The 71289-nt window shown below is 43.3% G+C and overlaps 4 protein-coding genes across 6 annotated transcripts in view; all 4 read right to left on the bottom strand.

The window, feature by feature from the left end:
* Positions 1 to 9985, bottom strand: part of LOC311149971 (protein KRI1 homolog) — a 13187-nt gene extending 3202 nt beyond the window's left edge. The window contains exons 1-16 of one of the 3 annotated variants that reach the window (XM_084187188.1): positions 9811 to 9985; positions 5066 to 5136; positions 4792 to 4897; positions 4567 to 4669; positions 4412 to 4472; positions 4271 to 4320; positions 4063 to 4159; positions 3880 to 3957; positions 3682 to 3788; positions 3415 to 3547; positions 3226 to 3321; positions 2942 to 3112; positions 2780 to 2855; positions 2572 to 2687; positions 2258 to 2420; positions 1998 to 2128 (exon numbers count right to left, since the gene is read on the bottom strand). In XM_084187188.1, coding sequence (XP_084043314.1) covers positions 1998 to 2128; positions 2258 to 2420; positions 2572 to 2687; positions 2780 to 2855; positions 2942 to 3112; positions 3226 to 3321; positions 3415 to 3547; positions 3682 to 3788; positions 3880 to 3957; positions 4063 to 4159; positions 4271 to 4320; positions 4412 to 4472; positions 4567 to 4613 — 1326 coding nt within the window. In that variant the 5' untranslated portion in view covers positions 4614 to 4669; positions 4792 to 4897; positions 5066 to 5136; positions 9811 to 9985. Of the gene's footprint in view, positions 1 to 1997; positions 2129 to 2257; positions 2421 to 2571; positions 2688 to 2779; positions 2856 to 2941; positions 3113 to 3225; positions 3322 to 3414; positions 3548 to 3681; positions 3789 to 3879; positions 3958 to 4062; positions 4160 to 4270; positions 4321 to 4411; positions 4473 to 4566; positions 4670 to 4791; positions 4898 to 5065; positions 5137 to 5463; positions 5661 to 9810 lie in introns of those variants that run through there. The other 2 variants (XM_084187189.1, XM_084187187.1) reach the window with 2 other exon arrangements.
* Positions 9986 to 11816: 1831 nt separating this feature from the next.
* LOC311149949 (low-density lipoprotein receptor-like) lies at positions 11817 to 23364 on the bottom strand. The gene is made up of 18 exons (XM_084187173.1): positions 23074 to 23364; positions 19255 to 19380; positions 19008 to 19130; positions 18453 to 18830; positions 18191 to 18313; positions 17960 to 18082; positions 17664 to 17783; positions 17164 to 17289; positions 16866 to 17037; positions 16503 to 16730; positions 16271 to 16389; positions 16013 to 16152; positions 15750 to 15891; positions 15328 to 15471; positions 14959 to 15213; positions 14739 to 14813; positions 14444 to 14607; positions 11817 to 14290 (listed from the first exon to the last, which is right to left on the bottom strand). The coding sequence occupies exons 1-18, from the start codon at positions 23129 to 23131 to the stop codon at positions 14258 to 14260; spliced, it is 2649 nt and encodes an 882-aa protein (XP_084043299.1). The 5' UTR covers positions 23132 to 23364; the 3' UTR covers positions 11817 to 14257.
* A 7552-nt stretch (positions 23365 to 30916) lies between these two features.
* On the bottom strand, positions 30917 to 50464 carry LOC311149939 (transcription activator BRG1-like). The gene is made up of 31 exons (XM_084187163.1): positions 50269 to 50464; positions 43244 to 43501; positions 42942 to 43071; positions 41734 to 42171; positions 41336 to 41434; positions 40564 to 41120; positions 40266 to 40439; positions 39974 to 40153; positions 39763 to 39813; positions 39229 to 39359; positions 38938 to 38992; positions 38200 to 38463; positions 37835 to 37998; positions 37554 to 37620; positions 37298 to 37408; positions 36911 to 37153; positions 36690 to 36803; positions 36435 to 36542; positions 36217 to 36303; positions 36050 to 36096; positions 35767 to 35933; positions 35328 to 35491; positions 34852 to 35118; positions 34247 to 34324; positions 33859 to 34077; positions 33472 to 33743; positions 33203 to 33311; positions 32919 to 33020; positions 32539 to 32677; positions 31952 to 32088; positions 30917 to 31597 (listed from the first exon to the last, which is right to left on the bottom strand). The coding sequence occupies exons 2-31, from the start codon at positions 43457 to 43459 to the stop codon at positions 31565 to 31567; spliced, it is 4923 nt and encodes a 1640-aa protein (XP_084043289.1). The 5' UTR covers positions 43460 to 43501; positions 50269 to 50464; the 3' UTR covers positions 30917 to 31564.
* Positions 50465 to 55540: 5076 nt separating this feature from the next.
* On the bottom strand, positions 55541 to 69969 carry LOC311139298 (transcription activator BRG1-like; the record flags this gene model as incomplete). The annotated part of the gene is made up of 7 exons (XM_084174181.1): positions 69904 to 69969; positions 63991 to 64248; positions 63689 to 63818; positions 62487 to 62918; positions 62088 to 62186; positions 61587 to 61874; positions 55541 to 55680 (listed from the first exon to the last, which is right to left on the bottom strand). The coding sequence occupies exons 2-7, from the start codon at positions 64204 to 64206 to the stop codon at positions 55541 to 55543; spliced, it is 1305 nt and encodes a 434-aa protein (XP_084030307.1). The 5' UTR covers positions 64207 to 64248; positions 69904 to 69969.
* Positions 69970 to 71289: the final 1320 nt, after the last annotated feature.

Here is a 71289-nt window from a genome sequence, read left to right as displayed (position 1 = left end):
TGGGATGTTCAAAGTTTCTGATATTTTTTTATAACCCAACCCTGATCTGTACTTCTCCACAACTTTTTCCCTGACCTGTTTGGAGAGCTCCTTGGTCTTCATGGTGAAGCTTGCTTGGTGGTGCCCCTTGCTTATTGGTGTTGCAGACTCTGGGGCCTTTCAGAACAGGTGTATATATACACTGAGCTCATGTGACAGATCATGTGACACTTAAATAAATTCCACCTGTGTGCAATCTAACTAATTATGTGACTTCTGAAGGTAATTGGTTGCACCAGATCTTATTTAGGGGCTTCATAGCAAAGGGGGTGAATATACAGTGGGGAAAAAAAGTATTTAGTCAGCCACCAATTGTGCAAGTTCTCCCACTTAAAAAGATGAGAGAGGCCTGTAATTTTCATCATAGGTACACGTCAACTATGACAGACAAAATGAGAAGAAAAAATCCAGAAGATCACATTGTAGGATTTTTAATGAATTGATTTGCAAATTATGGTGGAAAATAAGTATTTGGTCAACAACAAAAGTTTCTCAATACTTTGTTATATACCCTTTGTTGGCAATGACACAGGTCAAACGTTTTCTGTAAGTCTTCACAAGGTTTTCACACACTGTTGCTGGTATTTTGGCCCATTCCTCCATGCAGATCTCCTCTAGAGCAGTGATGTTTTGGGGCTGTCGCTGAGCAACATGGACTTTCAACTCCCTCCAAAGATTTCCTATGGGGTTGAGATCTGACCATATGACATTCTCCCAATCCTCTTCTGGATCATCCAAATGCACTCTAGCAAACTTCAGACGGGCCTGGACATGTACTGGCTTAAGCAGGGGGACACGTCTGGCACTGCAGGATTTGAGTCCCTGGCGGCGTAGTGTGTTACTGATGGTAGGCTTTGTTACTTTGGTCCCAGCTCTCTGCAGGTCATTCACTAGGTCCCCCTGTGTGGTTCTGGGATTTTTGCTCACCGTTCTTGTGATCATTTTGACCCCACGGGGTGAGATCTTGCGTGGAGCCCCAGATCGAGGGAGATTATCAGTGGTCTTGTATGTCTTCCATTTCCTAATAATTGCTCCCACAGTTGATTTCTTCAAACCAAGCTGCTTACCTATTGCAGATTCAGTCTTCCCAGCCTGGTGCAGGTCTACAATTTTGTTTCTGGTGTCCTTTGACAGCTCTTTGGTCTTGGCCATAGTGGAGATTTGGAGTGTGACTGTTTGAGGTTGTGGACCGGTATCTTTTATACTGATAACAAGTTCAAACAGGTGCCATTAATACAGGTAATGAGTGGAGGACAGAGGAGCCTCTTAAAGAAGAAGTTACAGGTCTGTGAGAGCCAGAAATCATGCTTGTTTGTAGGTGACCAAATACTTATTTTCCACCCTAATTTGCAAATAAATTCATTAAAAATCCTACAATGTGATTTTCTGGATTTTTTTTCTCTCAATTTGTCTGTCATAGTTGACATATACCTATGATGAAAATTACAGGCCTCTCATCTTTTTAAGTGGGAGAACAATTGGTGGCTGACTAAATACTTTTTTTCCCCACTGTATATGCACGCACCACTTTTCCATTATTTATTTATTTGAATTTTTTGAAACAAGTTCTTTTTTTCATTTCGCTTCACCAATTTGGACTATTTTGTGTATTTACATTTAAGTCATTTAGCAGACGCTCTTATCCAGAGCGACTTACAAATTATGTCCATTACATGAAATCCAAATAAAAATCAATTTCAATTACAGGTTGTAATGCAACAAAATAGGGAAAACGCCAAGGGGGATGAATACTTTTGCAAGGCACTGTATAACACAACCCAGGGTTGTGGTCAATTCTATTTCAATTCCAGTCAACTAAAAAAATTTACCAAACTCCAATTCAAATTCAACATTTTCCTCATTGAAAAAGGATGGAAAAAATTTTGAATTTTAGTGTACTTCCTGAATTGACCCCAACCCTGAGACAACCTAGTACGAACTAGAGCTCCCAGTCTCACCTCGTCAGTGGACAGGCCAAAGTCATTGGCCAGGACTTGCCTGTAGCGAAACCTGCAGGGGATGTCATCTATGATGTCCTCATAGTCCAGCTTATAGTATTCGTCCAGGTACTGCTCAAAGGACTTCTCCTCTGAAACACACAAAGGATGGATGCATGAAAGAGCATTCAGTCTCAATATCTGTATACTATATCGAACAGAATCTAAAAGGGTAAGGAAAATAATCCAAGGTTCATGGTGCTGAACCTCCTGAGACTCACGGGGGTCAAACACAGGCTTGTTTTGGGTGATGACCTCAGCAAAATGAGACTTCTTTCTCTTCTTTCCCATCAGCGGGGCATCCTCCTTCTTCATCTTCCTCTTCTCCTTTTTCTTCTGCTTCTTGGAGGTGCTTGGCTGACTGGGATCATAGTCCGCATCCATCTGGTCAAGTGAGAGTTCAGATGAGTGAGTCACAGCCTGACTATCTCCAACATCAACAAGACCTTTATTTCTGACTAGCCTCCCCTAAACTCGTTTTTGAAGGTCTGTGCTGGGTCAATGCTGAAGTGATGATCATGTTAGAGGAACTCACAATAAAATCTGGATCTTCACAGTTTGGCTGGTCATACTCTTCTCCTTCATGCTCCTCCTCACCACCATATTCCTCATCTCCACCCTCTCCTGTCCATGTGTCCCAGTTCCAGTGTTCTGCAGGACAGAGAAAGCTCCCTTATTACAATGCCACTGATTCTAAGGTATTCGATTCTACGAGAGAATAAAGTCAGCAACGAGTGACTTACCACCCTCCAGCTCTTCAACTTCAAACTGGGGCTTCTCCCCCTCTTCCTCTCCATAATATTCATCACCAAAGAATTTCTGAAAAAAGATAAATACAGGGAGAATAAGATGAGTGTCTTTTTATTTAGAATCTGTTTATTTTCTTGAGCTGTGCGAGTAGTCACCTGCATGAGCTGGTCATGCTGCTGGGGGTCAAAGTCTCCCTCCAGGTCCACCTGACTGAAGGCCAGCTGCTCATTGCCTGTCAGCTCCTGCAGCCGCCGCAGCTTCTCCATAATCTCATTACGCTTCAGGTTCTTCAGCTGCTTCAGCTGCTCATGCTTCTGCTCCTTCTCCTGCAGGGGCCAGAAGAGTGACAGGTGGGTTAGTTGGGAGAGTGGGGGAAATGAGGAAGGGATGGAGTGATGGATAAGATGAACTAAAAGATGGAGAGTAAAGTGAGTCTGACCTTTTTCTTCCTATCCTTCACTTCCTCCCTTTTGAGCTTCCTGCGCTCGTCTTTGGAGCGGACAGATGTGGCAATGGTACGGGGGTAAGTCTTGATCTGTAAGTAACAATAAGAGACTATGAGACCAGGGTACATACACTACACCACACAAACAGACGTGTGTGTGTGTAGACAGACGGGAAAGTCCACCTTCTGGGCATCAGGCTCCTCAAAGCGGAAGTTGTAGTGTCTTTCAAAGTCCTCCTGGCGCTCCAAGAACGACTCCCCATCCTCTTCTGAGTCCTCCACGTCATCATTCACCACCTCGTCATAGCTGGGGATCCTGCACACAGCCATGCCAGATTAGTACACAGTCAGAGTGGTGCTGAGCACTGCTCTATGATTACAATTGAAAGCATTCATGAGCAAAACAAAAAAATTTATAGACATAAAATAACTTGTGTAAATAACTGTCACCTGTCCTCGTCATCTTTCTCCATGTAGCCCTTATTCAGGACAAAGTCCCTAAGGAAACACTCCTTCTCATCCAGCTCTGGGTCGTTCCAATAGTCCCTCAGGTATTTCTGTCTCAACACACAGCACATACTTCAGTCACAGCAAGTCATTACATATCTCTCTCTAGCCCTCTAATCCAACAGTCTCTCCATCACTCACCATGTCCTGCACCTCTTCTGGGCCCTCCAGCTCTGCCTGGCCTTTCAGCCAGTCCACATAATCCTCTTCCTCTTTATCCTGTTGGGTAGAAAGATATAACAGGTTAGAGGAATAGAACATTTATCTCTGCGGTGCTTTATACTGTAAGATAAGACAAAGTCGGGCACCGGTTCCCACGCTGACCTTCTCTTCCTGTGTTTTGGTCCTCCTCTTCAGCAGCTGAAAGTCGTTCTCCGCTTCAATGCCCTCCTCATCACTGTCCTGTATGAACTTACGGAAGCTGGAGGAAGCATGACAGTGTTTATGTTACAAAGACAGGTATAAACAACACAAATGAATAAGTTGTTTTTTAGGACTAAGGGCACAGTGATTGAGAGAACTGAACCCTTACCTCTCTTTCAATTCTCTCTGCTCCTGGATGTAACTTGGAGATGCAGCTCTCTGTCAAAAAAATCAAAGGCAAACAATAAATGACTTCTCATTACATACCTCCATGTAAATGTATCATTACATACAATGTATCATAACATACCTCTCTCCTCTTTGCAGCCTCTTCATCATCACTCTCCTCATCCTCCTCATCCTCATATTTACTGGGAATTAGACAAATTGTTATTATCAAACCATTTGCCCAAAAATGAGACACAAAGAAAGATATGCATAGTAGGAAAACTGCAGCTCACTCACCCTCCCCTTTCCAAGATAACTTTTCGCTCATAATCTTTCAGATACATCGGTTTCTCCGTTTTCTTTGATGTTGAAGACTGGGCATCATCACCAATGGATGCATCTGATTAAGAAAGAAAAGTTGAGACATGAAAGACACCTCTTAAACAAACAAGCAACACAGAATCAAAGTGTCATACCATAATCAGTTGCAGCAACAACAAGAACCGCTGACTGATGACATACCTTCCACTGTGTAGAACTTTGCATCAGTCTGATAGATCTTAGGATCTTTCTTCTTCAGCAGAGACAATGTTCTGTAGAAGTCCCTTTCAACTTTGGGGTCAAGTTCCTAAGAAGACACACATTAGCCTGCATTGGAATTACAAATATACAGGTCAAGGACACAAAGGTAGGGCCAAAAACACCGACAAACCATAAACAGAACACCACGGTAGTGTTGACATTGTGAACTTTACATTTTATAGCTAGGCTAATTAGCTACAGTAATAGTACTTACCACCTCGCTATCATCATCGGACTCTGAACCAGACTCACTCTCGTCAGCTTGGTCGCTATATTTGTCTTTCACTGAAATAAATCAATGTTGAACATGACAAGCCATTCAATGTAATGCAAGCATTCCCCCAGGAAAACAAGACAGAACTAGATTGCTAGCTAGCTGAACATGCTAGCGACCAGGTTATAACCAAACATGTAGCGGTGGCTAAGTTATCTAATTATACGTTCAGAAGTTAAATTAAATAAGTTACAGAATAAGATTACTTTCAAGTGAGAATGGGATCAAAAGTTAGCAAGCTAGTTGAAAAGAAGGATAACTTTAGCTAACATGGGCTAAACGGCTGGCTAGCTAGCCATCTAGCTTGCTAGCTAACATGCTTGGGAAGTTACACTTACGCCTTTGTAACTCTTCTTTTTGCCTATATTTCTCATATTTCTCTGCAAATTTAGAATTAATCTTGAAATCCGATATGCCTGACATGATTACTTGTGAACTGGATAATATTTATCGGAAAAATAAATTCAGGGAAATGTGTTCATGATGCGAATATCCACAGCGCATGTATAGAACTACCACGTGGTTTCCTGAGAAGAGGGTCAGAGTTCCAAACGAGGATCAACCAATCATAGGTTTAGAAAATATGTAAATGTTATTAGCAAATACATTTGTTGCCAATATAAAATGAATTTTTGTATATATACAAAATATTGATTTGCAAATATTTCTTATAACTATATTGCCAATTCAAATTAAGGGTCCTAGTTTGAGAGCATTGATGGCCTTGCCTTTTGTGTTAGTATGAATATTAGTATAATTTATGTTGAGTAATAATCTCCAACATAGTAGCAATGTGTGTCATATACAATGGTAATCTACTCTGTAAACATCTAATGTTTTTGTGTTGTCTGTGTGTGTAGTATGGTGTAGTAGCCCATCACAATGATGTTTTTGGAATGTGACTCAGTAGCACAGCTGGGGGCGCTCTAACACAAAATGTCAATATGTATAGGCCCATATGCACCATGCTGCTCCATCCCTATGGTTTTTAAAAGATCATAAGGTGCCCAGACAGTGAAAGTACAGGAGATAATGTCAACTGGGAGAATGATTTACACAATACTGATGAATGTATGGTAAAAACATTAATTAATTATTCCAGTTATCTGACTCAGAAAGAACAGGTCAAAGACACCAGTTTACTCACCCTGTTTTCAATTGGAATTATCGAGACAACTATTCATTATTTATACTACATCAATATAATGTTCTAGCGACTGGAACGAGCTGCAAAAAACAGTCAAAATAGACAGTTTTATCTCCATCTCTTCTTTCAAAGACTCAATCATGGGCACTCTTACTGACAGCTGTGGCTGCTTCGCGTGATGTATTGTTGTCTCTACCTTCTTGCCTTTGTGCTGTAGTATGAAAAATGTATGCACTCACTAACTGTAAGTCGCTCTGGATAAGAGCGTCTGCTAAATGACAAAAAAAAAATCTAAAATCTAAAATGTTGTCTGTGCCCAATAATGTTTGTACCATGTTTTGTGCAGCTGCCATGTTGTTGTCATGTGGTGTTGCTACCATGCTGTATTGTTCTTGTTGTTGTTGTTGTTGTTCTTCTTCTGTGGGTTTTATGGAAGACTACATCCAAAAGGTGTATTGCCGCCATTAACTGGACAGTTTGAAACCAAAAATAAAATAAAAATAAATCCATACGTAAGTGATTCTAACAATCCACCCTAATAAAAATAGTACATTGCCAAAACAAACAAAACTCCCACTTCTTCCTTCTTTTAGTTCTCCATATCTCCCTTCTCAGGCTCTAGGACCTGAGAAGGTGGTATGTATTTTGCTAATATTCCATGTAACTCCTTTGCTGTGAAATCTTTCAGCCCCAGGAACCGCTCCTCCGCAATCACAATGATTTAAATCTTCCTAGATCTTTTCTCCACCTTGGCAGTGCCATTTATCACCATTGCTATAAAGGCCACAAAGTCCACCTTTTCAACCTTTAAAATGTCAGGATCCTCTTGATGTAAGAGAACCCCTGCAGCCTGCAGTGAAGGCCTTTCCACTCCCATGGACTGTACTGGTGCAACATTCAAAACCCTCAACCCTTTTCACAGCTTCCCCATATGAAATGCTCTGTACAACCCTGACTTTGGCCACCTCATTCTCTTTTACCCTTGTCGTGCATTCAGAAGACGTGGCTTCATGATTCCCACCGCAATTACATGTCACATTTTCTTCACTTTTATAACACATAATACATTTATGATATTTTCCCCACCTTGTACTTCTCGGCTTCTCCCTTCTGCAAACACTTTCTACATGACCAAAAGCTTTACAATGTTCACACTGCATTGTTCTTGGGATGAATGCTCTAACTCTGTAGTTAATATACCCTAACCGCACTTCATTAGGGAGAGACTCCATTTCAAAAAACAAAAGAACAGATAAACCCTCCACTTTTTCCCCATTCACCACTCGATTCATCCGACGTGCTTCAATTACTCCAGGAATATTTTTCATCTCTTCCAAATCAACTTCCCACGAAACGCCAGATATAACCCTAAGGGGTGCCCTGTTCCGAAGCGACACACACAACACTTCAAATGTATCAAATCGATTAAGACACAACGCACGTTCCTTCTGATCCGCAAAATCACAAAAAATCTAAACAAGCCCGCCTCTCGTGATCCTCACATCCTTCACTTTACCCAGCACTCTATCCACCAGTTTGGATAACTCAAACGGTTTCTTGAAGATTGGTACTCTGCTCAGCTGCTCCTCATTAACAAACCGTACGCCTACTAGATAAGAAGGGTCATTCTCATCAATGTACCCTACTTTGCTCCGTTTTCCATTCTTTAGAACAATACTCCAATTCTCCTTGATTCTACCGCCATTGTATTCGGATTCCACTTCATCATCCGCTTCCGCGATCTTCCGTGAATCTGTTTCGTCTCCACACCATGCTATGTTGTTGTTGTCTTAGGTATCTCTTTATGTGGTGTCTCTCTTGTCGTGATGTGTGTTTTGTCCTATATTTTTATTTTTAATACCAGCCTTCATTGTAAATAAGAATGTGTTCTTAACTGATTTGCCTTGTTAAATAAAGGTTATATATACGTATATATATATATATATATATATATATATACATACATATATACATTATGTCCTAATTCTCTCAGTATATTCTGTTTGTCACCTCAACATTCCTGTGGCTTTGACCTCTGAATTGGGCTTTACTCACATCCTTTCAAACAACAATCTAGTATCTGGTCTTACATGGCATCAATTATTATTCATGTTCTCTTTGCTGTTTGCTCTTTGTACTTAGCTACTCGGAGTCATGTCTTCATTTCCCTGGGCCTCCCAATAAAACATCAGTTAAGTTTACACTGCCATTCTTTGTCAATCTATGTAGTTTATCACCACTGTCAAACGAGTCTGTCAGATAATAACACATCCCACCAAAAGCAAACAATAGTGCCTGAGATAAAGATAATGTTTCTGGAATTTCATCCACCTCCTTCCCTGGGTCATGTCTTGAATAGTCGACCAGGTATTGGAGGGCTCTAGGGAGTGTGGCTGCAGTGGGATTCAGAGAGGAGGAAGGTGTTTGTCTGAGGTGATAGCCAAGGGACAGCAGTATAACTGGGTCGTTTCACGAAATGAGTGCCTTTTTTGGTCCCTTTTATGTTTTAAGTAGAAACTGTGCACCAATATTATATTTTTAAAGCCTGATATATTCATTGAAGTACCCTTTAATATAGACCACATGGAGAATTCAATAAATCAGATTTTTATATGAATAAAGACAAAATTCAGTATTTTGACATGTCCCTCCGTGCACCCTCTGTGACTTTCAGGAAGATTTTAACCCACTTAATCCCAACATTTCTCCAAGTTTTCACCATCATTGTCAATTGTTATTTTGCTGCTTTAAAAAAGTCATTTCTGAAGATTAATATTTATTTAATGTGATTAGTGATTAATAAAAAATACAAATAAAAACTGTCCCTCATTTGAAGGTCAACCCTATTACGTGAACTGATCTCTCGTTTTAATATGGTGAAACTATTACTTTAAAAAATGATCTAAAGAACCATTCAACATCTAATAGTCAAATCATAGCATAAAAGAAAGTCAGTTGGTTCTACTATTTTTGGCCATTTTCTGGTGTTTTGTGAAAAAACTGAGTGGGTTGAGCATAACATGTCAGCCTTGTTACCCATAGATAAACAAACTAGAAATGTTTTAACAATGTACATTTTTTTCTGATGCTTGCATTCAATTGCCCCTCCCTGTGGCACACAACAAGCTTCCATTTCCCCTGTCACAAGGTGATGTATGGCTAATTTAAGATGAAATCATCAACCCTGTTACGGTCAACCCTGATACTTTATTTCGCACTTAATAGGGACTTACTATAGTCTTTTTTTTTATTGAACCATAAAAAAACATAAAAACACAAAATCACATGAAAGCACTTTACAAACAGAAATAAGCTTTAAAAAACCCATTTATGTTGGGAAAACTAGTTTTTTATTAAGTTGAACGTGTTCTTTATGGCAGAATGTTAAAATTAGGTGAAATCAAACAGTTTTATTTTTACGAAGTTGCACATCTCAAAAGGCACCGAATTGGTGGATCGACCCAGCTACACTTTGACCAACTTGCTAAATACAGCAACATAAACTTTGTCAGTTATGTATTATTTTATAATAGCCTACCTCATAGGCCCAGTAGTTTTTCTCACCTGACCTGGTATAAATTGGAGTTAAAAATTAGATGAAGATTGTCTTCATCTGAAGAAAATAGATCAAGATGGGATGAAGAATTTCGCTGGAAGCAAAACTACTAATCAAAGCTCTCTGATGTGTAGAATGACATACTGTATCATGTCATCATTATGCAAGAGGGCTCACCTAAAAATGTAGAGTAATTGAAATAGGTAAACAATGGACAAAACATCAACAGGGTTCAGAAGCAAGCAGTGTCCTTCCCTGGCCTATGTCCTCATTTCCACCCACTGCTTCCTCTTCTGGGAAAAGTGAATACGTCCAACCTCTGCATAGAATATTGGCAGATATTCATTGTACACAAAATACATAAGGATGGCCTCACCATTTATCTCTTCTGTAATGTTTACTTAAAATGAGATAGTATGGGTAATATGTTTCCATATAGATAGGTTGTACTGCATATTAACTCCACTGACGATATAAACGGTTTATTACACCAATCTGTTTGAATACGAGTATAAAGAATACTGCCCATATTGATAGTTTGTTACAGTTTTACACTCTTCTGTACCTCTAATAAACTCCAGCTCCAGTTCAGCTGTACTAAACTCATGTTGATATGTTAATGATTAAGGACAACCCGAGGTTCTTTGCTTGAAAAATGCCTCATGCCAACAAAAACAACCAGTCTAGGACACTGTGTTAGGAAATGAAGTCATATTCGGGGGAGCAGTTATTTGTTTGGATGAATGTCACAAGTAAAGTAATCAAACAGAAGGAGGCCAAATATCCAGTTGAATAAATGTCCTAGTTACTAACAGATGGTTAACATTATTCAGCCAGTGATCCAAACCCAACATTTACATTTTAGTCATTTAGCAGACGCTCTTATCCAGAGCGACTTACAGTTAGTGAGTGCATACATTATTTTTTTATTTTTCATACTGGCCCCCCGTGAGAATCGAACCCACAACCCTGGCGTTGCAAACGCCATGCTCTACCAACTGAGCTACATCCCTGTATCTTTAAGTGTGTGCAGTATTGTCCTACTGTAACATGATAATCTAGTGTCCAAGGTAAGTTAGCACCCATGACAGTCTAATAAGGATGGATACTCTCCTCAATGGCAGCCAGAGTCACAACCTGAATGGAATGGAGGTTTATGTGTGTTTGTATGTGTGTTTGTATGTTTTTTATGTATTTACTGTATATATGTAAGTATAGACGTGACTGTGTGTATGTGTGTGTGTATGTGTGTGTGTGTATGTGTGTGTGTGTGAATGTGTGTTTTCTTGGTATGTTATCATTTATCTCCCATTCACAGCCTTGAACTTTGTCTGCAGTAGGGGGCCTGCTGCCAGGACACATGGACGGTTTGACCTGAGCCATAGAGCCTGATACCTAATTTATTTATTGAATGCTGTTCCTGTTATTCTTGGACACTGTTTTTTAAGGCTACCACACAATCTGCTAAATTGTTTCAGTTGGAGATTTGTGCTGTGAAAAGTGTTCTCTTGAAGTGTTATTGTGCAGTAGCTTTGACATAAACTGGTGTCATTGTGACTTTGTAGACCAGAAAGCTCGTGGCAATATGACATGAAGATTAGATATTGCAGTCTACATATGGAAAGAAAGTACCCATACACACTTCATTCCAGCTTGAACAAAAAGTAGGCCTATGTCCCGTCAATAAATAATCAGATCTATGCAGAAACGGAGTGCTCCTTTTTCTTTATTGAAGACTAAAACAAGCTCACACTAAAGTTCAGTGGTCTGAGTCCACATAATTAAACACAATAAATCAACATAGTCCGGAAATATAAAACAGCTCTGTGATTTGTGTATTTACAGTCATTCAATTTAATAAATAAATACATTATATCTTCCATGCTTCTGTCAGGAATTACAGAACTTTCGTGATATTCAACAGACTGTCATTCTGCTGATGTAATGGCCACTGGTAGTGCCCTTATTATCTAAAAGGATAAAGAAACTGAATTCTGAAAATATTTTATTCTCATATTAATACAAAAATATGATGAAATGATAATAAATATATAATAGATCTATGTGAAAGGTGACTATTTTGAAACTACCAAAGCATCTCAATATTGATTAATTATGGAAAACCAAAGGCAGTAAACACAATTAACACAGTTAACTTGTAATGTGTATTTTGTGTATGTTTAACACATTAGTTAATTCATTACAAATGTTAACACCCATCACACAAAAATGCTTGTCAGACAAAAACTTCAGGCATACGCAAAGTACCAATCAGAGTGTAATGATTCTAAAATAAATATAAGCATTTATTTATGTACATCAAATGTTTAACGGTGTACAAATTCTACACTGGGACATCATGACCAAAAATTTTTACAAATATGTACATATACATTATGAACATAATATTTATATATTCATGATCTGCACTGTTCATGTTAGTTAACACACATTTCTGGATTTGTTTCATATGGCTATTGAATTAAACAATCTCTTTAGCCCCAACCCCACATAAAAAACATAACAGAAACATAAACAAACATTTTCACTGACTCAACAATAATGTCTTTGTTAGGCTTAGGCCATATGTAATTACCCCAAACTCGCTCTCTGTGTAATGCCTGTAACACTGTCGCATCCTCAATGTCAAACACATTTAATTGTAAACAGTTAGACACATTAATTTCACTCTGATCTCAGAGAAAGAAGTGTGAAACATTGTGGCCTAAAGCCACCTCAGCACCATCATTAGTATTTGAATAAATCATCTGGTTAAAAGGTTATCAGCATGATATATAATGCACTTGGACGGCTTCTATTCCAGTACCTAGAACTGTCATAATCAGTTTTTACTTAGTCAAATAAATCTACCTAAAACTCTCTCCAGTAAACAATGCTGTGAAAACCATTAAAAGGCAACTTATGTTTCTGAACCTGAATGAAGACATGAAGATGCTACACTCTTAGAAAATTGGGATCAGCTGTCCCCATTGTAGAACCCTTTTTGGTTCCAGGCATAACCCTTTTTGGTTCCAGGTAGAACCCTTTTGGGTTCCATGTATAACCCTCTGTGGAAAGGGTTCTACATGGAACCCAAAAGGGTTCTACCTGGAACCAAAAAGGGTTATTCAAAGGGTTCTCCTATGGGGACAGCCGAAGAACCCTTTAAGGTTCTAAATAGCACCCTTTTTTCTAAGAGTGTAGTCTGTGTACTACTGTTGCATGACACAGTCACATGAACATGGCTCCAATGGTCACATGGTCACATGGTCCCATGACCCAATTTTTTAAGGCTTTCTGTCATAGAAGAATTACACAATTATATACTGCTCTCAAACAGTTGGGCTGAGAGAACGGGAAGCTTGAGAAGGAGGGAGTGACAGAAAGTTAGACAAGGGAGAAAATGAGAAAGATACATCTCAAACAGACTGTCCTAAATCTACTCTCTTGGCTTGCAATTAAACACCATAAAAGGGAAATGGAATGTTCCCACAGCAATAGTGTTACCAAGGCACATAGACATACAGGATAAGCGTTAGTGTGTCTAACCATCCATTTGGATAGTGCTCCACTAGTGAGGCAATGTGGACGATTGGTATAAAAAGCTATGATTTGACTTTATCCCTGTCTGGTGATGATATAGAGGTTAAATTGGCACATGTATAGAATTCAAGACGACATTCACTATCAAAGGGATTCATTTCAACAAGTGGCTCAGGTGTTAGTTTAAGTCCAATTTTGTTATTAAAACAATTCAGGAACAAATAAATTAGTCTAGACATAGTGCAAGATATGATCCGCTCATTATTTCTCAACATTTTGTCAGTCTCGGTCATAAGTGAAATAAATACCTACGTTATTTACAATACCTCATTTCTGAATTCTACGTAGCAAGAAAGAGAGAACTTTCTCATTTCTAAGTGGTGTTCAATAAAGTTGCAGTCACCTCATATATCAAGGGCACTTCTTCACAAAACACTCAAATATTACAATTACATTACTGTTCTTTCATAATGTGGTTTAACTTCTGGAGAGTCCTCCATTTGTAAGATATTTCACAGTTCAGACAAATTGTCTCTGAGAAAAAATGCTATGGTGTATAATGGGCCAATAAAACCCAAGCATGGTGGAGATGAGTTGATGGTCTCTTATGGCTCTGGATTGTGCACAAATGGGCAAGAAAGTCTGGATGGGAAATCTTCCTCCTTTTCCTGCTTTTCTTTCCAGAGGTTCCATTTGTCTTTGAGCACACAGTGATTTGGTCAGCGGTATGACACTTTCTCTGGCTTCTTATGTCTTTGAGGTTGTGAGGTAAAAAAACAAAAAACAAAAAAAAGTTTGTCCAGGTAGCTTATATAACATGTCTCTCTTACTCCTCTGCTCTTTCCTCTTAAAGCGTTTGTGTTGGCAGGGAACGTCAGTACGACTGTCAAGCCTCATCATCAAGACTCACAATCTGTCTCTGAGGGGAAGGACACAAAGATGAATACATTAAGTCACTGAACTACAGCTACTACATACCATAGGCTACATATCCCTATGCTAATACTTCAAAAACACTAGCATACTCCAAGTGACATTGAGATTGACTGTGTATGACAGATTGGCCTCTTACCGGTGGGTAGGAGTAGCCATCTGGACTGTGGCTCCTGCATATGTGCACCTGGTCTTCAGTGGTCTTCTGGTAGACTGGGTTTTCAAAGTGAATGGTGTTAGTGTTCTTCAGCCTGTAGTTCCTCCACAGCAGCACGGCACCAAAGGCCACCAGACACACAATGGCTGAGAGACAGAGAGAGAGAGAGAGGTTAGAGGGGATTTGTTGATGCTAAAGTGGGGTTTTAACATCACTGGTGTGTAAGAATAATTCTAACTAACTGTGTGTCTAAGTCAGTGATGTTAAAGCAACTTACCTATAGGCAGTGCGATGTATAAAGCTGCAGGGGTTGAAGGGACTGTGGGTAGAGCAGAAAATTCATGGCGGATGTCTGAAGGGAAAAACAAGAAACATATTAGATTAATGATACATCCTGTCAAAGTACGACGTTCCAGGAAAGTTTCATCTTTAAAAATATATATTCATTGCTGATAACTACTGCATTTAGTGAGAGCACACATTCAACTCATGCTTACCCTGAGTGGTAACTTGAGGCACAGTGGTAGTATGGGCCTGGGGGATCCTGGGTCTATCTGGCTGGGCAGGCTGGGGGTTGCGTGGCACAGGCTTGGTAGTGCGGGGAGGTGCAGGTGTAACTGTGGTAGTGATGATGGGGGCCTTAGTGGTGGCACGGGCTGGAGGTGCAGGGGAGGTGCGGGCGGGTGCCGGTGGGGGTGGGGGGTTGGTGGCGGGAACATTGGGCTTGACTGGAGCTGCAGGTGTTGGTGCAGCTGGTGAATACACAGAAAACACTTAGGTTAGAGATTATACAGGAAGCAAGGGATTATATATTTCCCCTGTGTTATGTTACATAGAGAGGCTTAGGGTGCTAGCTAGATATATACCTGGTACACATTTCCTCATGTCTTTGGCCAGCAGCATGTTGTCAGGGCATGCACAGGTGTACTTGGGGGAATGTATGCCCACCTGGGGGGCTGCCAGACACATGAACTCACAGCCTCCGTTGGCCACCTTGCACCAGTCCCTGCCTGGAGTGGGGCAGAGGGGAGGAGGGGATTAAGTCTGGGTACTGGTTTGTCTCAATAAAAAGCACATTGCTATTGCTATGCTACTGCAGCAGTGTAACTTAATTGTAATAGTCTGAGGCTCCAGACACAAAAATAGCACTTTGAATAAAATGCATCCCTGAGGTGCAACCATCATGCCAAAACACATTAGTGCCTAACTCCATGGCTACTCTTGCATATACAAACTACTGATCTAACTAACAATGGGAATATTAAAAGCTGAGAGACTTGATACATACCAGTTGGCTGTTTGAGGTTGTGGTACAACACAATGTCCTCTGGGGATGCCAGGTGCTCTGCCACAGGCTTGATGTCCCTGCCCGTCACACGGTTGGCACTCAGAATGGCATTATTGCTGACATCTGTCCAAAACACTCTTTCCTACACACACAATACTCCATTATAACATTTATAATCTCTGCATAAACATATGGAATATATGGTTGCTTTCAGACTTAATTTTCATAGTGCCTCATTTGAAAGTTATGATTTTGGCGCTCACCTCAAACACAGTGATGCCTAGGGGATGGGCTAGCCTGTGTTCATCTATAATGAGTGTCCTTCGGCCGCCACCCTGGACGTCAATACTGGAGAGGGTGTGCAGCTTGGAGTCCACCCAGTACAGCCGCTGGTTCAGCAGGTCTGACCAGGCGAGAGGATAAGAGAAACTAGTCAGACCAGCGTGACCATTCAGAAACACACACACAGTTATGCATGCGCACCCACACAAACAAAGGTAGGAAGTTATGAAAGTGCTCACCAAGGGTGATTCCATTGGGCCACACAATGTCGTCTGTGACCAGAGCAGCACGGTCTCCTCCGTTCAGACCTCCCTTCTCAATCTTGGCTGGAGTTCCCCAGTCAGTCCAGTACATGAAGCTAGGAGGGCAGGAGAGCACATTTATTGAAGCATGTCATCATTCAATAAATATCCTGTGTAGACTCAATGTTTCAGTTATTATGCTCATTTCTGAAGCCAGTGTGGGACCTACTTGCTGTGGGGGTCGACCACGATAGCGCGGGGCTTGGCCAGGTCATTCTGGAAGAGAGTCTTGCGGCGGCTCCCATTGGCGGTTGACACAGAGATGCTGCTGCGGATACTGTCGGTCCAGTAGATGTTGCCGTGGACCCAGTCAAAGGCGATGCCTTCAGGAGCCTCGATGTCGCTGCCAATCACAACTCTGTGCTGAGCTGTGTCTGCAGCCAAGTCCATGGAGGTGCTGGATTGTAGGAGAAGGGTGGAAAATAGAGAGAAAATATATCCTTCTAATTATCATCATCATCAAGATATCACTGGGAGCAATAGGCCTACAACAGGGCTCTATGGATAAAGAAAACATGGAAGCTTTGCTCACCAGTAGATCTTCTTCTGGGAGATGTCAGACCAGTAAATCTCCTTGGCAACCATGTTCATGTCCAGAGCCACTGCGTTCTTCAGGCGGGGGATGACACGGGTGTACTCACTCTTGTCCAGTGTCATCTTCCTCACCTCATGGCGATTGGTGAAGAACAGATAGGCTACAGTGCCTGTGTGATCAGACGAGAGAGTATCGTTCCAATTACTGCAATGCATGACCCATGACAATTTTAAAATAAACTTGATCAACACATGAGCAAAGTAAGCATTCAGTCTTTCTTAGGTCCGATACTTACCGATGGCCTTGCAGGCTTTGGTGGCTGGGTCGACCTGGTAGCCCTCCTCACACTCGCACTTGTAGCTGCCCATGTGATTGACACAGATCTGGCTGCAGATGTCTGGGCTGGCACACTCATCGATATCTGTGGGAAGAGGTACAGGACAGATGTCACATATGACGTCTGTGTAACTGACACAGTGTTGGATAAGGTAAACAGTGGCGTAGGGTCAGACAAAGGTGGTGTGACAGTAACAGCACTGAGTCATCATGGCTCCACAGGGAAGTGGCCCAGTCAGGACAGAGACCTTCTTACCCCACTATCATCAGCTTTTCACTGCCATCCAGGATTGAACTAAGGCAAAGGCATCAATGGCCACATCGCCTGGCACTAGGCCTAAAGGATGTACCGTCTGAAGTCCACATTGGCACGGACATCAGATCCAATATGGCTGCTGATTGAGCCATCTTTTTGGGCTCTGTGGACAAACATGCAGGTATAGCGGTAAGGAGTTTTACCTTCACAGCGTTTCTTGTCCGTCAGGTAGTAACCGGTGGGGCATTGGCACTCATAGCCGATCTTCAGGTCATTGCAGATGTGTGAGCAGCCGCCATTGTTGTACAGGCACTCGTTGGAGTCTGCAGGGAGGAGAGAAAAGTGACAGTTCACCACACCAGTCCACAACTCCTCCTTTTTCTCAGCAACCACAGCTAGATAGCATTCCCAGGGTTTCCATCCAACAAATTTTACATGAGAAGCTAACCACAGGCTAAACAATATTCCCCCTAAGTACATGTTCCATCTTCACGCTCACCACACTCTCTGAGAGGCTCATCTGACCAGTCCCTGCAGTCGCGCTGCTTGTCACACACCTTCTCCATGCTGATGCACTCCCCACTACGGCACTTAAACCTGGTGGGGCCCTTGCAATGGCTCACTGTGGAGGAGAGGAGAGTGTGAGTATAACACAAAGGTAGTACTACCATTCCAGTAGGTCACAGTAGTAGAAGCAGAGTTAGTAGCTTTAGGTGGGGCAGGAGCCTACCAATGACACAGCCTATTTCGTCACTCAAGTCTCTGCAGTCGTACTGGCGGTTACATTGGCGGCCGCCGTGGATACAGGTGCCATCACCACATTGGAACTCATCGGGGCGGCAGGTGAGGCGGCCTATGGAGAGAAGGAGACATTGAGAGGTCAGTCAGAAATCCATGTGCAACTTACATATGACCTTGAAACAGAGAATATTAAACCAAATATAGCTAACAACAGTAATAAAACGGTAATAAGAGAGAGAGAATGTACTCACTACAGTTGGTCTCGTCAGAGCGATCCAGGCAGTCGAACCCTCCGTCACATTTCCAGCTGCTGTGGATACACTCCCCGCTGCCACAGTGGAACTCCTGAGAGGAGCAGGGCTTGGCGGCACCCTCAGGGGCCCGCGTCCCACAGTTCTGCGGCCACTCGTCGGAGCCATCCGAGCAGTCGGCGTCTCCGTCGCAGGCCCACAGGCGCGGCACACACACAGAGTTGTTGCACTGGAAGGAGGTGGAGCTACAGGTGGCGGGTGGGCAGGAAACCTCGTCGCTCCCATCATCACAGTCCAACTCCTCATCACACACAAAGGAGGCCGACACACACTGGCCGTTACTGCAGCGGAACTCGTTATCTGTGCAGTGCTTGGGCGCTGTGGGAGGAACAGAGACAGGTGTGTTAGAGTGGAGCCTCATTTGTCAGGCTTATATCAGTTGGGAAAGTATGGGACTGAGAGGGAAAAGAGAGAGTAGCTTTGAGAAGGGGAAATGTTAGGAGGTGAGTAGGGGAGAAGGGTACAACAGAGAGTGGAGAAGACAGGACCACTCACCACAGCTCTCCTCATCAGCACCATTCTCACAGTCTGCTTTGCCGTCACAGAGCCAGGTACTGGGAACACACTGGTTCAGACGGCCACCACAGCTAAACTCTGTGGGTCTGCAAGTTCTGGCCGCTACAGGTGCAACAGAAAAGAGAGAACAACCATCAGTGACTGAAACTGAAAAAGATGTTGAACTATAAGTGTGGTTCATTACTCTATTGTATTCCAATTAGCTATGGCGGTATGTGTTACTCACAGCAGGTTCCGGGGAGCTCGTCAGTGCCATCTCCACAGTCATCTGTGTCGTCACACACCCATCTCAATGTAATGCACTTCCCGTTCCCACACAGGAACTGCCTGGTCCCGCATGTTGTCTCTGCGTCTATGAGGGAAAAATACACGTACACACACGGTCAGTCCATGACTATTCATTCTAGTGAACAACAAAATCTCAAAATCGAAATGGGATTTATGGAGCATTTAACTGACTAACATTTACAACCCCAGATACATTGTATAATGGGACAATAAAGCTCTAATGAATGAAACCAATTGCTGTTCTATTTATTTCTGGGCAACTGGCAAAGCACACAAATCAGACGCTTTCCAGAGAGGAGTTGCGTGGCAAGCCAATGGCACTGCAAAGCCTTAGCAGGATAGGACCACCAGTGGTAATTCTCTGCTGTGCTTTATCATCTACATACTGTAAGGTCAGTCAAGAACACAACACATTCTTTGAACACCTGTATCCTGACACCACAATAAACCACAGGAAAAGGAAAAAGTGTCTGTTTTCTGTGTCTGTGGATGTTATCTAAGGCAAATACTTGAACAGACCATAAATCAGAATGTATAGAGTAAAAACAGAAGTGCTAGAGCAGGTTGTGTCTGGTGGGTCTCGTTTCCCAGCTTGCAGTCATATGTGACAGTGAGTGGGGGAGGGGCTGGCTGTTCAGTGGGCTATGGCTGGGATGCTGGTAACACATTGACAAAGAAGCAGGGGGATGGGAGGGAGAGGCCCATTATGACCCTCTCCCTTTCAACATACACACTTACACATGTACAGACACATACACATGCAAATTCCAACCTGCCTATAGAGGAGGAATGTGGAGAATCTACAACTCAAACACACTGACACATGCACACACACATGCACACACACTCACACACACTAATATTTACACATGCCATTGGTAGTGGAGAACGTAGATTTTTGTCAGTATTTGGGTGGTGGTGACTGAAGACAAATGAAAAGAGACCGTAGACATACAGTACTGGCTGATGTTATGTTCTCCTTAACATCTTAATTATCCTCCATGCAGTTCTGAATTGCTGTTCATCCATCAAACAAAGACATTCTAGACCTCCTACAGCTCTCCACCTAACCCCCTATCTAAATCACCCTAGTTAGTGAACTGGAAGAACCAATTAAGACACTGTACTATACATCAGTGCCCCTGGCCACAGAGAGCACTCACAGCATAGTCCAGGTGCCCCTGGGAATTCCTTATCCTGCACTTAGGCCTCAAAACACTGGATGGACACCTGTTTCTGATAGGAGCCAGAGGGAGGGAGGAGCTTGACCAGAGGGAGGAGCTTGAATCACACCACTGGTAGCTGATTGGGTCAAGCGGAAGGTTTGCATGATAATAACACTAGAGACAATAGTGGGCTAGGTACTCTTTTCACTGACCAAAACAGGACAGTTCCTGGGTGAGGTGAACCTTTAGTTACTCACCAACAGTTTTGGTTTCAGGAACAATAATACCTACTGAATTGCAGTACCATGTTACTTCAAGGATGTAAATAAGGGAATTTGGAAAGATTGAACAATTTATGCTCATTTAAGAGAAGGTTCATAGTTTGGCCTACATTTTTTTTACTGAGATATCTTGGTCTTAAACTGTGACAGCACAGTTCTGTTGCTTTTCGGTCCGTTCTATTCAACAGATGTCAACAGCAGATCTGGGAAAGTTTATGGAAATCAAATGGGGCCATCTAGTACAGATATAACTCTGTGAACAAACACTATGAACATGAGAAGTTAATGTCCTCATTCACCATGTCTCCACAGCTAAACAGATTACCGCTATTCCAGTTCTGGACCCAGCTGTCCCCATGTAAGAGTGTACTATGGGCGGCTGTAGTGGTGGACCCTCTTCCATGTGCACTCCCTTTCTTTAAAGGTTTTTATCATTAGTGACTTTAATCTTATCTAACCTGGTTGTCTTATTTTACATTTTAGTCATTTAGCAGACGCTCTTATCCAGAGCGACTTACAGTTAGTGAGTGCATACATTTTTCATACTTATCTATAGAGTCCCCTCGTGAGTGAACAAGACGAGCCACAAAATAAGAGCAAAACAACACCTGAATGAATACCCGCACAACTGAGAGAGAACATAAGCGAATACCCAGATATGATCAAATTTCACACTGTCATCCCTTGGAAAACAGTTTGCGTTCTGGTAAATCACACGTTGGAATGTTGCCTCAAGAGAAATACATGAAAGTAATGCTTTTTGGAGGTGGGCAAGAGGGATTCCTTTAATTCTCAGGGGGGCCCACCACAATGATGCCATAGGGCCATCAATATATCATGAAAGGGTCAAAAACGTGAGGGGAGAATGAAATGTTAAAAATGTGAGGGAACAACAGAGGGTCTAGATTGCAATGTGACTGGTTATTGCATCAGTTGAGGAGAACACATTTAGTTTATTGCAGCCTTGCTATGTAGCCTAATTATACAATAATTCATTTGTAATCTACAGTACGTGAATTTTGAAGATTTTTGCACTTTGTGTGACAAATTCATAGACAGAGCTAGAGTATGGATGCAAGCACTGACCATCCATGGCCCCGTGTAGCTCAGTTTGTAGAGCATGGCGCTTGCAACGCCAGGGTTGTGGGTTTGATTCCCACTGGGGGCCAGTATGAAAAAAAAAACATGTATGCACTCACTAACTGTAAAGTCGCTCTGGATAAGAGCGTCTGCTAAATGACGTAAATGTAATGATATCAAAATTCTAATTGTAACTGTGTTTTGAGGCTATACAGGATTTGTTTACATTTAGCCTATGTTGTTTACAAACATTGGAGGAACAAATGTGGATATTTTGAGTTCTGATGGGGTACAATAGTTGAACTAAGCTCATTAGGTATGTATAAGATATTCTTCCAGAATCAATGGGTATAATTAGGTAGATACCCATAGACTTCCAGTCATTACGCTAATGCTAGTTAGCATTGACTCGCTAAACTACCTCTAACTTCCTTCATACTGGCCACATGGTATCCAGAGTTATTCTGACTCTGGGGAAGTAAAAGGCCTCATTGCCAAAATCCCGAAGTATCCCTTTAATTTATAAATCCTTAAATGGAAGTAGCAATGAAGGACTTTAGCTTTAAAATAACAATAGCCTACTAACAAAATAATTGTCTTGCACAAAAAAGTATTGCACAATAATGCAAAACTGTTAAATGCCGCTCTTCTCAGCATGAACTACAATGCAAACATCCTATTGCCTCGCCCGGCTCCTATTCAACAACCGGCTTTCCGAAACGTCTTGTTGTACATTCTCAAATCTGATTGGCCACGGATGGCCAACAACGAATCAGAGGCAGTGAATGTAGTTAATTATTTCAAATGTCCGAACATTTTTTATAATGTAAATGTATCTAAGTGTAAATGGGAGTGCACTAATAAAATAAACAATCGCCCACACATTGTGTTGTGATAATAAGAAACTATTTGTTTTGCAAAATATTATCGCAGCTTCTTCAAGATGCAACAGAAATTTGACCTACATTCTACAAATAACTAGCCCCCTCCCCCATCGTGATGCATCAGGCGAAGTCAGAGAGAGGGCTATTTAAACATTTCAAATAGATCCAAAATCGCCATTTACGATAGACATAATATTTTACAAGAAGGTAGACTATGTTTAAAAATAGACTTACTTTGCCACTATGCATTAAGGGTCCAAATAACAAATAAGCCAAATTAATTGGGAATTATTCAGAAGTTGACAATACACTAGAGTAGACCTATGTTAGAATAGAAGATACTTACTTGTTTGGACAAAACAGCAAGCCAGGAACACCAACAGCACGCACAGCAGCCGCCACATAGTGTGCAGACAAATTGTTAAAATGATTTACACTTTACTCTGACTTTCAATAAGGTATTATGATACAGCTATAACAATGTCTATGATATGTTACTCCTTTACCAAGTTAAAACTATTGTTTTATTTTAAAGTCACTGCTTCCAAGCTATTCCGTTCCTCTGCTCTTATGTTCTGGATTCAGATGCGCTTGGGACGAGAGGTTAGGCAAGGATGCTCCTGACAGTGTAATAATGTTTGGCAACATCAGACCAATTTCAATGTGGTCCAGGAGTGGGCGGGAATGGGAGGAGCCCAAGAAGCGTAGGGCGGGGTTTGGAGTGGTGTGATCTCTGGAATATAGAGCCTCACTATCGAGAGGCGTGTCTTCATACGATCTATTTTACTACGGTTTTACCCTTTGTGTGTGCGTGTGTGTGTGTATTTTGAGTTCATTCTTGAAGCTCCAGGCACGAACACACACACACACACACACACACACACATTCACACACACACACACAAGAGGCAGGCCTAGACGTACCAATATTTGTCAAAAACCCATTCTGACAGGCGCTTCTAAGTATTCAAAAGCAGAATCTCCCTGGTCAAAACAATAGATAAAGTTCTTTGAAGTTTTGGTCAAAACATGTTTGCTTGCTTTTCCGTGGAGTTGGTAAAAGTGGTAACTATAAATGTGATTCTTAATAGTGATAGGTTCTACATATCTCAGTAAAACTAACTTGTGACATTTTGATAAAACTATACATTTTCATAACTCAGCTCAATCCAGACACAAACAGAAAATGACATAGGCTGTTGGGGTTCCTCGACACAAACAGAGGTTGTCCCTATGAAATACAACAGAACTGAGTGGGGGAAAAGACAAATAAATAGGATGTTAGTGAACCTGCCATAAAGTCATTAATGAGGTATATAATCATGATGTTATCAGCTCATTTCCTGTCTTCAATAACAAAGAGGATTGAACCTCAACTTCCAAAAGGAATTTATGAGCTGCACATGACCAAAGGTCTGACTTCAAATTCTCAATTGTTCTCAAGTCCTGTGAAGATACGCAAAGATAAAGTACAAGACAAAGTTTGAAAATAGAGAAAGCGTGATGGCATATAGCCTTGAACCAGGGTTTCAGTAGCATGTAACAGGAATACAGAGAGAGTCCTTTGACACAAGGCCATAGATTATTCAACAAACAAAACTATTACAGTTCCCATGAACTAACCTCAACAACACAAAATGAACAAAATGCAACAAACCGTGTTGTGTGGGTAGACACAAAGCTCTAGCATTTAGTTCAGCAAGCCAACACCACACTTAATTTCTAAATTCAGATGGGGTTTGAATGAAATATAACTTTCAAGTGAAGAATCTAATTGATTCCAGACAAGCAATTTGGTTGCAGAACTTCCCTCAGACAATAAGCACAGAACATGTGATCAGGTCTATCATGATGGCCTTGAGGACTAATTCTCTTCTAGTTTGTACTTGCTCTATCTATTTTTTATATTGATCTAACCAATGTCCATCAGTGTGCAATGACGCACCATCTCTTATACAAAACACAAAAACGCCACAGCCAAACGACTGTGTTTTTCCCTCATGGTCAAAGCGGCAACACGTGACAACACACATAATAGCAAAATCAAACTGTTCTAGTTCTCATGGGTCTGCTACCCCCGACCAGTATTAGTATGACATCCTGCCATGTCTCTGTCAACCAGTAACTGACTAAAGCTCCCCGTCCTATTTCGGACCAAATTGAACAAGCTAAAAACTATAATCTAATAGTGGCTTCATATCAGATTTGAGGATCTAGCTACACACAGTAGCTGGAAATAAGATAGCAGGAGAAGCCAAGGCTTTGATGATGATGCCAACAGCAAATTACAAAGCTATTATCCTCTCCTTCTGAAGCAATGGTGTTTTATTTAGTATTAGGGAGTGGTAACACAGATGTAATGGTGTTTTATTTAGTATTAGGGAGTGGTAACACAGATGTAATCAAGATTATGTTAGACAGATTTGGATCATACTACACTACATCAAGATGAAAGAGTAACAATTCAATTTCATGTTACAATACCTTACAAAATAATAATTGCTAATTGGTTTTTACACCAGGATTGAGATGTATTTCCTTCACATGGATTCTGAGAAAGCTAACCTACATTTGAGACCATTAATAGGAGTTGACAGTCACACAACTCTCTGCCCTCGGGTGAGAGTTGGTCCTCTCAGTGACCGGACCTTGAATAGCCCGCCATGGGGCATGAAAGCTTCCGAAACTGTGTAAAGGAGAACCACAGAAGTGCCTAATGAGACTGTCACTAATTGTGCTGCCCTCAGTGCTCCCGCTATTGGAATGCTGATTAAGCAGATATGTCTCATTGCAGGGAAAAGCATTCTTCAGATATCAGCTATTCTATTCAGCTTCCTATAAACGCAGTCCTTCAAGAGCAGGAACAAAGCCACTAATTCACAGTGCAGGTAAGGTGAGCATCTCACCCTATTCTATTTTCACCTGAAACCAGAAAGTGCACCATCCCCACTGCCAACTAACTCATCTCTCCACCCCCACAGCACCTCACCATTTGCAATCCCTCCCACCGCAGCCTATGTAAACAGTGAGGACAACAGTGGTGTAAAGTACTAAAGAAGAAATACTTTAAAGTACTACTTTAGTCATTTTTGGGGGTATCTGTACTTTAGTTTACTATTCATATTTTTGACAACTTTTACTTCACTACATTCCTAAAGAAAATAATGTAGTTTTTACTCCATACATTTTCCCTGACACCCAAAATGTATTAGTTACATTTTGAATGCTTAGCAGGACAGGAAAATTGTCAGATTCACAAACTTACTGTATCAAGAGAACATCCCTAGTCATCCTCTGATCTGGTGGACATCCCAGTTAATGAATAGGACTAAATAAAATCTAACTTTAAATGCACTTTAAATAAAGTTTGATTTGATTTAGTCCTATTCTTTAACTTAGATTTTTGGTTAAGATGGAGACGTGAATCCAACATATCAATTATTAATTTGCAGACAAACTTGAAATAAAGCCAGACTAAACCAGTGGCACAGATGGAGCTATCCAAGCAAAATATACATCTCCTTCAAATGTTGATATTTGAGTGCATTGACAACCGAACACAATTCAATATCCCGAAATGTCATTACATTTTAAATCAACCCTTGAAACCCTATGCCCATTGTACTGTCTATTTTTTTGTTGAATTCTGGGTTGAATTGAAACAATAGCTGTTGATAACATTGCAAATGCTATATAGGCCTAAATAGCATCAATGATGATATACAGTGGGGAGAACAAGTACAGTGAAGGAAAAAAGTATTTGATCCCCTGCTGATTTTGCAGGTTTTCCTACTTACAAAGCATGTAGAGGTCTGTAATTTTTATCATAGGTACACTTCAACTATGAGAGACAGAATCTAAAACAAAAATCCAGAAAATCACATTGTATGATTTGTAAGTAATTAATTTGCATTTTATTGCATGACATAAGTATTTGATACATCAGAAAAGCAGAACTTAATATTTGGTACAGAAACCTTTGTTTGCAATTACAGAGATCATATGTTTCCTGTAGGTCTTGACCAGGTTTGCACACACTGCAGCAGGAATTTTGGCCCACTCCTCCATACAGACCTTCTCCAGATCCTTCAGGTTTCGGGGCTGTCGCTGGGCAATACAGACTTTCAGCTCCCTCCAAAGATTTTCTATTGGGTTCAGGTCTGGAGACTGGCTAGGCCACTCCAGGACCTTGAGATGCTTCTTACGGAGCCACTCCTTAGTTGCCCTGGCTGTGTGTTTCGGGTCGTTGTCATGCTGGAAGACCCAGCCACGACCCATCTTCAATGCGCTTACTGAGGGAAGGAGGTTGTTGGCCAAGATCTCGCGTTACATGGCCCCATCCATCCTCCCCTCAATACGGTGCAGTCGTCCTGTCCCCTTTGCAGAAAAGCATCCCCAAAGAATGTTTCCACCTCCATGCTTCACGGTTGGGATGGTGTTCTTGGGGTTGTACTCATCCTTCTTCTTCCTCCAAACACGGCGAGTGGAGTTTAGACCAAAAAGCTATATTTTCATCTCATCAGACCACATGACCTTCTCCCATTCCTCCTCTGGATCATCCAGACGGTCATTGGCAAACTTCAGATGGGCCTGGACATGCGCTGGCTTGAGCAGGGGGACCTTGCGTGCGCTGCAGGATTTTAATCCATGACGGCGTAGTGTGTTACTAATGGTTTTCTTTGAGACTGTGGTCCCAGCTCTCTTCAGGTCATTGACCAGGTCCTGCTGTGTAGTTCTGGGCTGATCCCTCACCTTCCTCACGATCATTGATGCCCCACGAGGTGAGATCTTGCATGGAGCCCCAGATTGAGGGTGTTTGACCGTCATCTTGAACTTCTTCCATTTTCTAATAATTGCGCCAACAGTTGCCTTCTCACCAAGCTGCTTGCCTATTGTCCTATAGCCCATCCCAGCCTTGTGCAGGTCTACAATTTTATCCCTGATGTCCTTACACAGCTCTCTGGTCTTGGCCATTGTGGAGAGGTTGGAGTCTGTTTGATTGGACAGGTGTCTTTTATACAGGTAACAAGTTCAAACAGGTGCAGTTAATACAGGTAATGAGTGGAGAACAGGAGGGCTTCTTAAAGAAAAACTAACAGGTCTGTGAGAGCCGAAATTCTTACTGGTTGGTAGGTGATCAAATACTTATGTCATGCAATAAAATGCAAATTAATTACTTAAAAATCATACAATGTGATTTTCTGGATTTTTGTTTTAGATTCTGTCTCTCACAGTTGAAGTGTACCTATGATAAAAAATTACAGACCTCTACATGCTTTGTAAGTAGGAAAACCTGCAAAATCGGCAGTGTATCAAATACTTGTTCTCCCCACTGTATGAGTGATAAAGTATGGTCACATTTAATTTGCTCTGTTAAACCTACCCTTTGGAAGAATGACTTCGATAGCAACAGTGAATCTATACTGAATAAATATACAAACGCAACATGTAAAGTGTTGGTCTTATGTTTCATGAGCTGAAATAAAAGATCCCAGAAATGTTCCATACACACAAAAAGCTTATTTCTCTTACATTTGTTTACATCCCTGTTAGTGAGCATTTCTACTTTGCCAAGATAATCCATCCACCTGACAGAAAACATGCAGTTTTGTCACACAGCACAATGCCACAGTTCTTCCATGGCCTGCATACTCACCAGACATGTCACCCATTGAGCATGTTTGGGATGCTCTGGATCGACGTGTACGATAGCGTGTTCCAGTTCCCACCAATATCCAGCAACTTGGCACAGCCATTGAAGAGGAGTGAGACAACATTCCACAGGCCACAATCTACAGCCTGATCAACTCTATGCGAAGGAGATGTGTTGCGCTGCATGAGGCACACCAGATACTGACTGGTTTTCTGATCCACGTGCCTACCTTTTTTTAAAAAGGTATCTGTGACCAACAGATGCATATCTGTATTTCCAGTCATGTGAAATCCATAGATTAGGGCCTAACGAATTTATTTAAATTGACTGGTTTCCTTATATGAACTGTAACTCAGTAAAATCTTAGAAATTGTTGCATTTATATTTCTGTTCAGTGTATTTCATTTTTCAGGTGGAGATCCCTCAACAATCATTCTCATGATAGCACATTGGTAGTAGTCAGTGACAAATAACATAGCAAAGCAGGGCTTGGTTAAAACCCTGGATGGGAGACCAAAGGGTAACTGTAGATATATAAATTATCCAGTAGGAGGTGCTGCACAGCCTATTATTATTATTTATTCTAATAGTGGATATAACTTTGAAGATCTGACGTTGTTTTAAAGGTATTCTACATATTTCATACAAGGTTGGTCTATATTGGAATTTGGTTACCATGATGACATAATCCTGTGACTGGAATTTCACCCTCAAAACAACAGTATACGTTGATGACTTTTTCAAATCCAATGTAATTTCCACGTAGATTCCACATCACAACACGTTGACAAATTACATTGGAACAACGTTGATTCAACCAGTTTGTGCCCAGTGGGTTGGCTGGGAATGAGAGTCCTTTCTCCCTCACAGGAGAGGAGACATGAGAGTCAGATCAGGTTCTTCCAGCTGCAGTAGAGCCTGTTGGCCCAGTGATCCATCCTGACAGAGCTGGAAAGCATATGCCGTGTAGACATCGAGTGTCTTGCACTAGATGCACTATAAAGTTAAAATGAGGACAGCACTAGATTCTTGGCATGTAGCCTAGTCTGATGTTCCACGTCGAGGCCTTCACAAAGCAAAACATCAGTCTGTGGACTACAGGGGAATCCATCACCAACCAACTGGGAGGACTGCCATTATTTAATTGCCAGGACTTAACTGTCAAACACCAGAAAACATATGGCTCTAATCATATCTCAATACAAAACATGGTTTTATTATTAATGGGAGGGAAGCATACCTCTTTTAGAATTATTTTACAATGTTCTGCCCTTGGACAAGGCAGAGATAAGCTAGGTGGATACTGAATAATATACAGTAAAATTACTACATTGTCCTCAAATGAGAGTTTGTGTCCAACACTCAAGGTCACTTCTGTGGGAAACTTGATATCCAGCTTTCTCTCGTATGTCACAAGTCTTGGAGATATGACAATGTGAGACAACTTGTGTAGATACATGTTGAAACATATAACCACTGGTTGCAGCCCCTCCACCTTGCCCTCCATTCAACCCCTCAAGACAGCTCACGTCCATGAAACACCCCTCCATAAGGGGTGCACTCTTGTTCATAACAGACCATCTCCTCTGCCTGCCTGCCTACAGTGCAGTGAGAGGAACTGTTCCATTGGTTACTTGGTTCTTCCACCCCTGTGGGGAGCCTGCTGTAAATCCTAGACAATGATCGGTTCTGTCCTCCTGGTTTCAACCCTCACATTCTTGTCCATATTTCACATCTCCAGATTTCACCTCGACTTCACCCCTCCTAGCAAATAAATGTTCTTATTTGAATGTATTTCTGCTAAATGAAAACGTAAAAAATCAAATAAATAAAAACTGGCCACGTAAACCTATACACAGGAAGATAAGGCTAGTCAGAGGTTGGTCTCAGCGCAGTCAGAATTTCTGCCATCATGGTTAATGGGGTGACGGTAGCTCTTTAGAGTCAGTTAAAATGAGTCTACAGCAGATCCATTCAGAAATGTTCCACTGTTTGTCCAGGTGTTATGGCATGAGCCCATGGCTGGAACAAAGCAGTATGAGGGGGAGCAGGCGGAAACAGCAGGGTCAGTGAGTAACCTGTGGAGGAAGAAACTGTGGTGTATATCTGAGATCAGAGGCATGGAACCCCTGGGAGAATCTCACACATGCCCAGAGTAACACTGTTGGAAATACAACAGTGAGTGCTACAAGCCTTTAAAACCACTGTGGCCTAAAATATATAATGTATATAATTCAGTTTAGCATAGCAAAGCAGCATTCATTTAGTGGTCAGCATGTTTACAGTTCAGACTCAAGGACAAAACAGTCAACCTGAACATCAACAAAACGTCTAAATCTTCAACCTATGGCTTTTCATCCAGAGGCATTCAGTACTGGCATCTGGTCAAGGTGAGAGGGCCATCTACTGTATATACACAAGATAACTACAATTAGTCAAAGATGGCTTAAAAGTTCATTCTCTTGGGCACATTTAGGCTACAGAAATCAATCATGTGTAGCGCATAATGTGAATAAAGACAACATAAGTGAGGAAAGTTTCATTACGAGATGCCTTTATTGTACTTTTTGGAATCCAGTGACACAGACGCGGGAGAGTCCCGCCCTTCCCTTCTCACTTGTAGCCGGAGGAAGGCCTAAGGGGGAACGTACCGTCATCTCACTTCTATTCTTAAATTAAACAGCGATATAATAGAACAACACACCCAGGTGCATTTCCACAGACCAAACGACATGCATTCAAGGGACTTAGAAACCACAGCGACTCCGGTCACACACAGCTCCATCTCAAAGGAAACGACGACAAAACAAACTCACTTAAAAAGTCTGCAAACTCTCCCTGTGGTCCACGATCAGTCTGCTAACCAAACCCTGTCCACCTTGATCACTTTCAGGAGAAATCAACAAGGCAAAAATACATACAGTCCTGCTATTCATACCAGGATTGCCTGCTTAAATATGTAAGTGGTTATTTTTATTTTATTTTTTAAATACTTTTTATTTTTTTATTGATGGTGTATTTTAATTATGGAATACATTTGTCTCACTAAAAATCATCTCATCTAGGTAAAACTAGGCCCCTCTCCACTGGCTTGCCACCCTGCTATAGAATCTAGGTAAAATATATAAGTTCCAGTCGAGGGTCTCAGTGGGCCGTTGGTCCTCGCAGAACAGGAGTGGTTCAGTTCAGTCCTCCTCACTGCCGCTGGCCGAACCCGCCTGGAACAGAAGAAAAAAATCCTTCAACCCAATACAACAGAGCTTGTTGATCACCAGTCTAATCTACTGTAGACATTTAAGAAACAATTTTAATTGGCAATTTTCAGAAATGTTAAGTGTTTAAGACGATTAAAAGAAAATACAGCTGGTCTGAGTTACATAACACATGAATCAGTGTTGCTAGACATCCTTCAGTGCAAAGAGCTTAGCAGAGGTCACAACCTCAGTCAGGACAGTAGACAGCTTTGAATGCAAGCTGAAATTGACAGTTTAAGTAGTGTCTCAGTGTGTGTGTGTGTGTGTGTGTGTGTGTGTGTGTGTGTGTGTGTGTGTGTGTGTGTGTGCGTGTCTTACCTCTTCCTGTTCCTCCTCGCTGTCGTCATCGCTCACCACAGGTTTGGCCCGGGAGCCACGGCCCCTCCGGCGCTGGCCCTTCCCTCTGCCCTCCTTCTCCTTCCTCCCCAGCTTAATCTTCACCTTCACTGAACGAGCTGAAAGAGGAGGGAGAGAGAAAGAAAGAGAAGCATGGACAGAAATCCATGAGTATACAATTCTTTAAAAGGACATTAGTTCAACATATTATTAAATAGTTTAAAGGGGCAATCTGTGATTGTTACGTCTATTTTTTGACTTTTACATTAATGATATACACCCATTGACTCTTGAAGAATATAAGTTATAAATGCCTCACGAGCTTAGTTAAATTGTCACATCCCACCAGAAACCCAAATATAATCTTGTTTTTCTCCTTTGTAAACAATGTGATTGTAAACAAACTCTCCTTGCATCCTTTGCTCAGTCTTGAGAGTGGTTTCAACAGCCCCATCAGTCAACTATTTACCAGACACTGGCGGTGGGACACGTTGTCGTTTGAACGGCAGACTGCCCTTTTAACAGTGGACTATGACACTAAGTGCATATGTAAATACTGTAACACTCACATTCAGACTCAGAGCCTTCGTCCACCTCCTCCTCCTCCTCCTCACTGTCCTCTCCCTCGCTCTCCTCCTCCTTCTCCTTTTCGATCTTCTGCCTGACGCTGGTGAAGACTGACTGCAGCACGATGGAGTCCTCATAGATCTGGGGGGTGAGAGACGCCACAGAGAAATATATAAGATGTCAGCAGCAGGTCCACAGGCTACTGTGACATTTCTTCAGAATATGAGAGGTTCCGTTCGATTCACCAGAAAGGTTGTGACAAGTCTCCTCGGACCTGTAAAACAGGCCCTCCATACTCCAGCTCCCCCACAGCGTTATCTTATCATGCTCAACAACAATGGTCCCCCCTCCCCTCACTCTCTCCATGTTGCCAGACACTCACCAGAGAGCCCTCCAGGTTGAAGGTCTGGGCGTTGCTACAAAGCAGCATCACATCCTTCTCCAGGTCATTCAGGCTGCGGTACTTATGGTTGCGGATCCTCTCCTGGAGGGGAACAGAAGAGAGGACATCAGAATATGAATCAGACCGGCACAGGACAGGACAGAGAAGATCAGGACTGGACAGCTAGATGTGACTTATAAGTCCCCTAACCTCCCATAAGCACAGTTTTACTGAATGCGATACCCTGGTCTTATAACCGATATATTAATGGGTTAGCGTCATACCTTAATCTTCCTGAAGTCAACAGGCTTGCGGATGAGCTCGTAGTACTCGGGCAGCTCCTTGCGGGAGGGCAGCTGGATGAAGACTTCACTCAGCTGGCGCCCATTGCTTCTGTGAAATAGGGGAACAGGGAAACTCAGGGCTTAGTCCACCTCAACATGCTCTACTCTGACCATTACATGACAAAGTAGGTTGTCGGTGTGTTTGTGTATGTTGTCATGTGCTGACCTTCACTGAGTTGTCATCCAGACATAGGAGCCCACCAACTCACCCATCCTTGTACTTGATGACAGTGTCCACCACCTTCTTCATCTTCTTGGTGAGGGAGGGGGGGTTAGGGGACAGTTTTTCAGCCGGGGGGCGTCCGCGTTTCTTGGCCTTCTTGACCTCTTCGTCCTTGTCACGGCTGCGACCGCCGCCACCACCGCTGGAGCTGGGTGTGGCCGGGCCGGGCATGTCGTCACGGTCTCGCTTGCGCTTCCGGGTCGTCTTCTTGTGACGCACCTCCTCCTCCAGGTCCTCCAGATTACCGTCCTCTATGGCCTGTGGGAGGGGGACCCACACATTTGCATTACAGGTCATAGACCATAGATTTCAGTCATAGGACTTTCAATTATTAGCTAAAAGCTTTTTCAACTACAACAGTTGGATAGCTGACCTTGAGCCACTGCTTCTCTGTGAGTGAGTCGCTGTAGTCCACCTCCTTGCGCTGGCGAGAGCCGCGACCAAATATCTTCTCCTCCTCCTCCTCACAGGTGAGCCTCTCCACCTCGGCATCATCCTTTATGATCCAGGTGGGCAGCTCGTCATCCTCCATCAAACGGGGCTTCCTCTTGGGGTTGCGGGCGTCCTCACGGCGCCGGTCCAGGTCCATACGCTGGAGGGAAGAGGGGGAGGTAGTGTAAGAAAAGAGAAAAACGGTTGAGGTTGTGTCAAAGTCTACAACAGGGCAGTCTTCAGTCTGGAGATTGACAGTCAAGCCTCCAGTTGCCTCAAGCAAGACTCAGACTACATTACTGTAAATCTTGAAGAATTTTGGGACTGACCATGAACTGGTCAAACTCCTCCTCGCTCCTGGCAATCATCTGGTTGACAGTCTCGTCATCAGGCACCTCGTCCTCCTCCTGTAGACAATAGAAAGGGTGAGCACAGGGCAGAGGGCTGTTAGAGGTGCCTCAGAGCCACGTCTCTGAACTAGAAGTCTTGAATGCTTATCAGTTATGTAAGTATCATATAAAGTGCAATGTAACATGTAGCAGATGTCATGTATTGGAGTGAATATCCTACAATAGGTGTGATGCATACTTATACCAAGAAACTGCTGCTCCTACTAACTGTCAAGTATAGATAGAACAGACATCCAGCTAGGTATTTGGTTAAGAAGCTAAGAATGGGGGAAAATGTGTTTAAAAAGTCAGAAAAGGCTACTATGTTATTGAAAAAGAGCTTCATTAAATAAAAAAATCTGGTTACGAATTTAAAAAAAAGACAAAGCAGGAAGAGGAGAAAAAGAGGGCAAACCTAAAAAAAAGGAACCGCCCCTAAATCCAGAAGGTAGGGAGAAGGAGGGAACAAAGTAAAGAAAGAGATTAAACGGTAGGGTGGCGTGTGGGTGGTTGGTAGTGTGGTGGACGGTCATGATCACACCCACCAACGCCCCCCCAGCGCGCCAGCCCCCCGGGGCCCCGACCTCGTCCTGTTCCTCATGCTCCAGGATGGCCTGCAGGAAGGCACGGCGCTCGTGACTCGACGACTTCTGGTCGAACATGCCGGCCTGGATGACCTTCTGGTCCACATTCAGCTTGTACTTGGCTGCCGCCAGGATCTTCTCCTCCACACTTTGAACGGTGCAGAGACGCAACACACGCACCTCGTTCCGCTGCCCAATACGGTGGGCTCTGTCCTGGGCCTGCAGGTCCTGTACAGGGGAGGGAGAGAGAAAGAGAGGGGTGAGAGACTGGAGTTAGGGGGAGGGCAGGACATGGGAGTTTAGCTATGTTACCTAACAAAATCACCTAAATAGCCACTAATCCTAGCTGTTTTCTAAATGTACATCTATATCAATAACTCCAGTGAGATTTCTAGATCATAATACTACAGTGAACAGTAGAGGGTAATGAGCTGTACCTGATGTGGGTTCCAGTCTGAGTCAAAGATGACCACGGTGTCAGCAGACTGCAGGTTGAGGCCCAGCCCTCCGGCCCTGGTGCTGAGCAGGAACACAAAGTACTGAGAGGCGGGGTCATTGAAGGTCTTCAAAAGCATCCCACGATCCTCAGCCTTGGTGGTTCCTATGGAGACAAAGATCAATGGTGTTAGTTACGAGTTTCCACAGGACAACAGTAGGAGGGATATGCAAATAACATGAGCTCAGCTTGTGATCGTACATCAGCCTCCCCACATCACAAAGTTGAGCCATTGTGTTCTAGTAAACTGCATAGTGTAAGTACAAAACAAATCCTACACATAGTACTGTATTTCTCATAGTACAAAATACTTCTGGAATTTGTCTTGAATTCATTTTCCCAGCACCAAGCTAAATAACTCTCCTATTCCTGCCTCTCACCGTCCAGACGCAGGTACTTAAAGTTGCGCCAGCCAAAGTAGTCCTCCATGATGGTCATGGTGGAAGTCATCTGACAGAAGAGCAGGACCTTGTGGTTGGTGACCCTCAGCTTGGGCAGGATACGGTCTAGCAGCTCAAACTTCCCAGCGGCGCGGTACAGGTCAGGTCTGGAGGGAGCAGGGGACAATAACAGAGGGGTGATGAGGAAACACACCACACATAGTAAGGTCAACCACAACACCGTGAAGCATCAACATGTAATATTAGCAGATGCTTTGCTTACCCTGACACTACGCCTCCAGTGAATCCCAAATGCTCAGAGAATGACTCCTGTGAACAGACGAGTCACAACTATTCGGTTAAAATGAAAAGCTTCAACCACAATCTTCTACTTCAGTCAACATCTCTTCTCAATTCATGGAAGGGTTGAGGTAGGGCCTTGCACTGTACCTCGATCTGCTGGAACATGTAGGGATGGTTACAGATCTTCCTCAGCTGCATGATGGTGTTCATCAGGGTCTTCGTGCCTCCTTTACCCTGAAACACACAATAAAAGTGCACTTAGTCATCCTGTAGTACCCATCTAAAACAGCCCAGTATAACTGACCCCCAGTCAGTTGTTAAGGGGCGTATGGAGAGCAATGAGGGGGTTCTCCACTCCTCCTTACCTTCTTGTCTTTCTCAGAGCCGTCGGTGAGCAGCACTCCCTTAGCCTGCATGTGTCTGTACAGCACTCTTTGCAGGGCCGACATGTCACACTTGATCACATACTCCACCTGGGGAACACACACACACACAGGGAGAGAACCGGTTAAAACATTGCATTGATTGGACTGATAGGAGTTTAAATGACTGAAAGGATCGATTGATTTATGTTTATTGTCCTTGGAGACTGAAAGCCAAGTGATTGAGAGGAGTCAGACCTTCTCAGGCAGCTGGGACTCCACTTCCTTCTTCAGTCTGCGCAGCAGGAAGGGGCGGAGCACTTTGTGCAAACGACGGATAATCAGGATGGTCTCTTCCTCGTTCAGATCCACCTAGGGTATAGAGAGAGCGGGGTAAGAGTCCAGCCATGATGACCCCAATGTCTCCAAAACACACACATTTACCAAAACACACCACTCCAGAGCCCTGACTAACTCACCTTCTCTCCAGTCATGGCGAAGGGGGCGTTGAACCACTGCTCGAAGGTTGTGCAGGACTTGAAGATGGTCGGCAGCAGGAAGTTGAGCAGAGCCCAGAGCTCCGGCAGCTTGTTCTGCAGCGGGGTGCCGGTCAGCAGAAGACGCCGCGGGGCCAGGTAGTGGGTGTTCAGAACCACAGTCAGCTTACAGTGGTGGTTTTTCATACGGTGGCCCTCGTCCACTATCATGTACTTCCAGCGCAGCTGAGAGGGAACGAGTACAGTGGCGTTAGAAGATGAAATTGAGGTTTCCATAGGTTTACCTGTCTGACTAGGGCCATTTCTAAGGCACGAGTCAGTGTATTTGTGTACTATTGCTCAGGATGATTTGAAGAAGTGGGTCCCTACCTTAGCCAGCACTTGCTTGTCTTTGATGATGTACTCGTAGGTGGTGAGCAGCACGTTGAACTTGCCACTGCGCAGGATGGGTAGGAATGCCCGGCGAGCTTGTGGGGAGCCCTGCACAGAGACATACCAGAACACACATCAACTTTACATCTACAGTACACTATAATTAAAGAATATTCACGTCCATGCAGAGCACCTACTACAACATTGTCAAACAAACTTCAACCTGGAAGAGGCTTTGAAAGGGGCTACTCACTTTGTAAGATACTTTTACCACAGTTGGAGCCCACTTATCAAACTCGTACACCCAGTTGGACAGAGTTCTGAACACAAAGACGGGAGATAAATTGATAAACATATATTTGCTCTGTCCACCTCAAGTCAAATATATCTATGACCGTGGAAAATACCCATAACAGCCCTTTCAGGCTTTTAAAATCACAGGTGAACATCTCAATTGAAACTACAGAAATGCTGCAGCAGTCCAGGTCCATAATGGAGGTGAAGCGACTAGAGCGGAAAAGGAGAGGCACTCACGAAAGGGGCACGATGATGAGGAAGGGGCCGTTGATGCGCTTGTGCTCCATGAGGTAGGTGATGAGGCCGATGGTCTGGATGGTCTTGCCCAGACCCATCTCATCAGCCAGGATCCCGTTCAGGTTGTTGTTGTAGAGAGACACCAGCCACTCCAAGCCCTTGATCTTAGAGGAGAAAGGGACACAAACCAGTCAGTCATTCTACTGTCTCACATTGTTATCACGTGTGCATGGCTCTGGTAATACGTCATCTCTTCTTTTTTGACACGTTACTTCTTGTAAGCACTGTGAAAGGTAATGAAACACTACAGCATGCATCGAGTATGGGAAATCATGTTATTGTGATGATGTGGGTAGACTGGGTACCTGGTAATGTTTGAGCTGCCCGTTGACCAGCAGTGTGGACTGTTTGTCCACTGTCTCAGTGACGGCGTGGGCCACAGCGTAGTAAGACTGCAGACCTCGGGCGAACGCCGCCTCTGCACTGTTATACTCATCATCCACATCCTGCTTGGCTCCCTCGATGATGTAGCGGACGTCGACCTCGGACACGTCCTCTGTGTCAGGGTCTGGTATCTTCTTTTTCTCCTCGGTGGGAGCCTGGGAGGGCTGGGGCTCCTCCTCTTCCTCCTGAGGGGTACGGAGCAAGAGGATGACTCAGATACAGATGCCACACAGCCTGGCTCAAATTGTCTCAGCCAAGGTCAAGTCAAAAGACATGTCATCTCATCTGAATAAAATATGCTTTATGGAGACTAGAACACGGCTTGTCCCATGAACTGGTCAGGATTAAGATTAATCTGGAAAATCTCTGTTTCAGTAAAGATATTTACAGCACAATATGTTTTCATTTACATTAATATAAGCTTTATAGTACACAATGCAGAGAAAGGGTTACATTAGTTTGAGCTTGGCAATTGGCCTAGTTTCTGATAGCCCAAGGCAAGAGTGGTACGCCTCTGAACACAGACTCCACACGCAAGGTCTTTTCCACTGCGGTCTGCTTACATTTATTTAAAGCGACTAGAGGAATACGATATACATGTATTAGAGGGGAAAGTGGGGGGTTAGGAGAGAGCATTGTGGTCTCTGTAAGCCACATACCTCCTCTTCCTCTGAGCCACTGTCCTCACTGTCTGAACGAGGAGCCACTTCATACCTGCAGGAGAAATGTTAAAATGATTAGTTGTGATGCCTGATGTCAATGTTTTGAGAAGACAGTGTTTATGTACTTATGGCTATGCAACAGTGTGAAAGGCATTTAGATTGGAATAGGATGAACATTATACAAAAATGGTATTTCATATTCATCAGGCTCTCGTGTTGTCATTATTCCCACAATCTAGGTGTCTGGGTAAACAAGTGTGTCTCCTAGCTAGCTGTGTTTTAACTGACCCAGGGTTCATCTCCAGCCAGGTGTCCAGCTGGCCAGCCCGGGGCGCGTCCAGACCCGTCAGGATCTTCCCACTGTCTACATGGATCACCTTCACAGGTAGGTCACTCATCTGACTGGTCTCATCCAGAGGCTGAGTGTGGAAGTGAGTGAGAAATTGACTGGAAACTGTGTAATATATTACCTGCCAATATGACCATTTCATGGTAAATTAAACAAGTATTCCTGTGGCCTTGTGAAAAACAGTACAACCCTGCTGCAGGGAGCCTGGAAACAATGCTACTTTTCAGTTCTTATCAACACATCATGGCCTATGGCCTATTACCGGACATGAAAATGAAGGGCCTATTAGCTAAATGTTGAGTGATGGGGCATACATTCGTTCATTGTACTGTTCTTCATGAACTAATGGCAGAGAATGTGACTTTGTAAGAAAGCTTGGGGGGAAATTATTGTATGGATTTTATCGGACCAAATCTCTCACTGATCTCAAAATATTGTTTCTAGCCCAAACCCAGTTTTGAGCAAAAACTCACCTCTCCATCGGGTCCCAGGGCAGGAGGCTGGCCCTCTGCACTCTCTGGCTTCTAGGGAACATGGACATCAGTTTATCATATTGCAATCATAGGATCAGCAAGGGATACACAAGGGGCTGCATATCGCAGTAAAAAACAAGGTAACACAATACAACAAATGGAACTTCAGAAAGATGCACTTTCAACATTTGTCCTTGGCCTCATTCTTCACCTTCTTCTTTTTCTTCTTCTTCTTCTTTTTCTTCTTGTCCTTGAGGGCCTGATCAGCCTTGTGGGCTCTGACCAGATCGGTGAGGTTGGCCACGTACTCGTCCGTCTGCTGCAGAAGGTAGGCCAGACGCTTGTCTTTCTTCTGGTCAATGAGTTTACGGTAGCCCTCCTCATCTTCAGCCTAGGGAAGGGGACACACATTGACGACAGGTGTTAAGAGGCACTGGGTGTGAGACTAGATATACGGCTATTTAACAATGCATGTGTAACCGTGCAGCTGTGTAGTCCCTCACCATCAGCCTCCTCATCCTCTCCTTCTCAATACGCTCGTTCTCCTTCTTCTGCTCGCGCTCAGTGTTGGCGTGGTACGTGGCCACGGCTTTGGTGGCCTTCTGGAGCTTGGCTGTGATGGAGCGGTGGTACTCCTTGAAGTCTTTAGCATGCTGCAGGATGCTGTTAAGGTATTCCTATACAAAAACATTAGAATATGAGTGTCTATACAATACAACGCAAAGCACTGGAGGTCTTACAAGGATGTGAGGATCACCTGACATCTAGGTGTTGAATTTTAGTCCCGACCCCTCTGTGTACCTGGTGTTTCTGGCGTCGTTTGCGCTCCTGTTCGATCTTCTGTTGCTTCTCCAGTTTCTCTGTGATGCGGGCCTCGCGGAGGGACTGGCGCTTGCTGCGCTTGTAGGCCTTAGCGTTGAGGGCTGTCTCCAGGGCCGTGTCACGACGCATACAAACCACCACCTCCTGACGCAGCTGTCTCTGGAAATTTAGCAGCCTCAAGGCCTTGAGCTCGATGTTGGCTTTGGTGCGTAGGTCTCCGGCCAGAGACCCTGGTAGATGCTCCAGCTCCTGAATACGGTGGGTGATACGAGCCTGCAGCCTGTACTCTCTCTCCTGGAGGATCTCCACTGGGTCCAGGCCACGGGGCTTCTGGATAGGTGTGATGCGGTTCTGTTTCTGGTGCAGCACCATGGGTGGGGGCTGGGGGGGCTGCCCAGGGGACTGGGTCTGAGGGGGCATGACCGGGGAGGCAGCTGGGGGCACGGAGGGGGGAGCAGGGGAGGGTCTGCCAGTGGGCTGAGGGGGAATCAGCTTCTGGGGGGCACTGGATGGAGCAGCAGCATTCACCATGGGCCCTAGAACATATGGCATTGAAGGAGTTATTAGTTCTACCATTCCACAGAGTGTTTTGGTGTATTGATTATCTGTTTAATATATGTGTGTATTTCTTGTGATAGGTCTGGTGAAATTATCGGCACAGGAAAGAGAAGAACGTGGACTAAAAACACTACAGACTAGTGCCCTCTCACACACAGGTGAATCACTGCCCAGGGGTCAGGATGAGGCTCACCTTCGGCCCATTGTTTAGGGGGTCCGTTGGTGGGCTGGCCCTGCATACCAGGGGGAACACCTGAGGGTCCTGGAGGAGGCATGTTGGGGCCTACCATTCCTGCAAGATGACAGGGGACATTAGATATGATCAGACACTGCCTGGCCATTCACACTCACAGACATCCCCTATTGAAGTCTAGTTAACATAGAAAATGGTGCCTGAGCCGAGAGCATTTGTTTAAGTTTCACCACCAGGGGTCCCTGTTCAGCATTCAAATTATTAATTGTATTTGTTTGAGAAGGACAGCATTTGTGTGTGATTGACCGTAATTATGTGCATTTATGTGTAATTCATAGGGTTGCAAAACTCATTGACAGGCTGTGTAGCATAACCTTGCATGTGCCCACCCCACTCACCAAGAGGTCTGTTGTAGTGTGCTGGTGGCTGTCCGGGCCCCGCCCCAGGCCCTGCTCCGGGCCCAGAGGAAGGGGGCATGTTGGGCATCCCTGGCTGCTGCATCCCTGGCATGGGCCTCTTGCCCTGCACGGCCATCTGCAGGTGGTCTGGCAGAGGCTGGCTGCGAGCCAGCATCTTGTAGGCCATGATCTGGGCCCTGAGCTGGTGCAGCTGGTTTTGGTTGAAGGGGGTGGGTCCACCTGGACCAACCCCGCCTGGCCCAGAAACACCACTCGGACCTGGGACACCACCGCGGTTCTGCTGGCCCATGGCCTGGGGGTCACCGCCCTCCATTGGGATACCCCCTGGGCCGGAGGGCATCATGGGGCCGGGGGGAGGGCCGTTGGCTGGCACAGGGCTGGGAGAGTGCTCAGAACCCCCCAGTGGGGAGGGGTAGCCTGGGGAGGAGATACAACAGCACAGGTGAGAAAAGTAATCTTCCCTGGGAATGGTAGGGCAGGACTGTCCCTTTAATTGGGAACAGTGGGAAACTGATTTGAATGACTAATAAAATGGCCAGATACATTGAAAATAGTGGTGAAATTGATGCTAACAGACCAGAAGAAATGTTAGCCAAATTGCCAAATGTTAGCCAAAACCAAAATGCAGACTGGTATTATGATTATGGGCTGGACTGGCGATACAAACACTTTACAAATCACAGTCTCTAACAGACTTGCACACATTACAGCTGAGCCTCACCCTCTGTCACCAGTCAATACAGGATAGAAGAGTCAACAGAAAAACACCCTCCCCTGTATTACAGTATTTCAACAGCCCCTCTGTCTCTCTCTCCTTGGTGACTGACTGTTTTTGTAGCAGACAGCTGCCACCTTCATTGTCTGAAAGGGGAAGCCTCATGCCCCTCCACTGAGCATCTGCTGCTCACGCTACCCAACAAAACAACAGAAGCGAAAGAGGAGAAAGTGGCTGGTTGAGTTCACAGTACAAGTGCACATGCGTCTACACGAGTTAGCGTTCACAGTTCCTCTTTTCAGGTAATTGGCTTTAAAGACAATTGTGCTTAAGCCTAAAATCCCAATCACCATTTTAAGATCATATGGAAAGCTAATAAGTGAACCTTGTGTTAAGCTCCTTCAATAACAGGGTCAATGTTTCCTCTATCCTCCATGCAATCTAATCTATTCAGTATACCATGGTATGGTACCTTGGGAATGTTGGTCCATGGGGCTAGGAGGGGGTCCCATTCCGATGTGGCCTCCACCTGGTCTCATGCCCTTCATCGGTCCGTAGCGAGGGTCGTCAGGCATGCCCTTCTCATGCATGCCTTCCATAGGCTGTGAGAAGACAACACACATTAACATAAGCATGTCCTACTTAGATAGCACATATATTTCTTATGTACAGTAAAGGAAGAATAGATTAATGCAATAAAATTCTCATAAAATGGTACCATTGCAGACATTTTACATACATTACAGTTATGGATATGCCCGTTTTCTGTCTTACTTTGTGCATCTGGTGCATGTTCTCCTGAGGATATCCTGAGGGCCCCTGTTGAGGGTGGGGGTGTCCAGAGGCTGGGGGACCTGGGCTGGGTCCCATCATGCTATGAGCAGAGCCCGGGGAAGGGCTGGGGCCCATCATGGCTCCTGGAGAAGGCCCTGGTCCTGGGGAGGGGCCCGGCCGGGGCGTCCCTCCCATGGGGGGGTCTGGGGTGGACATCTCTCAGCTGAGTCCGAGAATGTGAAAGCACCAAGCTCCACTCTGCAGAGAGGACAAATGACAGATGGGTTAGTGACCAGTATTTACAACAAACCAACCCAGCAGTGAGGAGTAAAACTGAGTGCGTACTAGTGATTGGGGTGAAGAGGGGGGAACAAATCTTATTATTTTGAGAATATCGCAATATGTTTTGCTTTAGTTGGCTGTACCTGCACCAAAACTCCAGTATTTTCCCTTCATAGCTTGTTCTCCATTATCTTTTTAAATAGGGAGCCAATTTGTTTTCAGCACTTTTTCTTTCCATGAATGATCAAAAAACATGTTCTCATGACTCTCTTGTCCCTCTGCAGCAGACATATGGTGAGCAATATGTTTGGAACATCGAATCGCAATAATCACAGTATCAAATCGCAATACGTATCAACCCCTTTCTGTGTTTGCAAACAAGGGCGATGTGCGCAAGTTGGTGGCAGAACAAGGGGGATTTCTTATAGAATGCCAGCAAAAAAGCCTCTACTTACATGTTGCTTATGAGTGCATTTCACACTACTTTTTGATTATAATTGGATTTTAAGGCCCGTATGAATATCCTGCTCAATATAATGTTTGTGTCATTATCGCAAATCAACTGCATTATACTTAAACACTTCAACGTCAACCAGTAAAATGGCTCTTTGGCTAGCTTTTGCTACAGCATTTACCAATGAGCGTTAGCATTCTAGCTAACAACTGATGCATCCAAAATAGTTATTTTGCAAAGACCACAATCAAATATAACCTTAGCGACTGTTCATTCAAGAATCAAAACTTAATTGTAAGCGTATGAGAACCACAAAAATTATTATTTTCCTGAAGTAATAAAAACGTACATCTCAGCTATGTTGAATGGGTGCAGATGGCAATGGTTTTCTTACTGCCGCCAAGAGTTGCGCGCATCTGTGCGTAACGTCAGTATGTCGTGTACTGTAAAAGGGTCTATAGAATCACAAATATTTTATCGGCAACTAAGTATCGTGATAATATCGTATCGTGAGGTCCCTGGCAATTCCCAGCCCTGGTACGTACCAGACAATCTCTATGTAGCCATCATCCACAAATTGACTTTGTGTTCTTTGAGCTTTGTGTTCTCGGATGTGCCCAAATGACCCAATAACAAGATCAAATTCTCAAGATGGTAGCCTTACTGTAGTTATTTGATTGTATGTTTTGTGTTAATATACATGACTGGCACAAATATATACAAGTAGGAATAGATAATAAGTAGAAAATAAGAGACTAGACTGGTATAACCTGAAAGCACAGCCCACACATCTCCGGAGTTAGTTTATTCGAAAGCCAGTTTCTGCTTCAGTCACAAGGTGGCTCATTTTTTCAAGTTATTAGCCCAAGCATTCTCAACGTAACACGAAAGTGTGAGCGTAGGCAACAACACATCCGCCACGCTGACCCTCAACACAGGGGCCCCCTCAGGGGTGCGTGCTTAGTCCCCTCCTGTACTCCCTGTTCAGCCGTGCACAACTCCATAATTAACATGGTCCACACACATCAACACAGTCCCGAAGAAGGCACGACAACGCCTCTTCCCCCTCAGGAGGCTGAAAAGATTTGGCATGGGCCCTCAGATCCTCAAAAAGTTATACAGCTGCACCATTGAGAGCATCTTGACTGGCTGCATCACCGCTTGGCATCCAAATGCAAGGTGCTACATAGGGTAGTGCGTACGGCCCAGCAGTACATTATTGGGACCGACCTCCCGGCATTCCAGGACCTCTAACAAGCGGGGTCAGAGGAAGGCCCTAAAAATTGTCAAAGACTCCAGCCACTCAAGACATAGACTGTTTTTTCTGCTACCGCACAGCAAGCAGTACCAACGCACCAAGTCTGGAACCAACAGGACCCATAACAGCTTCTACAGTACCTTGCAAAAGTATTCATCCCCCTTGGCGTTTTTCCTATTTTGTTGCATTACAACCTGCAATTTAAATTGATTTTTATTTGGATTTCATGTAATGGACATACACAAAATAGTCAAAATTGGCGAAGTGAAAAAAAATTACTTTAAAAAAATTCCATAAAAATAAATAACAGAAAAGTGGTGCGTGCATATGTTTTCACCCCCTTTGCTATGAAGCCCCTAAATAAGATCTGGTGCAACCAATTACCTTCAGAAGTCACATATTTAGTTAAATAAAGTCCACCTGTGTGCAATCTAAGTGTCACATGATCTGTCACATGATCTCAGTATATATATACACACACACCTGTTCTGAAAGACCCCAGAGTCTGCAACACCACTAAGCAAGGGGCACCATGAAGACCAAGGAGCTCTCCAAACAGGTCAGGGACAATGCTGTGGAGAAGTACAGATCAGGGTTGGGTTATAAAAAAATATCAGAAACTTTGAACATCCCACGGAGCACCATTAAATCCATTATTTAAAAAATGGAAATAATATGGCACCACAACAAACCTGCCAAGAAAGGGCCGCCCACCAAAACTCACGGACCAGGCAAGGAGGGCATTAATCAGAGGCAACAAAGAGACCAAAGATAACCCTGAAGGAGCTGCAAAGCTCCACAGTGTAGATTGGAGTATCTGTCCATAGGACCCCTTTAAGCCGTACACTCCACAGAGCAGGGCTTTACGGAAGAGTGGGCAGAAAAAAAGCCATTGGTTAAAGAAAATAATAAGCAAACACGTTTGGTGTTCGCCAAAAGGCATGTGGGAGACTCCCCAAACATATGGAATAAGGTACTCTGGTCAGATGAGACAAAAATGTTGCTTTTTGGCCATCAAGGAAAACGCTATGTCTGGTGCAAACCAAACACCTCTCATCACCCCGAGAACACCATCCACACAGTGAAGCATGGTGGTGGAAGCATCATCGTGTGGGGATGTTTTTCATTGGCAGGGACTGGGAAACTGGTCAGATGGCGCTAAATACAGGGACATTTTTGAGGGAAACCTGTTTCAGTCTTCCAGAGATTTGAGACTGGGACGGAGGTTCACCTTCCAGCAGGACAATGACCCTAAGCATACTGCTAAAGCAACACTCGAGTGGTTTAAGGGGAAACATTTAAATGTCTTGGAATGGCCTAGTCAAAGCCCAGACCTCAATCCAATTGAGAATCTGTGGTATGACTTAAAGATTGCTGTACACCAGCGGAACCCATCCAACTTGAAGGAGCTGGAGCAGTTTAGCCTTGAAGAATGGGCAAAAATGCCAGTGGCTAGATGTGCCAAGCTTATAGAGACATACCCCCAAGAGACTTGCAGCTGTAATTGCTGCAAAAGGTGGCTCTACAAAGTATTGACTTTGGGGGGGAGAGGGGGGAATAGTAGTGCACGTGCAAGGTCTTTTTTGTGTCTTATTTCTTGTTTTTTTCACAATAAAAAATATTTTGCATCTTCAAAGTGGTAGGCATATTGTGTAAATCAAATGATACAAACCCCCAATAAATCAATTTTAATCCCAGGATGTAAGGCAACAAAATAGGAAAAATGCCAAGGGGGATGAATACTTTCGCAAGCCACTGTACCTTCAAGCCATAAGACTGCTAAATAGTTAACCAAATAGCTACACAGACTATCTGCATTGACCCCTTTGACTCATCACATACACTGCTGCTTATTATCTATCCTGTTGCCTAGTCACTTTACCCCATACCTATATGTACATAGCTATCTACAGTGAGGGAAAAAAGTATTTGATCCCCTGCTGATTTTGTACGTTTGCCCACTGACAAAGAAATGATCAGTCTATAATTTTAATGGTAGGTTTATTTGAACAGTGAGAGACAGAATAACAACAAAAAAATCCAGAAAAACACATGTCAAAAATGTTATAAATTGATTTGCATTTTAATGAGGGAAATAAGTATTTGACCCCTCTGCAAAACATGACTTAGTACTTGGTGGCAAAACCCTTGTTGGCAATCACAGAGGTCAGACGTTTCTTGTAGTTGGCCACCAGGTTCACACACATCTCAGGAGGGATTTTGTCCCACTCCTCTTTGCAGATCTTCTCCAAGTCATTAAGGTTTCGAGGCTGACGTTTGGCAACTCGAACCTTCAGCTCCCTCCACATGTGCTTCTTCTTGAGCCACTCCTTTGTTGCCTTGGCCGTGTGTTTTGGGTCATTGTCATGCTGGAATACCCATCCATGACCCATTTTCAATGCCCTGGCTGAGGGAAGGAGGTTCTCACCCAAGATTTGACGGTACATGGCCCTGTCCATCGTCCCCTTGATGCGGTGAAGTTGTCCTGTCCCCTTAGCAGAAAAACACCCCCAAAGCATAATGTTTCCACCTCCATGTTTGACGGTGGGGATGGTGTTCTTGGGGTCATAGGCAGCATTCCTCCTCCTCCAAACACGGCGATTTGAGTTGAGGCCAAAGAGCTCGATTTTGGTCTCATCTGACCACAACACTTTCACCCAGTTCTCCTCTGAATCATTCAGATGTTCATTGGCAAACTTCCGACAGGCATGTATATGTGCTTTTTTGAGCAGGGGGACCTTGCGGGTGCTGCAGGATTTCAGTCCTTCATGGCGTAGTGTATTACCAATTGTTTTCTTGGTGACTATGGTCCCAGCTGCCTTGAGATCATTGACAAGATCCTCCCGTGTAGTTCTGGGCTGATTCCTCACCGTTCTCATGATCATTGCAACTCCACAAGGTGAGAACTTGCGTGGAGCCCCAGGCCGAGGGAGATTGACAGTTATTTTGTGTTTCTTCCATTTGCGAATAATCGCACCAACTGTTGTCACCTTCTCACCAAGCTGCTTGGCGATGGTCTTGTAGCCCATTCCAGCCTTGTGTAGGTCTTGTCCCTGACATCCTTAGAGAGCTCTTTGGTCTTGGCCATGGTGGAGAGTTTGGAATCTGATTGATTGCTTCTGTGGACAGGTGTCTTTTATACAGGTAACTAGTTGAGATTAGGAGCACTCTCTTTAAGAGTGTGCTCCTAATCTCAGCTCATTACGTGTATAAAAGACACCTGTGAGCCAGAAATCTTTCTGATTGAGGAGGGGGTCAAATACTTATTTCCCTCATTAAAATGCAAATCAATTTATAACATTTTTGGCATGCGTTTTTCTGGATTTCTTTGTTGTTATTGTCTCTCACTATTCAAATAAACCTACCATTAAAATTATAGACTGATCATGTCTTTGTCAGTGGGCAAACGTACAAAATCAGCAGGGGATCAAATACTTTTTTCCCTTACTGTACCTCAATTTCCTCGTACCCCTGCACGTCAACTCGATACTGGTACCCCATGTATATAGCCAAGTTATCCTTACTCATTGTGTATTTAGGCTATTCCTCGTGTTATTATTTTTATATATTTCTCTCTGCATTGTTGGGAAGGGCCCATAATTAAGCATTTCACTGTTAGTCTACACCTGTTCGTTACGAAGCATTTGCTTTGTTGAAAGACACCAATGTTCTGTTTTCGTCGGTTGGAACAGGCCTACCTAAAGACCTCTCTAGATGATTACATAAAGAGTGGTCTGCCTTTGATAATACAACCCATATCACAAAAAACTATATATTTAATATGATTCATAATTGCATTCCTCAAATATAATAATTGCACATAGATGTTTGACAGAAATATGCTCTAAATGACTAAATGCCAGTGTGTGGTGATTGACAGAATGTGGAGAGTTCTTGCTTGGAAACCTTACACAGACGAGGTGATTCAAATGATGCTGCCTAGCAGCAGCTGCATGCATACAAAGAACCACCATACACTCCCGACAGAGGAAACAACATAAAGGTAAACATCAACCATGATGTGTGGGTAAAGTTGTCAACATCATGACTGCAGCGGTCGACTTGGCCATGACATTCATGCTAGTGAGAGTAACGTTATAGCTAGCTATTTCAATGATTGAGAGTGGAATCTATTGCCGTTCCTCCTCACTAGAGATTGAACAGTCATGTCCAAGGAGTGATGCATTCTCTTTGGTGAGACAGTAGCTTGGTACTGTAAACCCGCAACCGGCGACTTGGCTTAAGCTAGCTGAAGCAAAACACGGATATTTAGCTAGCGAGACGAAATCGTAGCAATTGAATTACGGTCGCTAACTGGGTAACGTTAGTTAGTTAAAGACTTCGTTAGGTAGTTACAAATAAAAAAACTACTTGCTAAATATATGTATATATAGAAGCTAGCTAACTAACTAACGTAAAAAAAAAAAACAGTTAACGGATGCTAAGCTAATGTGATGTACAGTGTAGTTAGCATAGCTTGACTTGGCTAGAAAGCTAGTTAGCAGTAAAACAACCTCCGTTAGTTCCGTTTAGAACATAGGTCAGAAACCATTCACTCATGTGATGGGCTACATTTCATACATTGTTTTCTAACTACATAAAAAATGCGTATACAATGAAAACTAAAACACAAAGAAACACTGCCAGACAGTTGGCTAACGTTAGCTAATGGTACGGTCTCTACTACTCGACCATGCTGTCGTAACAAAATGTATGGTGAGAATTGGGTTATTTTGCTGACTTGGGAAATGCAGCGAGAGAGTAAAGGTTAAATAATCATTTAGTTGATTGATCCAACCTGCATCCCGTACCCCCGCTCTAGCTAGATACATACATTTACCAAAAACACAATTCATTCATTTCACTCTGCCGCCACTGTCTGCAGACAGACTAATAATGTCGGTCCTGACTACCGTTCCTTCCAACCCAACGATAAACGAAGGGTATTAGAAACTGAAATTACTTATAAATAATCTTAATAAGGATACCATCGACGAAGTCTTAAAAATGAAACAGTTGAATTTGACTTACATTGAAATCACCCTTCGCCGGTAGGTCCTTTCGATTTACAAAGCTAGCCAGAAACAAAGAGCGACCTAGCTTGTTAGCTTTTTTTCTCTCACCGCCCCCCCTCCCTTCTCGTCTGATTGTATCGCCAAGGAACGGCCTTCACTACAGCAACAGTGATACAAGAGCGCCCTCCTCTACACGTTCATCCCCTATGAACGACTGGAAAATCAACGCATGCCCAGTCTAGGCCTCATTGCAGAGAGGAATGCAGGCGAAGTATGTCGACGTGGGGGATGGGTGTACAAATTATTATAGAGCGCCACTATTACATGTAGTAAAATAAGATCATGAGGGATCCTTGTTGATAGTAGTCATTGGCAGTAACAATGGAATCAATTGATCTCCGTTTACATACATTTTTCTATCTGAATAAAATGTGCAATGTCAAAAAAGCATTTACCGGTATCAACACTAGCTACATTGCCACGTTTAATAACCTCAACCAAAGGTGCTGTTTTGTAGATTGGAATATGTACCAGTCCGCTTTACAAGTAAAAAAATATGATAATACAGGTTATTGAAATGAAATGCATAGGGACTAGCTAGAACCACGGAGAGAACTGGGCCGCGTTCAGCAGGACAAAACGTTGGCCAACATTCATATATAAATGTATGATGTAGAACAAACATATAATAGCTACCTCTTTAGTGAATAGAATAAGGAATCATGTCCGCTCTAGTCATGGCATTTCTATCTGCAACGTTTTCGGACTGAACATGGGTAAGGGTTACGCGTTTATAACCGGTTTTAGTATGAGCCAATAGTACACGATTTGACATTGGTTATTAAAATCTACCCAGTCTTGCTCAATTGTGCATGCCTTCTCAAACAGCTACAACTGTATATCCATTCGCACATCAAGTCTCTCTTGAGTTGGGCTCGGTGATGGAACTACTGTTGAACATCTGAGCTTGTGGTTGTTTGTGGGGGAAGGATGGGGAGAGTGTGTATGTACCCCACATCTGTTGCTATGGGGTAATAATGTTAGGGACAGTATAGGATGAATCACAATAATTATTTGCCAAAATAATAATTGCTTGCCACATTTATTTGTAATGCCAGTCCTGGTTATAGGTAACAATCTTTCTTATGAAGTGCCTACATTATTACGCATATTAATCGTTAATTGTGGAAATAAATTAAGATATGCAAGATTTTTTAATATACAGTGTCAGTCAAAAGTTTGGACACCTACTCATTCAAGGGTTTTTCTTTATTTGTTCTAACAAAATGCATATAGCGTATTGTCGGATATTATTAATCCTAATCAGCCAGGTTTTTTACATGGACGATACATTGGAGATAATATAAGACAAGTACTGGAAACAATAGAACACTATGAAAAATCTGGGAAACCAGGCCTGATATTCATAGCCGACTTTGAAAAGGCTTTTGATAAAGTACGACTGGAATTTATATATAAATGCCTGGAATATTTCAATTTTGGAGAATCTCTTATACAATGGGTTAAAGTTATGGATAGTATCCCTAGGTGTAAAATAGTAAATAATGGCTACTTCTCAGAAAGTATTAAACGGTCAAGAGGTGTAAAACAAGGTTGTCCACTATCACCGTATCATTTTATTATGGCCATCGAAATGTTAGCTATTAAAATCAGATCCAACAATAATATCAAGGGGCTAGAAATCCAAGGCTTAAAAACCAAGGTGTCATTGTATGCTGATGATTCATGTTTTCTTTTAAATCCACAATTTGGATCCCTCCACAGCCTCATAGACAATCTAGATCATATTTCTAACCTCTTTGGATTACAACCAAATTATGATAAGTGTATTGGATTACAAAAACATACCATTTTTACATTACTGTGTAGTTTACCAATAAAATGGTCTGACAGGGAAGTTGACATACTCTGTATTCATATCCCGAAATAAATGATTTCACTACAATACATTTTTATAGAAAGTTGGCAAAAATTGCTACCTTGGAAATGAAAATACCTGTCTTTTTGTGGAAAATTCACCCTGATTAACTCTTTAGTCATATCCCAGTTTACCTATTTGCTTATGGCCCTGCCTACACCTAACAACTTTTTTTGTTTTATTATTATGAGAAGAAATTCCATTTTATATGGAACGGCAAGCCAGACAAAATTAAATGGGCCTATTTATATAATGAATATGAATTCGGAGGGCATAAATTATAAAATATTAAAGTATTAGACCTCTCACTAAAGGCTTCAGTCATACAAAAGCTATACTTAAATACAAACTGGTTCTCTAGCAGATTAGTAAGAATGGCTCACCCCGTGTTCAAGAATGGCCTTTTTCCCTTTATTCAGATTACAACCTCTAACTTTCGGTTATTTGAAAATGAAATAATTGCCAAAATATAGCTATTTTTAAAACAAGCCATAGAAAGTTGGTTGCAATTTCAGTTTAATCCACCAGAAAATACTTTACAAATATTACCACAAATATTATAAACTGAAATATACGAATTGATTAAAGAAATGTTATTTAAAAAATATATATATAATATTTGAAATTGTATAATCTTTTCAATTATATAATAAATAGGACTGGTGGAGTTGTCACACATGCAGCTAACAAAAATATATGGAAATGTCTGCACTATCCAAAATTACAACCAACTAATTGCAGCATTACAGCAAAAATGAAAGAGGCAAGTGGAAGGGAGAGAAAGTAAAGAAATTGTGATAAATAAAAAAGTTTTATTTAAGGACCAAAAATTGTACAGCTGTGCAATACAGTGAGGGAAAAAAGTATTTCATCCCCTGCTGATGTTGTACGTTTGCCCACTGACAAAGACATGATCAGTCTATAATTTTAATGGTAGGTTTATTTGAACAGTGAAAGACAGAATAACAACAAAAAAATCTAGAAAAACGCATGTCAAAAATGTTATAAATTGATTTGCATTTTAATGAGGGAAATAAGTATTTGACCCCTCTGCAAAACATGACTTAGTACTTGGTGGAAAAACCCTTGTTGGCAATCACAGAGGTCAGACGTTTCTTGTAGTTGGCCACCAGGTTTGCACACATCTCAGGAGGGATTTTGTCCCACTCCTCTTTGCAGATCTTCTCCAAGTCATTAAGGTTGAGGCTGACGTTTGGCAACTCGAACCTTCAGCTCCCTCCACAGATTTTCTATGGGATTAAGGTCTGGAGACTGGCTAGGCCACTCCAGGACCTTAATGTGCTTCTTCTTGAGCCACTCCTTTGTTGCCTTGGCCGTGTGTTTTGGGTCATTGTCATGCTGGAATACCCATCCACAACCCATTTTCAATGCCCTGGCTGAGGGAAGGAGGTTCTCACCCAAGATTTGACGGTACATGGCCCCGTCCATCGTCCCTTTGATGCGGTGAAGTTGTCCTGTCCCCTTAGCAGAAAAACACCCCCAAAGCATAATGTTTCCACCTCCATGTTTGATGGTGGGGATGGTGTTCTTGGGGTCATAGGCAGCATTCCTCCTCCTCCAAACACGGCGAGTTGAGTTGATGCCAAAGAGCTTGATTTTGGTCTCATCTGACCACAACACTTTCACCCAGTTCTCCTCTGAATCATTCAGATGTTCATTGGCAAACTTCAGACGGGCCTGTATATGTGCTTTCTTGAGCAGGGGGACCTTGCGGGCGCTGCAGGATTTCAGTCCTTCATGGTGTAGTGTGTTACCAATTGTTTTCTTGGTGACTATGGTCCCAGCTGCCTTGAGATCATTGACAAGATCCTCCCGTGTAGTTCTGGGCTGATTCCTCACCGTTCTCATGATCATTGCAACTCCACAAGGTGAGATCTTGCATGGAGCCCCAGGCCGAGGGAGATTGACAGTTATTTTGTGTTTCTTCCATTTGCGAATAATCACACCAACTGTTGTCACCTTCTCACCAAGCTGCTTGGCGATGGTCTTGTAGCCCATTCCAGCCTTGTGTAGGTCTTGTCCCTGACATCCTTAGAGAGCTCTTTGGTCTTGGCCATGGTGGAGAGTTTGGAATCTGATTGATTGATCGCTTCTGTGGACAGGTGTCTTTTATACAGGTAACAAGCTGAGATTAGGAGCACTCCCTTTAAGAGTGTGCTCCTAATCTCAGCTCGTTACCTGTATAAAAGACACCTGGGAGCCAGAAATCTTTCTGATTGAGAGGGGGTCAAATACTTATTTCCCTCATTAAAATGCAAATCAATTTATAACATTTTTGACATGCGTTTTTCTGGATTTTTTGTTGTTGTTATTCTGTCTCTCACTGTTCAAATAAACCTACCATTAAAATTATAGACTGATAATTTCTTTGTCAGTGGGCAAACGTACAAAATCAGCAGGGGATCAAATACTTTTTTCCCTCACTGTATATATTTGCAAAATACTTGGGAAGAGATTGATGTACCGATTCCATTGCACATTGTTTATGAACTGATACACAAAACGACATTGGATTGAAGAGTTTTTCAATGTAAATTATTATACAAAATTCTTGCAACCAATAGAATGTTATATATATGGGGGATATAACAATCCCAGCTCTGCAGATTTTCCTGCGAAGAGACAGAATCATTAGATCATTTGTTTTGGTACTGTCCATACTGTGTGGAGCTTGTTTTTGGTCACAGGTTCAGGAATGGCTGAAAAATATGGAGCCAGATAGCTGCCAAAAGGTTGAACGTACGTATCGTTAGGATCGCAAGAAAATCCATACGTAAATTGTTAGGATCGTAAGAAAAGCCATGCGTGAAACATGAAACGTAACCGTTAAATTAGATCTGTAAACGTACAAACCCTATGTTACGACTATGAATGAACATTTACACGTTCAATTCTTACTTTACGTCTCCCTTTACTCCCTTTACTCGGTTACAGATCTTTTTTATACATACAAACTTTTGTTAGGAATGTGGCATCTGCAAAGGACATGAACCGAACGTAGCTAGTCGAAGTTAGCTAGTCAATCAAGCAACTCTAGCTCAGACGTTAGAGTTGATTTGCAGCTTACGGTTTCATTTCCAAAATAAAAGTTTAGAGCTTGTTTTAGAATGGCATTTGATAACAACGTTATACCAGTAAGATGGCATAGTATAGGCTTGGGCCTTCAGCAAATGACTTGTGTGAGAATGATACTATAAAAAGACAACTCAGACTAATGACAGAATGGATGACATACTGACTGATTGACCTGAATGAAGGATGAATTAAATGTTGAAATATGTTGGAATGATGGTTTGCACGCGTCATGCATGCTCTGTACTTTATTTGGCTAGTAGGCAAATAGGCCTACATTAGGGTATAATGACTCTACAGCTGCATGCCTCCAGAAGGGCATCTTCTGAGGCTGAGGAGTGCTTTTCCCAAAGCGCACGGTGCTGTGGTGCAGCATGGCGATCACAAGCTCTTCAACTGGGCAGCAGTGTCGCGATGGAGGGAATAGCCTATACAGAGACTACTTAAGACCACTGCAACAGAGTTATTGTAAAGTGTGGGAATAAGCTTATGCCAGACTTAGCCTACGTTTAACCTCTCCCTTGTTCATTTCAAAGTCCATATGTTCATGACCCGATTCATATAAATCATGTCAAATTATTTTTTATTCATATTAACCCCTCCTACAGAATATGCTTTGGGAAGATTTTGAGTGATGAAATACATTTCAAAATATTCTAGGAAAAAATATTTTGATTGGCAAAGACTACAGTGGTCATACATCATTCATAGATTCACCAAACATTTTTTTTACATTTTAGTCATTTTAGCAGATGCTCTTATCCAGAGCGACTTACAGTTAGTGAGTGGATAAATTTTTTCATATTGGTCCCCCGTGGGAATCGAACCCACAACCCTGGCGTTGCAAGCGCCATGCTCTACCAACTGAGCTACACGGGACAACATATATGTTTAATTATTCCTGGTATATACACTACTGGTTGATTGCAGACAGAGCCCAGAGAATGGGATGGTGCAGTATTGAATTAGTCATATGTTGATCAGGTGCATGCATGGGGATGTCCACGTCACCCAGAGATATGCCCATGGTGTAGAGATACACCTAGCGGCCTGAAACTTCACTGTTGTAGGCATAATACAGCTAGTGCTATCTAAACTTGCGCTGGCAAACAAATCCATTACATTAGCTACCTAACTCTTTCTGGTTTCCCTGACTTCCGGTTCTTTTATACTCTGTTATGCTTGTTCGCGTAGCACTTCTCATAGGCCATTTGGCGTACGTTTTTTTTGTTGGTGAGATGAAACTGCCCAAACTCTGAAAGGTATTATTGTATGTCAGAATTGCAACAAGATTTGTTAAAGCCTAAAATGTTAGTCCGTAATCGTAACATGGTGTTTGTACGTTCACAGATTAAATTTCACGTTTACGTTTTATGTTTCACGCATGCTTTTTCTTAAGATCCTAACAATTTACATATGGATTTTCTTACGATCCTAACGATATGTTCACTATTGGTCAAAAGTTTTAGAACACCTAGAATAATAGTGAAGACATCAAAACTATGAAATAACACATATGGACTCATGTAGTAACCAAAAAAGGGTTAAACAAATCAAAATACATTTTATATTTGAGATTCTTCAAATAGTCACCCTTTGCCTTGATGACAGCTTTGCACACTCTTGGCATTCTCTCAACCAGCTTCACCTGAAATGCTTTTCCAACAGTCTTGAAGGAGTTCCCACATATGCTGAGCACTTGTTGGCTGCTTTTCCTTCACTCTGCGGTCCAACTCATCCCAAACCATCTCAATTTGGTCATCTGATGCAGCACTCCATCACTCTCCTCCTTGGTAAAATAGCCCTTACACAGCCTGGAGGTGTGTTGGGTCATTGTCCTGTTGAAAAATAAATGATAGTCCCACTAAGCCCAAACAAGATGGGATGGCGTATCGCTGCAGAATGCTGTGGTAGCCATGCTGGTCTAATGTCCATTGCTCGTGTTTCTTGGCCCAAGCAAGTCTCTTCTTCTTATTGATGTTCTTTAGTAGTGGTTTCGTTGCAGCAATTCGACCATGAAGGCCTGATTCACGCAGTCTCTTCTGAGCAATTGATGTTGAGATGTGTCTGTTACTTGAACTCTGTGAAGCATTTATTTGGGTTGCAATCTGAATAGAAAGGTTTAGAACTTTAGTGAAACAGCACAGTGGGTCAGAAGTTTACATACACTAAGTTGACTGTGACTTTAAACAGCTTGGAAAATTCCAGAAAATGATGTCATGGCTTTAGAAGCTTCTGATAGGCTAATTGACATCATTTGAGTCAATTGTAGGTGTACCTGTGGATGTATTTCAAGGCCTACCTTCAAACTCAGTGCCTCTTTGCTTGACATCATGGGAAAATCAAAAGAAATCAGCCAAGAACTCAGATTTTTTTTTTGTAGACCTCCACAAGTCTGGTTCTTCCTTGGGAGCAATTTCCAAACGCCTGAAGGTGCCACGTCCATCTGTACAAACAATAGTACGCAAGTATAAACACCATGGGACCACGCAGCCGTCATACCGCTCAGGAAGGAGACGCGTTCTGTCTCCTAGAGATGTACGTACTTTGGTGCGAAAAGTGCAAATCAATCCCAGAACAACAGCAAAGGACCTTGTGAAGATGCTGGAGGAAACAGGTACCAAAGTATCTATATCCACAGTAAAACGAGTCCTACATTGACATAACCTGAAAGGCCGCTCAGCAAGGAAGAAGCCACTGCTCCAAAACCGCCATAAAAAAGCCAGACTACGGTTTGCAACTGCACATGGGGACAAAGATCGTACTTTTTGGAGAAATGTCCTCTGAAACAAAAATAGAACTGTGCTTGCAAGCCGAAGAACACCATCCCAACCGTGAAGCACGGGGGTGGCAGCATCATGCTGTGGGGGTGCTTTGCTGCAGGAGGGACTGGTGCACTTCACAAAATAGATGGCATCATGAGGAAGGAAAATTATGTGGATATATTGAAGCAACATCTCAAGACATCAGTCAGGAAGTTAAAGCTTGGTCGCAAATGGGTCTTCAAAATGGACAATGATCCCCAAGCATACTTCCAAAGTTGTGGCAAAATGGCTTAAGGACATCAAAGTCAAGGTATTGGAGTGGCCATCACAAAGTCCTGACCTCAATCCTATAGACAATTTGTGGGCAGAACTGAAAAAGTGTGTGCGAGCAAGGAGGCCTACAAACCTGATTCAGTTACACCAGCTCTGTCAGGAGGAATGGGCCAAAATTCACCCAACTTATTGTGGGAAGCTTGTGGAAGGCTACCTGAAACGTTTGACCCAAGTTAAATAATTTAAAGGCAATGCTACCAAATGCTAATTGAGTGTATGTAAACTTCTGACCCACTGGGAATGTGATGAAATAAATAAAAGCTTAAATAAATCATTCCCTCTACTATTATTCTGACATTTCACATTTTTAAAATAAAGTGGTGATCTAACTTACCTAAGACAGGGAATTTTTACTAGGATTAAATGTCAGGAATTGTGAAAAACTGAGTTTAAATGTATTTGGCTAAGGTGTATGTAAACTTCCGACTTCAACTGTAGGTTCAGAACTTTTGTGAAACAGCACAATTGAAAAATATATGGCAAATAGAAATCAAAACTGGATGGTCTTCAGAGATAGATAGGAGGGGATGAGGGTAGCTGAAGGATGGGACTAAAAACAAACAAAAGATAACTAATGTAAAATATACTGTGTCCGTAATATGTACAGTATATAGTATGTATAAGCTGGAAGTAGAAGCCTAAGTGTTGTTGTCCATTAGTTTACTCCAATTAAGGGAGGGGTGGTATGGTTAGGGGAAAATAATACAATAATATATATATATATTGTATATATACACACAGGTTTGTATTTTTTACTATTTTCTACATTGTAGAATAATAGTGAAGACGTCAAAACTCTGAAATAACACATATGGAATCATTTAGTAACCAATAAAGTGCTAGAAAAATATAAAATATATTTTGATTTGTTTAAGTAGCCACCCTGCCTTGATGACAGCTTTGCACACTCTTGGAATTCTCTCAACCAGCTTCATGAGGAATGCTTTTCCAACAGTCTTGAAGGAGTTCCCACATATGCTGAGCACTTGTTGGCTGCTTTTACGTCACTCTGCGGTCCAACTCATCCCAAACCATCTCAATTGGGTTGAGGTTGGGTGATTGCGGAGGCCAGGTCATCTGATGCAGCACTCCATCACTCTCCTTAGTCAAATAGCCCTTACACAGCCTGGTGGTGTGTTTTGGATCATTGTCCTGTTGAAAAACAAATGATAGTCCCACTAAGCCCAAACCAGATGGGATGGCGTATCGCTGCAGAATGCTGTGGTAGCCATGCTGGTTAAGTGTGCCTTGAATTCTAAATAAATGACTGACAGTGTCACCGGCAAAGCACCCCCACACCTCCTCCTCCATGCTTCACGGTGGGAACCACACATGCAGAGATCATCCGTTCACGTACTCGGTGTCTCACAAAGACACGGCGGTTGGTACCAAAAATCTAAAATTTGGACTACTACTAAAGGACACCAATAAGAAGAAGATACCTGCTTGGGCCAAGAAACACGAACAATGGACATTAGACCAGTGGAAATGTGTCCTTTGGTCTGGAGTCCAAATGTGAGATTTGTGGTTCCAACCACCGTGTCTTTGTGAGACGTGGTGCGGGTGAACGGATGATCTCTGCATGTGTAGTTCCCACCGTAAAGCATGGAGGAGGAGATGTTATGGTGTGGGGGTGCTTTGCTGGTGACACTGTCTGTGATTCATTTAGAATTCAAGGCACACTTAACCAGCATGTCTACCACAGCATTCTGCAGCGGTACGCCATCCCATCTGGTTTGGGCTTAGTGGGACTATCATTTGTTTTTCAACAGGACAATCACCCAACACACCTCCAGGCTGTGTAAGGGCTATTTTACCAAGAAGGAGAGTGATGGAGTGCATCAGATGACCTGGCCTCCACAATCCCCCGACCTCAACCCAATTGAGATGGTTTGGGATCGGACAGCAGAGCAAAGGAAAAGCAGCCAACAAGTGCTCAGCATGTGGGAACTCCTTCAAGACTGTTGGAAACGCATTCCAGGTGAAGCTGGTTGAGAGAATGTCAAGAGTGTGCAAAGCTGTCATCAAGGCAAAGGGTGGCTATTTGAAGAATCTCAAATATAAAATATATTTTGATTTGTTTAACACTTCTGGTTACTACATGATTCCATATGTGTTATTTCATAGTTTTGATGTCTTCACTATTATTCTACAATGTAGAAAATAGTAAAAATAAAGAAAAACCCTTGAATGAGTAGGTGTGTCCAAACTTTTGACTGGTACTGTATATAAATATAGGGCGGATTGGAAATGATGCAGACAATTACATTGATTGTGGCTTCTGTCTATCTGCAACATTTAAGTTGATCTACCACCCCCCCAAAAAATAAAGTGTACGCTACATGACCAAACGTATGTGGCCACCTACTCTTTGAACATCTCATTCCAAACATCATGGGCATTAATGTGGAGTTGGTCCCCCCTTTGCTGCTATTACTGCCTCCACTCTTCTGGGAAGGCTTTCCACTAGATGTTGGAACATTTCTGCGGGGACTTGCTTCCATTCAGCCACAAGAGCATTAGTGAGATCGGGCACTGATGTTGGGCGATTAGGCCTGGCTCGCAGTCTGCGTTCCAATTCATCCCAAAGGTGTTCGATGGGGTTGAGGTCAGGGCTCTGTGCAGGCCAGTCAAGTTCTTCCACACCGATCTCGACAAACCATTTCTGTATGGACCTCGCTTTGTGCATGGGGCCATTGTCATGCTGAAACAGGAAAGGGCCTTCCCCAAACTGTTGCCACAAAGTTGGAAGCACAGAATCGTCTAGAATGTCATTGTATGCTGTAGCGTTAAGATTTCCCTTCACTGGAACTAAGGGGCCTAACCCAAACCATGAAAAACAGCCCCAGACCATTATTCCTCCTCCACCAAACGTTACAGTTGGCACTACGCATTCGGTCAGGTAGCGTTCTCCTGGCATCCGCCAAACCCAGATTCGTCCGTCGGACTGCCAGATGGTGAAGCGTGATTCATCACTCCAGAGAACGCGTTTCCACTGCTCCAGAGTCCAATGGCGGTGAGCTTTACACCACTCCAGCCGACGCTTGGCATTGCGCATGGTGATCTTAGGCTTGTGTGCGGCTGCTCGGCCATGGAAACCCATTTCATGAAGCTCCCGACGAACAGTTCTTGTGCTGACATTGCTTCCAGAGGCAGTTTGGAACTTGGTAGTGAGTGTTGCAACCGAGGACAGACGATTTTTACGTGCTACGCGCCTCAGCGCTCGAGCCTGCAGCCTGTACTCTCTCTGCTGGAGGATCTCCACTGGGTCCAGGCCATGGGGCCTCTGGATGGGCGTGATGCGGTTCTGTTTCTGGTGCAGCACCATGGGTGGGGGCTGGGAGGGCTGCCCAGGGGACTGGGTCTGAGGGGGCATGACCGGGGAGGCAGCTGGGGGCACGGAGGGGGGAGCAGGGGAGGGTCTGCCAGTGGGCTGAGGGGGAATCAGCTTCTGGGGGGCACTGGATGGAGCAGAAGCATTCACCATGGGCCCTAGAACATATGGCATTGAAGGAGTTATTAGTTCTACCATTCCACAGAGTGTTTTGGTGTATTGATTATCTGTTTAATATGTGTGTATTTCTTGTGATAGGTCTGGTGAAATTTTCAGCACAGGAAAGAGAAGAACGTGGACTAAAAACACTACAGACTAGTGCCCTCTCACACACAGGTGAATCATTGCCCAGGGGTCAAGATGAGGCTCACCTTCGGCCCATTGTTTAGGGGGTCCGTTGGTGGGCTGGCCCTGCATACCAGGGGGAACACCTGAGGGTCCTGGAGGAGGCATGTTGGGGCCTACCATTCCTGCAAGATGACAGGGGACATTAGATATGATCAGACACTGCCTGGCCATTCACACTCACAGACAAACCCTTATTGAAGTATAGTTAATGTAGAAAATGGTGCTTGAACTGAGAGCGTGTTTTTAAGTTTCACCACCAGGGGTCCGTGTTCAGCATTCAAATTATTTATTTTCTTTGTTTAAGACAGACAGCATTTGTGTGTGATTGACTGTAATTATGTGCATTTATGTGTAATTCATAGGGTTGCAAAACTCATTGACAGGCTGTGTAGCATAACCTTGCATGTGCCCACCCCACTCACCAAGAGGTCTGTTGTAGTGTGCTGGTGGCTGTCCGGGCCCTGCCGCAGGCCCCTCTCCGGGCCCAGAGGAAGGGGGCATGTTGGGTATCCCTGGCTGCTGCATCCCTGGCATGGGCCTCTTGCCCTGCACGGCCATCTGCAGGTGGTCTGGCAGGGGCTGGCTGCGAGCCAGCATCTTGTAGGCCATGATCTGGGCCCTGAGCTGGTGCAGCTGGTTTTGGTTGAAGGGGGTAGATCCACCCGGCCCAACCCCACCTGGCACAGAACCAAAACTCAGGACACCACCGCAGTCCTGCTGGCCCGTGGCCTTGGGGTCACCGCCCTCCATGGGGACACCTCCAGGGCCGGAGGGCATCATGGGGCCGGGGGAAGGGCCGTTGGCTGGCACAGGGCTGGGAGAGTGCTCAGAACCCCCCAGTGGAGAGGGGTAGCCTGGGGAGGAGATACAACAGCACAGGTGAGAAAAGTAATCTTCCCTGGGAATGGTAGGGCATGACTGTCCCTTTAATTGAGAACAGTGGGAAACTGATTTGAATGACTAATAAAATGGCTAGATACATTGAAAATAGTGGTGAAATGGATGCTAACAGACCAGAAGAAATGTTAGCCAAATTGCCAAATGTTAGCCAAAACCAAAATGCAGACTGGTATTATGATTATGGGCTGGACTGGCGATACAAACACTTTACAAATCACAGTCTCTAACAGACTTGCACACATTACCGCTGAGCCTCACCCTCTGTCACCAGTCAATACAGGATAGAAGAGTCAACAGAAAAACACCCTCCCCTGTATTACAGTATTTCAACAGCCCCTCTGTCTCTCTCTCCTTGGTGACTGACTGTTTTTGTAGCAGACAGCTGCCACCTTCATTGTCTGAAAGGGGAAGCCTCATGCCCCTCCACTGAGCATCTGCTGCTCACGCTACCCAACAAAACAACAGAAGCGAAAGAGGAGAAAGTGGCTGGTTGAGTTCACAGTACAAGTGCACATGCGTCTACACGAGTTAGCGTTCACAGTTCCTCTTTTCAGGTAATTGGCTTTAAAGACAATTGTGCTTAAGCCTAAAATCACAATCACCATTTTAAGATCATATGGAAAGATAATAAGTTAACCTTGTGTTAAGCTCCTTCAATAACAGAGTCAATGTTTCCTCTATCCTCCATGCAATCTAATCTATTCAGTACACCATGGTATGGTACCTTGGGAATGTTGGTCCATGGGGCTAGGAGGGGGTCCCATTCCGATGTGGCCTCCACCTGGTCTCATGCCCTTCATCGGTCCGTAGCGAGGGTCGTCAGGCATGCCCTTCTCATGCATGCCTTCCATAGGCTGTGAGAAGACAACACACATTAACATAAGCATGTCCTACTTAGATAGCACATACATTTCTTATGTACAGTAAAGGAAGAATAGATTAATGCAATAAAATTCTCATAAAATGGTACCATTGCAGACATTTTACATACATTACAGTTATGGATATGCCCATTTTCTGTCTTACTTTGTGCATCTGGTTCATGTTCTCCTGAGGATATCCTGAGGGCCCCTGTTGAGGGTGGGGGTGTCCAGAGGCTGGGGGACCTGGGCTGGGTCCCATCATGCTATGAGCAGAGCCTGGGGAAGGGCTGGGGCCCATCATGGCTCCTGGAGAAAGCCCTGGTCCTGGGGAGGGGCCCGGCCAGGGCGTCCCTCCCATGGGGGGGTCCGGGGTGGACATCTCTCTGCTGAGTTCGGGAATGTGACAGCACCAAGCTCCACTCTGCAGAGAGGACAAATGACAGATGAGATACTGACCAGTATTTACAACAAACCAACCCAGCAGTGAGGAGTACAATTTACTGTGTACCAGTGATGGGGGGGTGGGGGGGGGGGTTGATATTATTGTTGACGATATATTGTATCGTTTTGACAATATCGCATTAGTTGGCTGTATCTGCACCAAAACACCAGTATTTTTCCCTCATAGCTTGTTCTCTATTATCTTTTTTAATATTTTTGCACTTTTATTTTCATGACTGATCAAAAAAACATGTTCTCATGACTCTCTTGTCCCTCTGCAGCAGACATATAGTGAGCAATATGTTTGGAACATCGAATCCCAGTATTGAATCGCAATATACAGTGAGGGAAAAAAGTATTTTGATCCCCTGCTGATTTTTTACATTTGCCCACTGACAAAGACATGATCAGTCTATAATTTTAATGGTAGGTTTATTTGAACAGTGAGAGACAGAATAACAACAACAAAATCCAGAAAAACGCATGTCAAAAATGTTATAAATTGATTCGCATTTTAATTAGGGAAATAAGTATTTGACCCCCTCTCAATCAGAAAGATTTCTGGCTCCCAGGTGTCTTTTATACAGGTAACGAGCTGAGATTAGGAGCACACTCTTAAAGGGAGTGCTCCTAATCTCAGCTTGTTACCTGTATAAAAGACACCTGTCCACAGAAGCAATCAATCAATCAGATTCCAAACTCTCCACCATGGCCAAGACCAAAGAGCTCTCCAAGGATATCAGGGACAATATTGTAGACTTACACAAGGCTGGAATGGGCTACAAGACCATCGGCAAGCAGCTTGGTACTTGGTGGCAAAACCCTTGTTGGCAATCACAGAGGTCAGACGTTTCTTGTAGTTGGCCACCAGGTTCACAAACATCTCAGGAGGGATTTTGTCCCACTCCTCTTCGCAGATCTTCTCCAAGTCATTAAGGTTTCGAGGCTGACGTTTGGCAACTCAAACCTTCAGCTCCCTCCACAGATTTTCTATGGGATTAAGGTCTGGACACTGGCTAGGCCACTCCAGGACCTTAATGTGCTTCTTCTTGAGCCACTCCTTTGTTGCCTTGGCCGTGTGTTTTGGGTCATTGTCATGCTGGAATACCCATCCACGACCCATTTTCAATGCCCTGGCTGAGGGAAGGAGGTTCTCACCCAAGATTTGATGGTACATGGCCCCGTCCATCGTCCCTTTGATGCAGTGAAGTTGTCCTGTCCCCTTAGCAGAAAAACACCCCCAAAGCATAATGTTTCCACCTCCATGTTTGACGGTGGGGATGGTGTTCTTGGGGTCATAGACAGCATTCCTCCTCCTCCAAACAAGGCGAGTTGAGTTGATGCCAAAGAGCTTGATTTTGGTCTCATCTGACCACAACACTTTCACCCAGTTCTCCTCTGAATCATTCAGATGTTCATTGGCAAACTTCAGACGGGCCTGTATATGTGCTTTCTTGAGCAGGGGGACCTTGCGGGCGCTGCAGGATTTCAGTCCTTCACGGCATAGTGTGTTACCAATTGTTTTCTCGGTGACTATGATCCCAGCTGCCTTGAGATCATTGACAAGATCCTCCCGTGTAGTTCTGGGCTGATTCCTCACCGTTCTCATGATCATTGCAACTCCACAAGGTGAGATCTTGCATGGAGCCCCAGGCCGAGGGAGATTGACAGTTATTTTGTTTCTTCCATTTGCGAATAATCGCACCAACTGTTGTCACCTTCTCACCAAGCTGCTTGGCGATGGTCTTGTAGCCCATTCCAGCCTTGTGTGTAGGTCTACAATCTTGTCCCTGACATCCTTGGAGAGCTCTTTGGTCTTGGCCATGGTGGAGAGTTTGGAATCTGATTGATTGATTGCTTCTGTGGACAGGTGTCTTTTATACAGGTAACAAGCTGAGATTAGGAGCACTCCCTTTAAGAGTGTGCTCCTAATCTCAGCTCGTTACCTGTATAAAAGACACCTGGGAGCCAGAAATCTTTCTGATTGAGTGGGGGTCAAATACTTTTTTTCCCTCACTGTATATAGAATCATGATAATATCGTATCATGAGGTCCCTGGCAATTCCCAGCCCTAGTACGCAACCAGTCGATCTCTATGTAGCCATCATCCACAAATGGACTTTGTGTTCTCTGAGCTTTGGGTTCTCATTTGTGCCCAAATGACCTAAAATACATCAATTGGTTTGAATAACAAGATCCAATTCTCAAGATGGTAGCCATTTTGTAGTCATCTGAATGTATGTTTTGTGTGAATATGCATGACTGGCACAAATAGTTGGGAATATACGCAGAAGGCCACCCTATCCAAACACACAAACATCCATGCTCAGCGTAGGAAAATGTACATGAACGTTGAGATAAGATGAGCCAAGCTGAAACTGTAGCTAAACAGAGATAAGCTTTCTCTGCAGACGCTGCTCAGTAGAGCATTAGCAGAGTGTAAACAACGGATCATGAGCTGCACAGGGAAAATAAGACACTAGACTGGTAGAACCTGAAAGCACAGCCCATCCACCTCCTGAGTTAGTTTATTTGCTTCAGTCACAAGGTGGTTCATTTTGTCAAGTTATTAGCCCAAACATTCTCAACTTAAGACAAAAGTGTGAGGGTAGGCAACAACACATCCGCCACGCTGACCCTCAACACTGGGCCCCTCAGGGGTGTGTGGTAGTCCCATCCTGTACTCCCTGTTCAGCCACGACTGCGTGGCCGCGCACAACTCCATTAAATAATGGTCCACACACACCTACACGCCTCTTCCCCCTCAGGAGGCTGAAAAGATTTGGCATGGGCCCTCAGATCCTCAAAATGTTCTACAGCTGCACAATTGAGAGCATCTTGACTGGCTGCATCACCGCTTGGCATCCAAATGCAAGGTGCTACATAGGGTAGTGCGTACGGCCCAGCAGTACATTATTGGGACCGACCTCCCGGCATTCCAGGACCTCTAACAGGCGGGGTCAGAGGAAGGCACTAAAAATGGTCAAAGACTCCAGCCACCCAAGTCATAGAGTGTTCTTTCTGCTACCGCACGGCAAGCGGTACCAACGCACCAAGTCTGGAACCAACTGGACCTTTAACAGCTTCTACCCCCAAGCCATAAGACTGCTAAATAGTTAACCAAATAGCTACACAGACTATCTGTATTGACCCCCTTTAACACTAACTCTTTTGACTCATCACATATACTGCTGCTTATTATCTATTCTGTTGCCTAGTCACTTTACCCCTACCTATATGTACATAGCTATCTACCTCAATTTCCTCGTACCCCTGCACATTGACTCAGTACTGGTACCCAGTGTATATAGCCAAGTTATCGTTACTCATTGTGTATTTAGGCTATTCCTTGTGTTATTATTTTTATATTTTTCTCTCTGCATTGTTGGAAAGGAATCGAGAAGAAGATGGGTCAAAGGGGAGGGATCCTGAGTGGAGTGGTGTGAGTAGTAGATCTGTACCAGTACAGAGGGATAGGCCAATACATGATATATGCTTCAGTAAGGTAATGGTTATCAACTGTACTGCAGGGATGGAACGTAAGCCGCATACAATTGAGGTTGTGGTGGCAGCTGCAGAGAGGTATTTGGGTGTACCACACTGGACATCAGAAGAGTTAGGCCTACAGGGTGTGTTGAGTGGTGGTGTCCTGTCCTTGCAGGCTGTTGGCCTGAGGTAGGACTAGAAAGATTTAAATAGTGGAGTAGGGTGGTGGGTTTTTAGTGAGTGTAGGGTTAGATGGTAGGGTATTTGTTGATTTTTGTATTATTTTCAAGCAAAGTATAAGGGAGTTACACTCCAGTCTAGTAGGTGATGGTAATGCAACATTTATTGGATTCCAACCGCCTTTAAACCTCATCAAAAGAAGAATGAGGATTTCCCTCCCCCTTGACCCATCTTCCTCTACTTTCTGCACTGCATCAGCATATGACAACTTCTGCACTACTCTAACCCTGGTATACTCAACCTGCCTCTCTCGCCAGACATTTCTGATCCCCAGCTCCATGGGCACCCCTACAATTAACACATACCACTTCTTTCCCTAATGCTCCACATACCTTTGTCTCATGCACTTCTGCACACCTAGGAACCTCCCTCCTACACACTGCTGCCGCATGCCAATAAGCTTGACACACCTGTAACAACGTAATGTATTAGGTATAAAAGCTTGTACTGGATAACTGATATATCCTAACATCACTTTGTCAGGCAAAGATTGAACATCAAAACTCAAAAGAACACAACAACTCTTCTATTTCTCCACTCAAGCCATCCTGTATGTGTTGCACCAAACGAAGAGCATCACAAACACCGGGAATCTTCCCCTGGCTTCAGTTGGTCCACTTTCACCACTACCCTGTAATTACTTCTTTCAATGGCGCCCTAAACAATTCACATATCCTGTCCCCAGTCGTTTGACGCGGAGCGCCTGCTCCATCTGACCAACAGAAACAATTATCACAAGACCACTTTGGGTTACCTTAACCAATTCCACAGCACCTAACTCCATTTTCACTCACCCTGAAACCACAAATGGATCAGCCAAAAGGCTGTACCGTTTTTCCAAAGGTCACTCCTACCGTCACAGACTCATCTTTATTCTGACTCTCGGTACAATCCTCAGGCTCCGAGAACTTCACCACACCTACCAACTCCGATACCTTGCCTGGCCTCATTCACTTTAATTTATCTTCCTCTCCTGTCTTCGATCCGGTGTACAGCTCACACTTTCTACCATTCTTCTTCAACAAACCATCTCCCTTTTTCCTCCATTTTTAACCAATTCAAACTCACCCTCTTCCTCCCTCTCTTCAAAGACCTCTGCCTCTCTTTTCATCCTCCGTAATCCATGTGTATGTTCCTTATGATAATACTGCACTTCCTTCTGACATACATCTCGTTCTTGCCCTCAAGGGACGCCATTCCCCACTGCGACACACAATTCAAGTTTGATCACCCAAAACATTATCCCCCACCAAAGATACTGGTAACTCCTTATCGGTCTTCGATGCTGTTAACACTTTCAAAACTCGCAGAGATCGACAGTATTACTGCTCGTGAGGCACCTAATGTGATGTACAGTGTAGTTAGCATAGCTTGACTTGGCTAGAAAGCTAGCTAGCAGCAAAACAACCTCCGTTAGCTCCGTTTACAACATAGTAGCACGCTATATTTGTTTGAGGTCAGAAACCATTCACCATGTGATGGGCTACATTTCAAACATTGTTTTCTACATAATAATTGCGAATAAACAAATAATGCCAGACAGTTGGCTGATGGTACGGTCTCTGCTAGCCGACCATGCTGTCGTAACAAAATGTATGCTGAGAATTTGGTTATTTTGCTGACTTTAGAGATTCGGCGAGAGTAAAAAAGTTTTTACAAATAATTTCAGTTGATTGATCCAACCCGCATCCCCGCTCTAGTTAACTAGATACATTTACCAAAAACAACATTTATTAATTTTACTCTGCCGCCACTGTCTGCAGACAGACTAATAATGTCGGTCCTGACTCCCGTGCCTTCCAACCCAACGATAACCAAAAGGTATTAGAAAATGAAATGACGTCTCAATAATCTGAATAAGGATAACATCGACGAAGTCTAAAAAAGAAAACAGTTGAATCTGACTTACATTGAAATCACCCTTCGCGGGTAGGTCCTTTCGAAGTATGTCGACGTGGGGGATGGGTGTACAAGTTATTATAGAACAATACTATTACATGTAGTAAAACAAGATCGTGAGGGATCCATGTTGATAGTAGTCATTGACAGTAACAATGAAAGCAATTGAGCCCCGTTTACATACATTTTTCTATCTGAATAAAATGTGCAGTGTCAAAAAAACATTTACCGGTATCAACACTAGCTGTATTGCCACGTTTAATAACCACAACCAAAGGTGCTGTTTTGTAGATTGGAATATGTACCAGTCCGCTTTACAGTAAAAAAAATATATGAAAATACAGGTTATTGAAATGAAATGCATAGGGACTAGATAGAACCACGGTGAGAACTGGTTGTAGGTGGGAGTCGACTCCAAAGTAATCGATTCCTCGACTCTTTGCCCGTCGACTCCCATTTCTGTGTGTCAAGCTTCGACTCCTAAGAATCAGTATTTTTTTTGCAACGGAGGAAACTATTTTCCGTAGTCTACTTAGAGAACACAAACTCTGGCTTCTTTCACAGCAAAGAAAGAGCGAGGGTGGGAGAGAGAGAGGACAGCAACACAAGTAGACCCAACCAAATCATGAGAAAACAAAAACAGAATTACTTGACATATTGGAAAGAATTTACAAAAAAAACAGAGCAAACTAGAATGCTATTTGGCCCTAAACAGAGAGTACACAGTGGCAGAATACCTGACCACTGTGACTGACCCAAAATTAAGGACATCTTTGACTATGTACAGACTCAGTGAGCATAGCCTTGCTATTGAGAAAGGCCGACGAAGGCAGAACTGGCTCTCAAGAGAAAACAGGCTATGTGCACACTGCCCACAAAATAAGGTGGAAACTGAGCTGCACTTCCTAACTTCCTGCCAAATGTATGACCATATTAGAGACACATATTTCCCTCAGATTACAAAGACCCACAAAGAATTCGAAAACAAAAATGTTGATAAACTCCCATATCTATTGGGTGAAATACCACAGTGTGCAATCACAGCAGCAATATTTGTGACCTGTTGCCACAAGAAAAGGGCAACCAGTGAAGAACAAACACCATTGTAAATACAACCTATATTTATGTTTATTTATTTTCCCTTTTGTACTTTAACTATTTGCACATCATTACAACACTATATAGACATAATATGACATTTGAAATGTCTTTATTATTTTGGAACTTTTGTGAATGTAATGTTTACTGTTAATTTTGTATTGTTTATTTCACTTTTGTTTATTATCTATTTCACTTGCTTTGGCAATGTAAACATATGTTTCCCATGCCAATAAAGCCCCTTAAATTGAATTGAGATGGGAGGGGAGGGGCACAGCCAGGCATAGGTAGGCATGTT

The sequence above is a fragment of the Coregonus lavaretus genome (assembly GCF_964263955.1).
Source record: "Coregonus lavaretus genome assembly, chromosome: 2".
Taxonomy (NCBI): domain Eukaryota; kingdom Metazoa; phylum Chordata; class Actinopteri; order Salmoniformes; family Salmonidae; genus Coregonus; species Coregonus lavaretus.
Note: the sequence above shows the minus strand (reverse complement) of the source record. Positions and strands in the feature narration are given on the sequence as shown.

Excerpts from the sequence above, each read along its gene's own strand:
- LOC311149939 (XM_084187163.1), bottom strand. The coding sequence starts at position 43,459 with ATGTCCACCCCAGACCCCCCCATGGGAGGGACGCCCCGGCCGGGCCCC. Across the intron at positions 36,304-36,434 it reads GCTCTGAGAAAGACAAGAAG|GGTAAAGGAGGCACGAAGAC; the intron begins GTAAGGAGGAGT and ends TGTGTGTTTCAG. Across the intron at positions 34,078-34,246 it reads AGGAGTTTGACCAGTTCATG|CGTATGGACCTGGACCGGCG; the intron begins GTCAGTCCCAAA and ends TCTTCCCTCCAG.
- LOC311149949 (XM_084187173.1), bottom strand. The coding sequence starts at position 23,131 with ATGTGGCGGCTGCTGTGCGTGCTGTTGGTGTTCCTGGCTTGCTGTTTT. Across the intron at positions 17,784-17,959 it reads TGAGCCTCTCAGAGAGTGTG|ACTCCAACGAGTGCCTGTAC; the intron begins GTGAGCGTGAAG and ends TCCTCCCTGCAG. Across the intron at positions 16,390-16,502 it reads GTGGTCGACCCCCACAGCAA|CTTCATGTACTGGACTGACT; the intron begins GTAGGTCCCACA and ends CTGCCCTCCTAG.